The sequence below is a fragment of the Corvus kubaryi genome, unplaced genomic scaffold (assembly GCF_017639235.1).
Source record: "Corvus kubaryi isolate FWS band 111438036 unplaced genomic scaffold, C.kubaryi_AGA036_p1.0 132, whole genome shotgun sequence".
NCBI lineage: Eukaryota > Metazoa > Chordata > Aves > Passeriformes > Corvidae > Corvus > Corvus kubaryi.
The window spans coordinates 8467707-8538781 of NW_024580666.1; the positions used below are offsets into that span (position 1 = coordinate 8467707).

Consider the following 71075-nt stretch of genomic DNA (forward strand, 5'->3'; position numbering starts at 1 on the left):
CCTGTAAGCCCTGTAAGGAAGCTTATGCTGGCGGGGAATCAAGTGTGGGGGAAGCTCAGCTCCACTTCATCCGCTCCCCCTCCTCACCCTGTCCCCCCCAGTGCATGTGTGAGAAGCTGCTTCGTGGCTCCGGGGAGGTTTCCCAGCAGCTCAGCTCACTTGTACAAAGAAAGTCTCTGACCCAGTTAGGGCTGGTGTGCCCTGGCGTTCCTGGAGCTCAGCAAAGCAGGGAAATCTGTGCATCCACTTCAATGGCACACGCCAGCGATTTGGAAAGCCGGGAGCCAAGCAAGGCAGGAAGGGAGAAGTGCAGAAACCCATTCCCAAGTTCTCATTTGTTCCCAGGATGCAGTTTGGGTTTTTATTTGGGCTGTAGTCCAAGTATGTTAAACTGGCCGTGTGTGTGGGGAGCAACAATCCTGTCCCCCCCACCTCCTCTGCTGCCTGTGTGCCAGGACAAACATTTCTGAACCCTTCCAGGGGACCAGATGAGTGAAGTGATCTGCCTGCAAAGTACCCCAGTAACCAACAAAGGGATTATTTTCGAGGCACACTGTTTTCCCAAGCCAATTCAGTCCCTGGCCACCATGAGTGGCTGACTTTAGGCACTAAAGGGGGTAGCAGGGTGCAAGCAGGACAGTTCCCTTCACAGATGGTGCCACAGTATCGCAGTTCAGAGTTTGCATCAAAATGCAGCCTTAAAACTATTTGACTGCAATAATTGAGTGAAATAAACTGTGCTGGAGTTTTTCCTCTCTTCCTTATTTCTTGGTAGCCAAGTGAAACTCCGCTCAGCATGTGCCCAGCAGCTCTCCCTGTGAGTGCAAGCATTCATAGTGCAGCACATTAGCCAAAAACTTAAATCCCCCAAAATGCTCAAACATGTGGACTCTTTTTCCTGCCAGCTGTTGTAAAATGCTTCAACTGTTTTCCACTGCATACATTATGGAGTACATAATGTACCCGAGACGGATGAAGATTTTCTCCCTGAACACAGGCACAAAGATGCCTGTGCTCTGCAAAGTAAGTGCTTCCTCTCTAAGCAACTGGTGCTCAGCTTCCTGGAGCTATCCCAGTTCATGTCTGCATCCCTCACCAGCTCACTGGTGGAGAATAACTTCCAGTCTGCTGGTCTGGTCTCAAGGGGTGCTTTCTGGTAGAATAAAGAATGGAAATGGCTGTAAACTCCAGGAAAAGGGTCACTGGCTGATTCCTCTGCAGTGTGCGCCTTGTTGAGTTCGTCAGATTGTGCAGAACAAATCTCGGCATGTTTCAGGTGGGCTGAAGGATTGATATTTTCCCCTTGATTATACTAGTTAATCTCACAGTATTGAAGAAAATATGCATATATTGGCGCACTTACCTAGGAGCCCACAGGCAGCATTCTCCATGCTTCATCTAGAATTTGGTTTCTGTTGGCCACGGCTTCAATTAAAGGAATAAAAATATCACTTACCAATTGCCAGTCTGCTGTCAGAATTAGAGTTATGCTGTTCCCTCAGCAAGGTTGGATCTGTTCAATATCTGCACAGGAGATGTGCAAGGGGATCTCTGAATAATGAAATGAGACTTAAGCCACTATATCAAATTAACACAGATCACACCTTTTTCCTGGTAACTTCCTATAGCTGCCAAGCTGATTAGCTTTTTTTTCCTTTTTGCTAGTAGGGAAGCTGTGTACAAAAGTGTGCTCTGCTCCAGTACTGTATGGTCAAGATAGAAAATGTGGAGAAATCAAAATTATTGTTCGTCCAGCAGTTTCCATTTTCCAGCGTGTCAAAATTAAGTCTTTCATAAAACGTCTCCCCAACACTAAGGAGTACAATAAATCATTCACCAGCAGTGGAAGGAGGAATTTCCATGTTCTTTTAACCCGTCCACCAGGCATAACAATAGCACTATAGGATGCTGCATTTAATATGCATGCTGTGTTCACACAGCAGAAGAACTAATTCTATTCCAAAGAGGAATAACTGTTGACACTAACTCTGGATTTCCAGGGGATTTGCTCCTGAAGTTTTAATTTTAAAATGCATTACAATTGTGGGTTTGTACTTCTGTCCTTTTCATCCCATTATATTTGCACAGTGAATTTTAGAGTAAAATGGACATAATGTGACCTTTCTCGTCACAGAACAGGAAGGTGTGTGTTTCACAAAATGAAGCTGAAATCTGTATCTCAGCATTATGAATGTTACTGTTTCAATGGGAAAGAAAATCATGTGCAATTTGCATTGTGTACAGTTAGTTATGAAGTCCATGTGTATCAACAAAGGTACCACAGTGCAGCCTGGTAACAAGGTAGCCAGAGAGACCCACTTCATACAGGTGGTGTGGGAACTGGTCGGTGATCAGAAGGCTCTTTAATTGCAGTCGCTTTTGTGCAATGACTGAAGTCCATTAAATTGTGCAGGATGCTTCAATGCTTCACTGTGGTGCCCTAATAAACATTTATACATTTATCATCCTCTGCACCCTTTTATGCACACTGCCACTGCACGCTCCCTTACCATCACAGCCTACTGCCCTTCAGTTAGCTACTGACTTTTAGTTTTACTAACAGCTATCTTTTTTAGTGGATGCTCAGGGTTTGTGTAATATAGCCATTTAAACTATTGTTTTCCAATTCACTGAAACAAACTGATTCAAATTGAGGTCTGAGTCTTCCTGCCAACACTTACCAGGATGAATTGGATAAATCAGTGGAGCTGTACCTGTTTTCAGGAGAAATAAAAGAGCCAACGTTTTCTCATGCAGGCAGAATTTTGTATCTAGTTACAAGGAGGGAAAGCCTCCTTTGATTCAGCAGTGCCTGGTTTGCAACATGGAACATTAATCAGCTCCAAACAGGAGTGTTTTCCTCCTCCAAGCACTTACTATCAAAATCAGTGCTAATAGATATGGCACAATACAATTCGGAAAAAAATACTATTCATACTTAATACAGCCTTATATTTCAGTATTGATTTAATGCTGGAACAATAATATTTTATTTATATATGCATATATATAGATATGATAGATAAAAACTGAGTCCGGAATAAGTTTTTATTTGCAAATTATTAATGCAAAGGCTCATAAAACTTATCTTAAAATTTCTGAGTCATTGTATCTCCAGCCACCTGTCACAATCAAACTCAAAGTGTTAATCTGTGGAAAGGAAAATATTTGTTCAGAGATGTTTTCTATGATAAAAAATTTTCCAGACACATTCTTGGCACAGAAAGATTATGTTAGGTATTAAAGAGGTCAGTAGGGAAGGGATAAACTTTATCACATTAAGCTGGAAACCTCTTAAAGTGTGAAAGGTCTGTGTCCTTTAGCAGTGCTTTTCTTTAAGCCAAGAATATGCGATGGTGGAATTCGAATTTGAAGCTATTTGAGAAAGCAAAACTGTAAAGGAAAGTGCACTGTTGCTGTATGAGTGATGCAGCAAGACTTGGAAGTACTGTGCCATTAGTGGTCACTTACAGGACCATGAACTGGATATATTCATGGTGGAAATACGGGTTTATTCTGTTATGAAATGAATTTAAGCATTATTAGCCAGGCTGCCAGACAACACAGAACTAAAACTGGAATCCCATCTCTTTTGTTTGCACATCGCAATAAGCACCTCTTTGTTCTGAGAAACTCATATATTCTCTCTTGCCAGGCATTGTTTAAGGTGGGTCATGTTGAACAGGACAACCAGATGATGCCAGTGAGGCCAATTTAAAGCAAATGGGACCCAAAACCTCTACTGGCACAAAGGGCCATAATTCCAGTGATGTTGTGGGGCTCAGGGCACTGCATGACTGTAACTCAGCAAAATTATCAATTGTCTTTGTTGTGAAATATCAGCGAAGAGTCTTCTGCGATACAAACGTGCATCCACCAGCTGACACATAGCCAGGATTTCTGGAGACACTGAGTGATTCTAAAGTGTTGCTTCAGGTGGTCAGCATGTCTCAGGGTCACACTTAACATTTGAGAAAACAAAAATTTTAAGGATTTTTTTAATGAAAAATAGTCATTATTATGCACACATGAAGAAACTTAGAAGTGTAATGTTGGTTTGTCTCTGCCTTGCACTTGGTGTTTACCATTTGTAGAATGGACAAGACATGCAATGTTAACAGAATATTAGTATTTTACATTCACTTTTCAAACATAGGAATAAATATACAAGTGCTCACCAGTTTTTAATACACTATTTCCAAAGTTTAGGAGAAAAGCACTTACAGTTTACTGGAGATTATTTTCAGATGCACTCTATCCCTGCACTATTTAATCTACACATAAAACAGCAGTGGGAGGAAGAATTAGTCTTACAAGATGCAACCTGACTTCAAAAGAGATTAAGGCTACTTAATTACGCCAGCATATCCCCCACTGATTTGCTAAGTCTGTAGTAAATCTGAACCTAAGTGTACATCTGGAAATGGATAACAAAACACAAAAGTCATTATAATTCATGTTCACCTTCCAATAATTCATATAAGATGTTCTTATCTAAGACATCCTTCTGTAATTATTATATTGGAAGTTAAGAATTATTACTTTTAGATGTTTTATACAGGCAAGGGAAAGATGGATTTTACAACTGATAACCTACTCTGAATCAAGAAAACAAAGACCTTATTAACTCATCATATAAGCATGTGCAATTTCAAAGAATGTTCTCCACCCACTGATACCAGTTGAATTTAAGCTCATCTCCATCATACAGAGATTTCACCATGAAAGCATAATTTAAAAATGCAAAAATATCCACGTTGCATTCTTGTTTATCTTTTGCACCATTATGCTTTGTCCTTTGGAAACTGGCATTTCATACTGTACCATAGACAAGTTAAAGAGTTTCTCATTATTTTTTAATGAATGCTACAAATCAATGATCACAGAAATCATTAGACCAGTGTGTATGTTAGAAACATTCTCAAGTGAAGCTTTCATTTTTAGGAAGAAATATACATTAGCAATCTTACTATAGTAATAGTAAAAGAAAGAAAGAAAATCTGTGTTGTTCTAAGTGTAAATAGCTTCCACGTTGGACATACATCTCAGTCTAAGCAAGTTCTGTGAGCACATGAGGTCAAATCAAGCTATTGCTGTTCTGAATCCTCCAGTTCCTGAAGACTGAGAAGGAGGCAGTATAGTCAAACTTCACATCCAAAAAGGATGCTCAGATGAGATAAACACAGAATTACTCATACTAGCCATAGAAGAAGAGAATTTCATTAAAACCTGCAAATTGTGCATAGTTCCTCCCTTCTCCCCACTGACAGAAGTGCAAAACCGAGTTTCATTATGGTTATGCCTCCTTTGAATTCCACTTCCCATTTACTCCTGTAAATCAGACAGTTTATCCTAATCCAGCCTCACAAATTCACTGTCAGGACTTTGAGTACACTCCCAGGAGTTTAGCTGGCCACATCCAAGACAAGGTGATTTGATCTGTTTTGAAGAAAGGTCTGGAAAAAGCTACAATGAGACTTCTCCCCATGGGAGCAACTTCAAAGCTGAAGCTCTCCCTCTTGAACCAGACACATACAAATACATGGAACCTGCTGGAGTGCACCTACAAGTGGAGTGGGAACTGGCTGATGTCAATCTGATGCCATTTTTGATTGTCTTCAAGATCTTGTTGTGATCTGGGGATGTACTTAAGCGTTGAAAGAAGGTAAATGCCCCTCCTGTCTTCAAGGAGGGCAATAAGAAGGACCCTGGGAAGAGCAGGCCAGCCAGCCTCACTTCAGTCCCTGGGAAGATGATAAATACTGCTGGAAACCATTTCAAAACACGTTAAGGACAAGGAGGTGGCTGGGAATAGTCAGCATGGATCTATGAAAGGAAAATCATGCTTAACTGACCCAATGGCCTTCTGTGGTGTGAGCTGTGCTTGGGATTGGCCCAACCCACATGCAGGACCTTGCAGAGAAATAATTCATTGCCAAGCAGAATGTCACAGAACAGGATAGGTAAGACTGAAAGGTCAAAACTGAATTTTGAAAAAGAAGGTAATTTCTTTCTGAATCTCATGACGAAGATCAAAACATCTTCAGCATAAGTGCTGTAAGTACATTTAATATATCTCTATCCTAAGCTATGGAAATGGCCAGGACTATTGAACTGTGGCTAACATATTGTTCCTTTTTTGGCCCCTTCCTTACACACTGGAATCTCTCCACAGCCCACTCACTCAGTGCAAGCCAGTTTTCTTTCTCAAAACCTTACTCAAATTCACCATCCTCATAAAGGCTTTTAAATGTACTTTCACACAAGATCCTCTCCCCTGCTTATGACAGACAAGTGCTCTCCACCATTAAAACAAGAAGATAACTGAAATACTGGGAAAGCACATTCCTCTTGTTTACAGCATATGTTATATTATTTATCTAATTAAACTGTCATTTCAAATAAGGATGTCTTTTTATACATTCATGAAGCTGCTGCTTCTTCAGACACCATCTGATCTGCAGCCCTGCCAGAGAGCCACCATGACAATCCTCAGCCTGATGCTATGAGGCAATGAGGAGCCAGTCTGCCCCCCACTGAACAAAATGGAAAGATTCCCACTTACTGCAATAAAATAGATAAGATCCTACGTTCCAGTGCTTCCACTCAGAGACATCATGCCTTGAAAATAAGAATTTAAAAAAGAAAACAAAAATCCAAACTCTCAAGCAGAAATAAAATGCTTGACACCATACCTGAAAACCTGCGTATCTAGCAAAGCTGACATGGTTTTTGTTAAAAAGACCAGACATTCCTCTAGCAGCAGGCTGTTATCATTGCCACAGTTTCCTTCAAGTAAGAGTTTCTCATTTACTATCTTTCCTCTGGCCAATATCATTCCTACTGACAAATTTTAGGCCTTTACTATCTTCCTGTTGGCTTGAAAAAATAAAATAGATGGTTTTAAAGAGTTTCAGTTCTGTGCATCCACCAAGAACAGGAGCTCACTCTTAACACAGAGCCACCTGCTGACAGCCAAATATATTCACACATTTAAAAATATTAAATTAATATATCACACATTAAACTATCTCTGTTTCTGGGAAAACAACAGTTCTTGGCAATTTTTTTTCTCTTAAACTGTATCAAAGGGCTTTGAGGGACTGAAGTTAAGAAGCAGGTCATTAAAAACAAACATAACTTTGCAGAAGCCCCACTGAATTTTTAAATATTTGTAAATGTGCACAGATTTGAGAGAGATGTTTATTTCTGCTTGGAGCTGTATGAAGAAATGAATGGGGTGCATACACAAGATGGTTCCATCTCTGTTTATTTCCTTCTCAGAGCTGTAGGGAAGCAGTCTGCCAAAACCTGACGCAATTATTGATCCAGCAACATCTGATCCCTTTCTCTTCCAGTCATCCTGAAATGTCTCTGCATCAGGCTCCCTCTCCATCCCTCACCACCTTGCAGCTCAGGGATCGTGGAGCTGTAACTTGTCCTAACTCGAGTCCTGCCCATGTACCAAAAAAAACCTTTCCTAGGGACTGACTCAGCCAGCCTGGCTTGCCAACAGAGGGCAGCTCTAGGTCGGGATAGGTTTGCATTCCCAGGCACCCGCATCCACGCATCTGTGGTGCCTCCTGGATGCACACTGCCACACCATTCCCCCATCCGTCCCAGTCAGCCGGCCAGAGAGAGACTCAGGCTGACCCTGCACCTCTGGCATTGATGTGCTGCAATACAGAAGCACAAGAGGAGCACTTTAAAGCCTTGCCCTACAGCTCTCCTTGAGCTCTGAGGGGCATTAATTTCTGATGATGCATCTCTTTGGTTAAGGCTTGTCAAGCAACACACAGTCACTGCACACTTAATGCTTCTGCTCTTTTAAGAGAATGTGAGTCAGGAGGGAAAGACTAAACACAGCATCTAAGACAGAGAGGATTAATTAAAAGGGATCGTGGGTCTACACACACCCACTGTAAGAAGCAAAATGGACATTTGCCACTGATAGGGAAGGCCAGCATCACAGAAAGGTGTGTGCCATGCAGAAAAGCCAAATAGATATGAATATAGTTAATATGTGGCAACAGGGTAAAGTGCTTCAGTAGTATTTGTAGAAATAACACGAAATACAACCAATCCCTAAAAGAACAGCAACGAGTTTTAGAACAAAATATCAGATTAGCCTGATAAAGTGTGTCTCAAAGGAGCAGCAAGTAGGCAGCGTCTGGGAGATCAGAGCAGAGAGGGACTTCACAAGGCACCTGCAGCCAAGAGCCTTTAAGAACGCACTCTGAACAGATCCAAGCTCCCGTGTCAGTAGTCAGCCCAAACACAGCTTGTTCCAAGGACCTCTTCCAGGGGCTGCAGCTCAGAAAGCAGACAGAGCACATATTTCATCTGTATCCCTCATCTCTACACTTTCCCTAAAAATTGAACTTAACTGGCATAAAACTCACAGAGTTGAAACAGGCTGAACTTTTACCTTGGATATGCTTATGGCAGCATATTGTGCATATAAAACCATAGCCTGATCTCTCCTCCAGTAGTTCCCAAGAGTGAATACATCAGCATTACTTTCTTCTTTTTTTATAAACAAACAAAAAAACCCCAACCCCAAAACATTCAAAAATGATGATGAGGCCAAAGTTTAGCTGAGAAAACTGTTGAGACAGAGGCCTTGGCTAAGTGCCCATCAAAATCAATAGGAGTCTTTCCATTTACTTAATGGGCTTTGACTGAGTTCTGAGCAAAGGGGGGGGGGGGGGGAAGGTGGTGGGATCTGTGCTGATTACCCACTAACAAAGACGTGTTTGAAATAATCTGCTGCCATCTGTCTTTGTTTTGCTAACCCACTCAGCTGGGCCTAAACAGAAAACCTATCAGCTGAATAGAGAGTTAATTACTGAAAGAATGATCCCTTTGCATTTCTCACCTTCCGCAAGATCTACCCCCACTGACCATGTGGGAGATCTCCCTGCATGATTACAGAAAACCACCACGACACTGAGAGCCCACGGCTGTAACATACACAGGCAAGTGTGTGTGTCAGGCAAGTTATAAAAATAAGTAGATTTCTTCAATCTCAAAGAGCTGCTGTAAGACTCCTGTTGTATCTGTTAGGAGGAATGGCTCAGCTGTGACCACGAGATAAGGCTGGCAGCCCCGTAACCTCCTCAACGTGTTCCAAAGTGATGAGCAGCATAATTTCTCAGGGATCATCCAGACTTACTGTCAGTGCTCTAGCTTCACCATAGTGAAGGAGTGTAGTAACTTTGTGCTCCAAAGCGTTGTGACCCACACTCATTGGGTCTGTTGGACAGATCATCCAATGGCCAGAATCAGACCCAACAGAGCCACATCTGAGGGTGGGCAAGTGACAGCTGTGTGGGCTGGGGCCAGTGGGGGAGGCACAACCAGACCTGAGGGTGGGAGGTGGGAGGTGACAAGGACTTTGGAGCTGAGGTGGCCAGGGGTAAGAGCTGCAGTGGTAGAAGTAAGGGGTGAAGAGTGAGACTATTCAGATCTGGGAACTATTGACCTCACAGCACAAACCCATTCTCCTCCTGCAGCCTGACCCGCCTAAAGGCAGTGCTGGGGTGCACCACAAACCCACCCAGTGGCTATAAACTCCTATTCCTAAGGGATTATAAAAGGTCACTACACACACAGGAAAACAGTCACAGTGTAAAAACAAAAAAGAAAAAGACCTGTTAGAGTCTGAGGGCCAACTGGATATTTACAGAGATGGGTACAGAGGCAGGCCAGCTCTTGTCAGAAAGCATTTAGCTCCTAAGTCAGGCCTGGACTCCAAATTAGGTCTGACAGGCATTTGACTTTGGGCTTGCAGCTTACCAGGAGCATTTTTGTCTAGAGAGCAAAGTACCTGAGCAGAATCTAAAGTAAGTCATAGCAACATTTTTCTCAGTCTGTTTCAATCTGTGATCCTCAAAAATTCCCTAGTGGAGCTGCTTTGGGAATTTCACATGCACATAGATTACTGTGTAGCATCTGTGAAGCTAATTCCTGTTCTTGCATGCCTTAAAATGACTGTTTAAGATCACAGGTGAACCCATGATAGGCAGAAGCACATGGATTCAAATGCAGTGGGACCCTCAGGAAAGTCACCCATTAACCTGTCTATTATTGCCTTAGTCTTTGTTTTGGACAAAACCAAAGTGCAATAATTGTTATTTTTAAACGTTGAAAGAATGCCATATAAGACATAAAGATGCTCCTTGTCCAAGAAGATTTTTTAAATCTAGTTTTTTAATTATTTAGTGCAGCTACCAAGGAAGCATGAGCTCACAGTTCAATCTGAGGCTCAGTAGTTCTGGAGCGTTGCCTGGAGTCTGAAGCTCTTCAAGCCCTGCTATAAAAATCATAACATGGCTGTGCAGATATGGGACAATTCCACAGCTGATAGCCTCTCATTTTGTGATTAAAGACCTCATAAAAGAAAATTTCAATGCTTGTAAAATAAAATTTCATATCTCTTCTTGAATATTTTTTTCTTCCTGTAGGGAGTATCACTAAACAAATTGTAAAGATTAGAAATTAATGAACAAAACTTGATTTCATTTTATTTAGAGCTTATACATCTTTGAAATTGCAGCTTCTAAAATATAAAATAAAATATTGGAGATTATCCTTGGCATGATCAAAATAAACAAATATTATGTTTCCAGTTCATTATCTTCAAAAATCTCCTGGGCAATATTTCTCTTTTTCATTACTGCTGTCACACTAATGCTCTCCATAAGTCAGCTTTCAGCTAAATGCTGCCCACAAATATGTGCAATTCATTCACACACACAGTATTGCAAAGGGGGGTAAATGAGGGCAAAGCCTGACCTTGGGATTTTAACAGCCCATCTAGCTATAAAACATCTAAATTTAAATTTGTGTGTCAAAGTATTTCACACCACTGAGACACTCTTGACAGGGTAATTTTTCCTAAGTGTGCAGCATGTGCCCACCCATCAACACTGTCTTGAGCCTATTGCTAAAATCATTGAAAACCAAAAAGAGCAAAATAAAACAAAATACCCACCCATGAAATCTCAGAATAAAGAACTTTTTTTTCTGGTCCAGATAGTTCACTGCAGTGAAAGGTTGGTCTTTAGTTCAAACAGAGCTTTCAACACCAGAATCTTTGCTGGCCACAGAAGAATTTCCAGCAAATTTCAGAGGATTTTAATTAGTATCAAAAAATGTTCCCATCTTCTTCTACACAGCCGTGCAGAGCAGCGAGATCACCTTTAGGAGGAGCCTCATCCCCTTCTGTCCAGCTAACAAAAACTCTCACTAGCTCCTGCAAATCTGTTAGATGTTACAAAATATGGTTTCATTAGCAAAGATTCTGAAAAAGATGGAAAACAATGAAAAGCAACCTCATGAAATCTACTCCATAGTCTTTTCTCAAAATAATCAGCTGTACATAAACTCCTCGTGATGGATTCTTGTCTAATTTGCTCTTTAAAACTTTAACTGATGATGCAGTATTGGTTAACACAAATATTAAGAACAACCAAATCTTTAACATAAACAGCCTGACAGAAATAAAACAGAACCAGAGGCAGTAGAGACAGAAATCTGCTGAATAGTATAAGCAGTTTAGAAACAAATATTGTTGTTCTGAGAACACAGTGAAGAATAGAAAGTTGCTTCTCAGTGGAAGGGAGAAGAAACAATTAAATTTGCTTGGGGATGATAATATGAGTGCTTCTAACAGAAATCAGGATCAGACTTAACTGAAAGCAGGAAAGGGTAGAAAGATGAACAGAAGGTCAACTTTTACAAATCTAAGCCAACCCTTCTAATCTGCTACCTTTGTTTCTCACACTGCTGTAAATGCATCTGTTCACGTCTTGCACTCCCCTCTTGGGTCAAGGAAGGCGAGGTAGAGATGCACTTTATTCTGCATTAATCTCACTCATGTTATTTGTCAGAGCCTTGAGAAATAGAAGGAATGTCCAAATTGATCCTTAGTGTCTGGACTTGTCCTTTGTGTCATTTGACCACTGGCCCAAGCAATGTCAGTGTCTAATTGACTTCACTTCTGCAGTCAGCAATTGAGCCCAGTGCCTAATAGTCACCTAGAGGTGAAATGTTTCTTAATGGACAATCTAATTCTGCTTTCCTACAGGTTAAGCCCCTGTAGGCAGAGTTATTCCCTTCCTCTTCAGAGAGTTCTCTAAAATCACTGAAGTACACGATTGACATCTCCGCCCAATCTTCCCAATTCCCAAACTATATAGCCCATATATCATGTTCTTCTGCGTGTCAGATCATTCCCACTTTCCTCTGAGTTTGTTCCAATCTGACTTTTTTTCTCAAAGGGCGATAAGGAAAACCTGGCCTGATACTGCACGCTCACCAGTGTGAAGTTGCAAGCAAAACTATTTCAGGTGCCTCCTCCTCCCTGTCAAACATGCCAGATGCAAACCTTTTTCCATGGCAATATAACCCCTGTGAGAAGTGACTTAATCAAACTTGTTTAACTTGAACTGCAGCGGAAAAGTAACGCCTGTGGAGGCAGTCACTGCACTCAGCAAGCGGACAGTAAGAGAGTAATTTAGCAAGAAGGATTGACACAGTTGCTCAGTTGACTCCACCTCTAGTGTTCACTCCCTTCGGCATCAGCCACGCACTGTGTCCCCTGCATGATTAATATTTTCAGTAATCACTGAAGCAAATGTTTTAAGCATTCTGGCCTCCTTACCTCAGCCTACAGTTTGTTTTCTCTCCCTGTAAGAGTGGAATGATTCTGCCTCTTACAGGTATTGTCTTTATACTGGATGTTGTCTTGTCACATCAGGTTTTAATGACATCTCGTTTGATTGCCCTGGCCTGCCAGTTTTGGCACCTGCTACTGGTTTGTACTCTTCCTCAGTAGGTTCTGTGCACACCCCATCTGTATGCTGTCTTGCTCCTGTTCAAAGATGTTTCTTTCTGAGGAGCCCAGCTCCTAGGTCAGTGATTTTACCCATCTGATGGTTTTACTGCTGCTTGCTCAGAAAAGAAAAAAAAAAGAGGAGTATTTGTGCAGCTTGTAAAACTACAGGTAATACCCTTCTCTCCTTTTCAGATCAGGACAGTCTTTAAAAGGACATGTTTTTCCTGTTACTCTTGTACTTCTATGTTTGCCTTAGTTAGGCATCTGTGTTTGTATTAGTTACAACAGCTGCCATGAAAATTGAAGCACTAATGCTGCTGGAGGAGCCTGTCCTTGCAAAACAGTCCCTGCCTCAGAGCTGTGGCAGACCTTGCACGTCACCTGGGGGCTGCTTAGCAGTGGCTGCGCTGGTCGGATGTCTCTGCAGAGAACTTTGGGAGGAGGCACGCAGCCAGAGAAAAACTAGGCTTCTGCAAGACCAAGATGTCCACCTCCTTTGTATCCCAGCCTGTTCAGAAAAATCTCTGAAATTACTGCAATTTCCATATCATTTCTAAGGAACACTCTCCCTTCCACAGACAGAGGTGGAGACAGTCCATCTGACAAAACATCTTCTTCTCCTGTTTTTCTCCCTCCACAGCAGGAAAAGCTGCAGTATACACACAAGTTTTTTGACAGTAGATAAACACTTGTTAAGAACTCCTTAAAAATGCCACTTTGCAGAAACAACATCAGCTGTGCCCCACAATCAACCACAAGACACAAACCCAGGGGGAAACTGGCTGTTTGGAGTCCAGTGCCCAGAGAACTGTTTACTGTCCCTCATTTCCTGCTCTCTATGACATATTGTCAGGGACTAATTGCAGAAGTGTAACAAAACTAAATACCCTAGAAACAGGGGGGGGGAAGGGTTAACATATGAGAAGGTTCCCTACACACCTGCAAGACCTAAGTAGCTTGAGGAGGAAGAGATAAAAGTCTGGGCTTAGCTTCCCAGGGGCAAATTTGTTGGTCCAGACTGTGCTCTGAGGAAACGAGATTTGTTTTATCAGGCTGGTAAGTAGATGCCATCCAAGAAAACAATTGGCCACGCACCAAAAGAGTTGATTTCTTAATAGCTGATAAAGGCCCCAAAAGCTGAGGACTGAAGAAGACATCTGGCAGGTGTCAGCCTGCATGCTAAAAAAACCTGGGACAGTAAGAGGTACCTTAAGCGGTCCTTTATATCCTAAACAGGCTGGCTCAGGAAGAACAATCCAGGCAACCAAGTAACTGATTATTCTGACCCTGGAGATAACCGGAGTGCTGGTGGCAAGGGCTTCTGGAGTCATTCCGTAATCATCAGTGCCAGGGATTCCTGGTGCAGATCCTAGAGCTAGGTCAGGCTGTTGCCTGAGGCAGGTTCTGATGCTCCTGGTTCTGTTTTTCTCATACAATAGTTGCTGAACAGCTGTAAGCAACAGAATCTGGTTCCAGAGCCCAAAAGAACCGTGAAGAACTTGCGTCCGTGTGAACAGGAAACACTCCCTTTGTTCCTGCGTAGTAAACAGAAGCCACTGCTCCCCTGCCCGTAGGAGTAACAGTAAACACCTCCACTACCGTACACATTAATCTGAGCTGTAAGCTTATTCACAGGCCCTAAAATCAGAAGCTGAGACACTTAATCTGTTGCTCTAATGCCGGGAGGCCGCAAATGAGATTGGCTTCCACTGTTACTATATTAGCTGTAACTAGCCAACACGTAAGAGTGCACCTCCCACGCACGCTGAACAAAATCTTTCCTGCTACTTTCCCAGGTAAACCATAAGGCACTTCCAGAAGAAATACCCCTTCCCAAAGCGCGGTGCCTGGCACCTGTTCCTGCAGCCCTGGCGCTGCGGACAGGCGCTAAGCCCCGGCGGGGCTGTCCCGGCCGTGCTCCCGTGTCCCAGGACGCGGCTCCCGGTGCCGCCGGAGGGAGGCAGGCAGGGAGGGGCCGGCGGGCCGGAGGAGGAGTCGTGCCCGCTGCACTTAAGCGCCGTGACCGGCGCTGCCCCGTGGCTGGGCGGGCCATGGAGGTGGCGCGGGACTGCGTGGGATCGCTGCTGCGGTGAGTGCGGGGACTCTCCGTCCCCTTCTCCGTCTGTGCCGGCGGGTCCGGCTGCCGGGTCCGGCTGCCGAGGGTGCCCGGGTCTGAGCAGCCCTCGGTCGGCTCCGGCGCTGCCGAGCAGAGGGCGCGGTGCGAGGGCAGCGGGGGATTAACCCCGATGGGCGCTGCGTGGGAGAAGCAGGTCAGGATGCCGTCGCAGCCCTGGGAGCCTGGCTGAAGCTCTGCTGAGGGAAGCGCAGGTAGGAGCCCTGCAGTCTAAGCTGCCTTTGAGGTGTAGCGGCCTCTCGGCACCTGAGGCTGCTGCCGGCTGCGTGCCGGGGGCTGGCGCGCCGGGAGCGGAGCCCCGGAGCAGCCGGGAGCCGCTGGGACTCGGTGACAACGTGACCACAGGCCCGGCTGCACCAGCCGCATCCACGGAGGTACAGCCCTGTACGCTGCTCGGAAATCCATCCTCTGCCAGCTGCGCTTGTGGTGACTCTACGCTTCACGTTTGAGCAGGAAAACCGCGCTGCGATCTGGCTGAACCCCGAGTCTCCTGACTAATTTCCCACCCTTTTTTTTTTTTTTTTTTGAGTTTTGTTTTGGGGGCTTTTGTTTTTGCTTTTTGTTGGTTTTGGTTGGGGTTTTTTTTAATTTTTTGGTTTTTTGGGGTTTTTTTTTTGCCTCGCTGTTACTGCTGCTGTCGTTTGCCAGCGAACCCTAACCTAAAAACCAATCGGTGCAGTATCCTGGAGCGTGTTGTGCAACATTGGTTTTTCTGAGTGAGACTGAAGACCATTGCACCACATTCTCAGATAAACATATGGGGCATGTTGCAAACAAAGATAAAGAGTGAAATATGTGTACAGGGCTCAAGGCAGGCTTTTAGTCCCTGTGTTCCCCTAAAAAAATTAATTAATCTCTCCCATCAGCTTGGACACTAGAGTGAATGCTCGTAGCAGCATATGTGAAGCCCTCCCTGTAACAGGTTGCAGTTATCCAAAACAAACTGGATAAGATGCTAGAGTTGGAAGATATTTGATCTTTCAATTGTAATGTATTTTTGTATTCTCCACCAATGTGGGATTTCTCCTTCCTTTAAAGAAGAGCTAGGACTTGATCTTTTTGGCTTTAAAGAGTAGTAAAACAATAGTGGAGTTGTCTGTATTTAACATGTCACTCAACTTTCTAATAAAATCGACTGTACCTTAGTTCCTTTCCACCACTTGTCTTGTGACTTGGCTTGATCAGCTTTTAAGAGGAAATTATGTTTGGTAACTCCAGTCTAGCAGAGGAATTCCCTTTATCAGGAATTGGTTTGTCTGTGTTTTGAGGACAGCTGCAACAAGAATGGATCTTTCTAAGAGCCCTGAATGTAGGCTGGCCTGTTTGAGCCTATGATCTAGGAAGGAGAGTGGCACACAAAATAAAACAAGCTTTCAGCAATAGGCCCAGAAATTGAGGGGTTCACACTCTGTTTATCTGGCTGATTTTCATCATCCTGGGTTTTGTCTCCTCATTAGTTGAAACCTCGGGCTGCCCTGAAGCCCAGACTCGCTGCTTCATAAGCAGGCTTAGTTTAAAGAGGATATTGACAGGTCATATCAAAATGTAGGTGAAATGTCATCACTGTTAAATAACTTCTAAAGATTTTTCCTGTTCAGTTACTGTCCGGTGGCAATAATGTAAGCCCTGGTTTATTAATCTCTTTTTTTGTTTTATTGCTTTGACTTTAGATAGTGCTGGACAGCAGTGTGAGGTGATTGATCCTGACTCCTTGAGAAACTTCTGCTCAGAGCTTCAAAGCACGGCTTGTAGAGTTGGCTGGGGGTGAACCCTGTTAGCTCAAGTCCTGCCCATGAGCTGTGCCCCTAACACTTTTCATTCTTTGTCAGCATGTATGTTTTGGCTGTTTCCCTTATGCTTTGTCTTTTGTGAATGGCAACTTGGCTTAAGTAATGGGAAAGAAGAGTTTTCAATGGGACTGATATTGACTGTCCTCACAAAAAAAAAAAAGGCGGTACTCACATGCATATTACTCAGGTTACATTTCTATGTGCAAGTTTACAAATTTGTGAGAGGGAATGAGGTGTGAAGTCTCTTGAAACCTGAGTGCTGCACTTTCTAAGTCAGGGTGCCCCGTGAAGTGGTGTCACCAGCCCCAAGGTGGATGAGCAGGCTTTCTTTCTGAGGAAGAGACTCAGTGATTCAGAATGTGAGCTGCCCACGACCAGTGGGGTGATTGGGGGCCTATTAACTTAGTCAGCAGAGAGATTGACAAACATGCCCTGTCCTACCAGGCTTCCCTTCTGTGAAGCTTCAATGCCCTTGTCAGTGTCACCGTCACCTTGTCCCCCTCCCTTGCCCTCACCCTTCTCCAGGAGGAATAGCACTTATTAGCTCCTTAATTTGAAACAGTGCTTGTTTCCTGAAAGCCAGACTGGCTGCTTGTCCTCACCAGCTTTGTTACAGGAAGGAGAGAGGTTTCCATCAACCATGTGTGTATATATGCCAAATGTTCAAAGCCAGAGACCTACTATACAGACAGGACTAGCAACAAAGGTATAGCATGAGCGAGAACAAAACTGCTGAACATTCTCCTCCTTTAAAAAAATTAAAGCTCCAATGAAGCCGAGGAGTTTTTGAGGAAAGTAAACTTGGTGTTTAGAGGAAAGGCAATAGCCCAGAGGAGTGCTTCAGAATGAGAGCAGGAAATAAATTATTTGCTGAAATTTGAATCTGTTCAGGCACAAAAATCACATTCTGTGCATTCCAAAAACATGCTTATAGGACCAGATAAGAGGTGTGGAAAAGATATTTATTCTTCACGGTCGGTGTGGATTTGCATAAAAGGTGTGACTGGGACATAATTAGTTGAGTAACTTTATACTGTTTCATTGTTGTTCTAGGAAGTCCTGTATTCACTCTCTGGCGGCAGATAAAGGCTGCCAATTTACTCTACCCTCAGTGAAAGTGTCTGAAAATAGATTTTCCTACATAAAGTTGACTTTTTACACCTATGTGGGAGAACAAAATGGGGATGCATCCCTCTCCCACCCCTGAGCAATTCAGTATTAAGGAGTCAAAGGTATATACAGAGGGTAAAGTCCAGGAGTATGGGAGACAAAATATTGCCTGTCTTTAAAAGACTTAGAAATCAATCCTTCCCAGGCGTTGGGCAGAGTGTAATTTTTGGCAAGCTGACTATTGACTTAGCCATTATAATTTGGCAGAAAAGTGTCACTAGGTGTAGATGAGAACAGGTGTGTACCTTGGTGTGGGAGTAGGCTGTTACTGGTGTTATGTGCTTGGTTTACCAAAGATAAATATGCAAATGTCCAGAAAAATCTAAAGTCTTTTTCTAAAAGTGATTGAATTCTTCTAGCCTCGCTGGCAGCCTGCTCCAACAGTATGCATATTTGTGCTTGCATCTTAACTTTCATTTCATTGAACTCCTTCTGATACAAGTCTTATTTTGTGATTTTCAAAACCAGATGGAGTTTTACAGGCTGCAGATACAATTTACGAATGAATGCCTTGACTCTTTGGAAATCAAGTGTAACTGTTGCAAAGCTCTGCTTGCATTCTGCCGCTGGGTGTTTGGAGTATGGGTAGTATGTCCAGTCTTCCTAAAGCAAACTCGTATCTTACCACACAAGATTGCTTTCAACTAATTATGTATCTCACTGAGTATTTATCTTGGAAGTAAAGAGAATGATCTAAGTAATTGAATGCAGTAAGAGCTGTTGCTTTTTAAATTCAGTATTATATAATACATAAATTATATTTAAATTACAATCCATCACCTTCACTGTGATTGTGACCTTGATGTCAGCTGAGCTAGAGGTGTCCCACATCTGCTTGAAATTGTATTAATTTTAAGAGTCTTTCCAAATGTCATGGGCAAGAGAAAGTTCAGAGATAACGGATCCGTAGGGCTGTGTAGTATTTCATTTTGAAATTAAGCTCCAAGAGTCTTAATGTGATCTGTGAACTACTTGTATAATGTGATTATGTCAACAGTCTTCCTCCCTGCAGTACTTGACATGGCTGCTTTTGTAACGATGTTGAATTTGTATTTGTCTTAGATCGTTCATATCCATGGGAGCATCTGTAGGAGCAGTAACAAGACAGACCCTGTTCCCTCCTCTCATGCCTGCAGGGCGCCCTTTCCGTGTGTCCAATGCCTCCCGAAGCAGCCGGAAGGGAATTGTTGCAAGCAGCCTGCAGGAGCTCCTCAGCAAGGTATAGTGGACAGTCCCACTCTGAGGGAAACTTACAGGGAAATACAGTATCCCAGAAAGACAACCCAGAGACTCCTGTTCTTCTAAAAAATCATTACTGGGGAAGTTCAGGAGAATATTTCAGATAAGCAAGTCTCAATATGAAATGATGGGCTCTCTTTAGAATGCTAAAATCTCCTGGGTTTTTTCCAGACTTTAGATGCCTTTGTTATAACTGTTGGAATTGTTACTCTGGTTTTGGAGGAAGATGGCACAGTTGTGGACACAGAAGAGTTCTTCAGGTCCCTGGATGATAATACACACTTCATGGTTCTAGAAAAAGGACAGAAATGGACACCAGTAAGTGTTGACTGCTTCTCTCTCATTTGAGTAGAAGTGGATGGAGGAATGCTTGTGGCTGCTAAAATTGTTGGAAAGAAGGGAGAAGAGGAAGAAAAATTTCCCCAAAGAGGCAAGATGTAAACTCCTTGTTGAGCCTTTCTGGATGAAAAATCAAGTTCATATTTCTTATTGTCCCTTTTTTGGACATAGATCTGTTAGCAAATCCACCGGGAATTGAAATAAAACTTTACAAGTGAAAAGAATTACAGGGAAAATACCCTGCTTTTGGAGAAGCTCAGAAATATCTTTTTTCTTGTGCCTTTTTGTAACATAAAGAAAATTAGGACTTTGACTCCACATAGTTAAAAAATACAATGTCCTTAAAGGTTAGATTTAGACCGTATAAAAAAATGCCCAAATTAAGTAATATAAAGCAAGTTTTGCCTTCTGAATGCACTAACAGTTTAGTGAAAGTTAGAAAAATGCCTGTGCTTAATTTTGCAAAAAGCCAGAAGCTGGCATCAGAACCTAATGTTAGTCTGCATGCTTCAAGATATTTAAGAACTATTACAACTGCCTTGCTTTAGCCTTCTAATCATATCAACTCAGTGTTCAATTAGTTATTTTGTAGGGAAATAGTCATCTGTACATTCATAACATAGAGTGAAACTCGTAACTGTTTTTCCATGAGAAGGTTGTTGCTAGAAATCTGGCATCAGAATTTTTTCTATCAGGTGCAGACCTGGCCATGGAGCTGTAAGCAGGGACATCATTTTTGTGCCTGCACACATGTGGCTCAACCACATGGCCCTGTTTTCTCAGTCTCCTGTTGCAGTGTGGGCAGCCTGTACATTTTCCCCCAAAATACTTCACTGGCTTATCAAGCTCTGCATCTGGGGCATGAGCTCCAAGGGCAGAAAAGAAGTTGCCGCCAGGGTGTGACTCCACCTTGCTCCTTTCCCCTGTCTGGCATGGCAGCAGCACAAGTTTGAATGCAGCCCCTCTTCAGAATGTGCTGAGTGACAACAGAGGGACTGTCACAGCTTCACCAATCACCTGGAGTGTAGCACCAGCTCTGTCCTGCTTTATCCAAATATTCTGGGTGCTAATGGGGGTGTGGGGAGATGCTACCAAGCACACCAACTGCTTGTACATGTCCAAAGCTGTTGTTGACAGGGGACCCTGTCGCTGGAGCTTGGAGGCTGTCAAAGTAAAACAGGCATAAAATTGCTGGCTAATGATATACTGCTGTGTTTAGCTTTGTCTGACTTATCACGACACTGTCTGAGGCTGAGGTGACAAGTACAAAAACGCCCAGACTTACACAACTTTATTGCTTCATTTAGCATGCAGAAAACAGCCTGGCAGCTGCCAGCTCGTTAACCTTGAGCAGAATGTGCTGAGCAGAGGATCCCGTGTATCCACTAGATGTCTCTGTACATATGGGTTCTCTTTACTATTTTCCTCTTGGTTTTGCTTTCTTGAAGCACACACCCTGCAGCAGACAAGGGCTGCTTTCAATAAAGGAGGGTGGGTTTAAGGTGGAAGATGATTTTCCATGCTCTCTCTTCATTGCTTTTTCTCTTAAAATCTTGTTATTGAACCTTAGGCCTAATCAGCAGTGATTCCCTCCCTGTGTTTCATTTTAGTAGGAAGAAAGAGATGTTATGAGCCAGGTTTTGAAATGAGTACCTGACTTTTCACAGATGTCATCTTCGTAGTTGTCTCCAAGAGTGCTCATCAGTATTGTGTTCCAGACTGAACAGAAGGACATCATGTCATCCTGGTTATTTGGTGGCCTAACCTCACTGCCTCAGAGAGCAGCCAGAATGCACCAGGATAAATAAATGTCAGGAACACTGCCCAGTGGCATTACCTGTGGCTTCAGCATACTCTGAAGAAGCTCTAATATAGAAAATAAATATTCAGCAGGTGCTATGTCACTCTAGAATTTCAGTGTCCGTTCGGAAAACTTCAGAAGCCTGGTCAGAAATAACAATACATAAGCTACAGACCTCCTTTTCTGTGTGCTAATAATGTTAATTCTAGTTTAGAATTGACCAAGAACTAGCCCCGAGGCTGGAATAAGCAAAACTGCTTCTGAGGAGCTGCACTGTTAATAGTTGTCTTGCTGTAGTTTCCTGTGTCATGGTACAAACTGTTTCTCTCTCTTTTTAAATCAGACAAAAAATGGAGTTGTCGCTGTGAGAAAAAAGAAGAAAATGGGAGTAGCTAACATCACATTTGATCTGTACAAACTGAACCCTAAGGATTTTATTGGCTGCTTAAACATCAGGGCAACCTTCTATGAGATCTACTCGATCTCATATGACATCAAATGCATGGGAGCAAAAAGCATGTTGCGGTGAGTGTGTTTCCACTACTGATCAGGTGCACGTGCTAATGTAAAAATCTGTGTTTGCTATTGGTTCTGTGAAGCAGGTGTGTTTATAAATTTCGTATTTTTGTTGTTTCTTACATACTGGCCAATATGCTGACTCTTTCTTCATAAGGTGGACAGATGACTGGTAAAAAGCTTCCTACAGCTTTTTATGATGGAATCTTAAAATTCCCCCAAGGCAAAACTCTTATGAGCTTGTATTTACTGCAAGGGTGTAAGTACAGTTTCTTTCTTCTGCTGAGAGAATTTCTTCACATTTCTTTGACTTGTTTGTCTGAAGAACATAGGAGGCTGGGGAAGAAGCTCTTTGAAGAGGAGATTTCAAGGGGATGAAGTGAGAGGAATGTGAGATCTAATGTCAGGGGTCTTAAAGCTTGCTCAGAGATTGCAGTTCCTGTTTGCCAGATTCACCAGTAGAGCTATGTGAAGGCAAAGGAAAATGGAAGAGAGATGACACTCTGCTCTCTTAATGTGGATTTGTCATCTGTAGTGATGTTGCTGCTCTTAAGCCAGCTGGTGTGGTCTTCAGGCTAGCTAAGGGAGCCTGTCAAGGACCACTGTCTCCTGCAGGACTGATCAGCAGTGGGCTCTGAGTTTGGTAGAACTTGCTGATGGAAAATGCTGTCTTACTCAGGGGCAAAATAATATCTGTCCTGTCCACTGTTTTCAGCAATGAGTTGAAAGCTGGTGCCTTGTGAAAACCAGCTGTGTTCTGCCCTCGTTCAGGAAGACTCCTGAGTTCAGACACCTTCCCAGAGGTGCTGTTCTTAGATAGTTGTTTAAGCTGCAGCCCCAAGTTTCTCTACCTGACCTTTAGAATTCTGGTTGAGACACAATGGTGTGGTGTTACTGCATTTTATTACTTGAGGACCAGATCTGACAGACAGATGTGTGTGTCATCAGTGAAGTTTTTACTTCACCTGAGTGACATGTAGCCTTTAGATGAAGTGTTTAAGCAGTCCTTCCTCTCCTGATGCAGATGTGCTGATTAGCATTGTAATGCTGATCTTTTTTCGCTGTCTTTCAGTCTCACTGACCTCTCCCACTCTACTTGGGTGGTCCCTTCCTTTATCTTTCAGGCTACAGCTGGTGTGGCTGTAGACAAGGCTCCTCTCTGGTCAGGCTGAAGCGATTATCCAGCTACATGCTACACCTTCCTGTAACACTGACTTCATTAGGGTTTCTTCAAAGCAGAGGTTTGCCCTTGGACAGCTGCACTCCTTCAGTTCTTATGTTTGTCAAGTCTCTCAAGCCAAAACAAACTCTGATCTCTGACTGCCTGCCACGGAGCTGAGTATCAGCACTGGAATTTGTGCTCCTAAGGAGAATTTGAAGTGACAATTCTGCCTCCCTGCCAAGACAGAGCAGCTGATGAGAAAGGAGAGGCGCTGGCAAACAGCTGAAGTAGCTGTGGAGTTCTTCTGGAAGCTCTGTTATGTTACAGAGTTGAGCTGTAAGGGAAGTGCCACTGTCAGGGTGGGAAGATAGTCTACTAGCAATGAACAGTGACAGAAGAGATAACCTTGGGTACCCTTGAACACAGCAGTGACATGGCCTGTCTCAACTTGCTGTTGGAATCAGAGACACATGATGTCACAATCCTGGTGTAGTCCCTCTGCTAATGAGTTCCAGGTTGCTAACTCTGATACCTTGTCCCTGAGCCCACATGCAGGGGGTGAAGGGAAAGGACAGAAAAATGCTGCAGCTGCTCATGAGGGGAGGGGCTGGAAGCCTGCCAGGTCTGATTAGTGCATTTCCCCTGGTGGTGTTTCCCTGTAGTGTCCGACTGAAGGATCAAATGTCCAGTTCAACAAATAACTTGCTCCATGGCTTAAGTGGCAACTGCTCTTGTGTGCAAGTGACACACTGCAGCTGCTCCAAAGCCCAGTACCAGGTGCAGCTTTCTTTACAACTGTAAAGCTCCTTGGCCTGCTCTGTGCGATGGAGGAAAAGAACGTGCTGAAATGGCACGTGTGGGAAGCATGAATAAGGGTACAGTGTCCTTTAAAGGCTTCACAGGCTCTAAGTACAGGGTATTCTACTATTTTGAGGCATTGGATTTCAACTGCAAACCTTTCATGACAGAGGGGTTATAAATGAATTTGTAGGAAGATGATTTTTGCTTCTCTGCTTCAGTTCAAAGGACAAGTGAATAGAAGCAGAGGGTTCACAGCTGCAGGTCTTCTCAGACAGGAATTCAGAAAATCTTCCCCCTTTTTTTTCAGAAGAGAGACTGATCTGGTTTCTTCATCTTCAGAAACTGATCCCATTCCAGTTTTGGAATGGTTCCAGTTTTTTTGTACTGCTCCCAATGCCTCAGCTTCATACCTGTGAGTGCCCTCATAATTCTGGGGGATGAGACTCAAATATAGGTCTCAGTACTGATGTCCCTGCTGTTTCTTGCAGAATGGAAGGAAGATGCAGCTACAACTCAGTTGAATAAATGACCATTCAAATACAACTATCCTTATTCCGCTGTGAGCATCTACAATTTATACTGTTAACCTCTGATGCTTACCTGATGTTATCTTATGGATTTGTACTGATTCTTACACAGCACTACATACTTGAATGCTGATTTTTATCAAATATTTTGAAAGTAAAATAGTTGTGTGAACTGAGAATTCTTAAGGCTTGCAGCTTGGCCAGCACTAATTCGCCTGCTTCACCTCTTTTGCTGTTGAAAAACCTCTTATCCGGTGTAATGGGATTGTTCAGCTTCAGATCTAATCAGGTTTGATCTGTGCCTTGGAGATACATGCAGGGTTGTATTAATGAATGACAAAGGTGAGACATGAGGTGAGTTTATGCTGCAGGAATGCTGCTGGGCTCCCAGGCAAAATTGTCTTCTCTGGTACTGTGATGGTTTGAGTGATGGCTTTGCAGAAGGCCTGTAAGGGTCTAGTAGGATGTCAGCCTGCTTTGTTAAATGTGTTTTCTGGGTCTGCCAACATATCAATAGTTTTCTGTCAATCCAGTATTTTCTCTAATGAAGGTACAAAAATGACCATCTTCTCAGAAGTGAGAAGGAATGAGAGGGGTTTTTAAATATATTGACTTGACTTGTCATAATGTTGTGGGTGGAAAGGGGTAATGTAGTCTTGCTGGTGATTTTTTTTCTTAAACAAATGACTTTTCTTCCAGGAAAGTGCTTCAGCTAATATCCCATGCAGCACAAATAACTGGACAGTTTCTCCTCTATACTGGAACGTATATGTTGCAGTTGATGGGTGAATATGATGAAGATGACATGTGCACGAGATCAAGCCGGGAGTAGTGACCACAGCTGTACTTCTGACGTCGAATCCTTTTGTTTAAAGACATTCTCTTGCCCAGTTCTGATTGTAATCATTTTATAGCAGGGGGATGTCCACTAATGTGAACTAATATTTTTCCTGTTTGGGAATGCTTGTAGGCCTTAGTCATAAAGTGTTTGATGCTCACAGGCTCTTAACACCACAAATAGATGAGTACCTAATGTCTAAGAATTTGGCAAAAGGAGAGAGAGGGCAGGTTTTTGCCCCAGCAACTCAAAATGGAGAATAAGTATACTTGGAAGCTTGCGTGCTTTGTAACCAGTGGAATATTTCTTGCACCAATCAAGACATTGTTTTGTTCTTTTGGCGTTTGGGTACGGGGGGTTGAGGGGAATTTTTTTGGTTGGTGGTTGGTTGGTTAGGGGTTTTTTGTTTGTTTTTTGCTTTTTTTCATGGCTATCTACTTGCATTCTGACCAGACTGGGCTGTAAAGTGAGGGCAAGGGGACTGTGGGGTCTGTTTGTTTATTTGTTTGTTTTAATCCTTAACAGTGCTGGTATTAGTGTGAAACTGGCATTGAAGTGAAGTGTACTTGTTTATTCCTGCTGACAGTGGAACTACACAGTGCAACTGCAATCCTAGTTCAGTGACTGACTCTTCTCATGAAGTCTAATTGGAGATTGTGCAACTACTAAGCAGAAGATAAGGATTTAGCCTTACTTCCCTTAAAACAAATAAAAACTTTTCATTGTAGTCCTTCATATTTTTCTTCAAATCTTCAGGATGTTCAGGTTATTACAGCTCATACAGTTGAAGAATCTGATATATTTTTTAAATTAATCTGATGTCCAGTTCTGCCTGAGCATTGAATAATCTGCCATGGTTTAATGAATATGGCTTATAGCATACCTGCTGAAGCTTTTTTCAGATGTTAAACCACCACTTCTGTAGTTTGTGTTGTTACAAGATGACACTAGGTCTCAAGTTGGGCTTGAGGTGCACGTAAGAGATGCTGGATATTTTGTTGCCCTTGAGTTCAGGGCAGAGCAGCAGGACACAATCTAGTTTTGCATAACATATATGTATGCTTTAAAGTGAATATTTGCAGTATTATAGGCTCCCAAGACAAGCTGTATTAAAGGACAAAGAAACGTTTCCTGCAGTTTACTGAACTGTTGCTATGCCCAGCTTTCAGCAAGCTTTTCCTCAACAGTGTGAAAAATTGGAAATCAAGTAGCCTTAGGCATCTCGTGTCAAAATGCAAACTCACGTTGGTGAAGGAAAAAAAGCCCAACTTTGGTTGTTCACAGGTGTGGCTTTTGAGTATGTTTGCTTGCACGTGAAGAATTTTAGGAAGGCTGAAAGCTCTCAAGGTGACACCAGATGCAGGAGATAGGTCTGTCCTGACAGTAGGTGCCACCTAGTAAGAGAAGCTCTGGTGCAGAGAGAACGAGTGGGGCAGGGCAGGAAATCAGTGGCAGTGAAAGGGAAAAGACCACTACAGACCCCAGGGTACTTGCCATGCCACTGAGACAGGAATCCTTTAACTGTATGCACCAACTGCATTGACCAGTTGGAGGAAAACCTGAACTGCTAAAAGAGAAGCAGGAACGTGGAAAAGATGAAGTATCATGGTTGGTGGGATCTATTCTGACCTCTTAGTGGGGTCTGTTCACTTCAAAGGCCACTCATATGTGGGAATATTGCTCTTGCTTTTATCTGCAAATCTCACCCTCGTGCTTATTTTTGTTTTCCCATTACAAGTGTGGCTGTGCCAGCAGGAGCTGCATCCTTCAGATCACCATTGAGAGGAAAAGCAGGCTAACCCCAAGTGTTAAAAGTACTGAAGGACACAAATTTTGTTAGGTCTCTGCCCGTCTCTTCAGTTATGGTATTACAAATAAATAGACAGCTAAGAAAAACCCTGATGTCTTTTCCTAGTTACTCTTGTTTCCCATCTACTTCTGAGTGTTTGCTGGAGGAGGCAAAGGGCATACTGCTCCAGATAAGGGGAGGACTTGTTCTTAATTTCTCCCAGGGAAGAAGGCCTGAAGCTAGCAGCACTGTCAGGTGTCCTTCAGAAGAAAACAATAAACTATTCTGGGAGTAACGAGAAAGCTTCCATTTTGATAAAACCCCTTTATATTTTATCTGTATTTTTCTTGACACCCCCTACATAAATGATTGTTGCCATGTTAATTGTTGGCCAAAGTCTTTCTATCCCTGTCAAGGAATTGCATTCAACTAACTTTACAAGGACATGATAATTAACTTTTTCAGCTTTTAAGGATCACTTATTCTATTAAAACAAGCATATCTCTTGAAAGCAAATTCTCTTAAATGCTTCTAAGAATATTTATGTTGGCTATTGTGGGAACACCAGCATTTTAAAAAAAAGTAAAACAACCTGAAGAGCTCATTGTTGCTTTGAGTTGCTTCTGCGACATCTGTAGTACAAAAGCTTTTGCATGTCTGAACCGTGCAGATCCCAAGTTCCAGCCTACTCTAGCCAGAGGCAATTGCTGCAGGACTAACACTCCACAGTTTACAGTGGCCCTATCTGGGAATGCAGCAGTGATCTGAAAAGCTAGATTGCTGTGAATGTGCAATGTTTTTAAGCAGCTGCTGCTTCAACAGCTTAACACTTAAAACTTGAGCTGCTGAAGGTCCTGTGTGCAGCAGTCTCCATCTTGGAGCAATTCCCTCTGTTCAGCTGTTTGCATTTTGAATTAAAGTAGCTCATCTTTGATATTTTCTCAAAATGTGAGAAGTGTCCTGGAAGTTGCGTCTAAAATTGTTTCATTTCTTCTGAATCTGGGTCCTTCACGGGCTTACTATTTGGAGTTGATATTTGCTACTATACCAACTTCTTTCTGGAAGTAAATTTTGGCTTTGGGTCAAACTGGAGGAGCTTGTCATTCTCTGAGTTGGAACCAGTTTGATTATTTTTAAAGTTTTATTTACAGACTGCTTAGGAAGCATAGCTTTTACTTCAGCTGTATAGGATATGCAGCAAAGAAAAACTTTAGCATTATCTGCCTTTCAGGAAACTATATACAAGTGCTGTACAAGACCTAGTAACATATAGAAAAACTAAAAGCACAGGCTTTTAACTGCAGGTATGTGGGGAAGCAGCTAGATTTTTCTACTGGGCCTTTCTAGCTTTAGGTTTAATTCCCAAAAACTCAGTTAACCTGCACTTGTTACTGTTGCAGACAAGGCTGGGAGCAATGACAGGCAGAAGGTGTGAAACGCTTGCTGCCTCCTTGCCTGCACCAACCCTTTTTGCCTGTTGCTTTGCCTCACTTACTAACAATGCACCAAGTCATACTCTCTGGTTACCAAAAAAGGAATTTTCACTGAAGTAACAGACCTTGTTGACTCAGGCACTGCTCATGTTCTGCAGACAGAGCAAAGTTGCTTTCTTCATGACCAGAATGAAGAATCTAATAGCTTTGTGTGTGTGCCGTTTATCATTACTTCATTTCCTTCCTTTCATAAACCTGTGAATGTTTTCTTGCACCTTCCGATTCTTTCAGAAGAAATAGGATTACAAGACCTTCTGTCCAGGGAGACAGGAAAAAGCAGGGTCTAAATTCCTTAGATAATTTGAAATATGCTGTAGGAAACACCATGAATCCCTTCCCTACAGAGGAGGGAAAGATAAAAGCAGGGAAGTTGGACTTTGAGCTGGAATTTTTTCAGTGAAGCGTGCAGAGAGGTAGGTGTTCACAATTTTGGAAGTGTTGGTAATTCTGAATTTTAACTGTGAAGGTAACCTCATATGATAATTTGTAACTGGCAGTTGTATAATTCTAAATAATTTCAGTGTGCTTCTTCCCTGAAATAACACTTGAACTAAAGGCACAAGCTTCTTAATTAAATTTCTTTAAAAGTTTAAAACCAAAGTACCAAGCATATTTTTGACTTGATGCCTCAGGGGTTATTAGAGGTCTTAATGTGATTAACATACCACTTCAGTCATGTATTAGCACGTATCCTTGTGGAGCTTAGAGCTTATCACTGCTTTCTCTACCTTACATTGTCATAGATGTAGCTAAGATATTTTTAAGTGTAAGGATTGTGTTATGCTAAGGGAAAATCTAGTATTTTACCACTTCACAATTTTCAAGATCAGTAGTTTAACTTGCTGTGAAAATTGAGATGGGTGAAAATAGTGTTCAGTGGTTGCAATATTTTCTGCTGTGTGATGCCAATTTTAAGGAATACTGTTCATGAATAAATAAAATCAAATGGTGGCTTTGGATGTTGTCTCTATTCATTTCCAGAACAACTTATTCCTGAAGTAATCATGACTATTAATGAATCTATGGTCCGGCACAAACCGTTTCCAAATGGACTGTGGCAGTGAAGTAACTGGATACTGTTATGTGGCTCTGAACTCTTAACTCTCTACTGCTGACTCGCTTTCTGGCCTCAGAGAAACTGTGCAAACTGTGTTTCCATTCATACACAAGGATTGCTTTCCTCCATCTTTCACAAAAGTTGCAAAAGACTACAAAATACTGAGCACAGGAGATAGAAGGGTTCAGTGACCTCTGGTGTTGTCTAAACACTGTTAGGATCAAGGACCTCTTTATTTTGCCTCACAAAACCTCTCTGCAGTCATTTACCTAAAGATAGAGTAGTAGACATTTGGCTGCAGGGAAGAAATTAATTTAAGTTTAGTGAAATATCATATTTGTCTAGTTAAGGTTTAACAAGCTAGAGGGGGGTTAGCAGGCAAGTGTGATTTGTCTATTGCTCTTCTATCTAATAAGTACATCTTGTATATAGCTTAAGGGACAGTTTTGCAGAGGTTGACTAGTGGAGCAGTTCCCCTCTTGTGAGGGAATCACAGCCTGATTTCTTGCTGTGGAAAAGCACAAAACAGAACTGTACTTGGTTTAGTGGCAAGCCTTTGGCAGTGGGAATTAGAGGGATGCTGTGGGGGTGGCCTCTGTGTTGTACAGAGCTGCTTCTGTCTGGCTCTGAAATGAAACCACCATTGCCCAAAGCTGAGACCTTCAGACAAGCTGGTGGTGTCTCTGTGGAAATATATCTAAGAAAGGGTAAAAAATGCTGTGCAGCAGCTGTGAGAAAGAACTGAAAAAAATGTGGGAGATAACCTGCAGACGTCAAGGTCAGTAAAGTGCTACATGTGCCAGACAGAGCTTTCTCTGCAGCCTGTGGAGGAATATGCTGGAGGAAATATCCCCCCATGGACGCCCCCCTCCCACAGCAGGTGGACATGTCTGGAAGGAAGCTGCAGCCCTGGAGAACCCATGAATGAACAATTTTCCTGGCAGGAGCTGTGGCCAGTGAGGGACCTACACTGGAGCGGTCTGTTCCTGAAAGACTTCACGCTGTGGAAGGGAGCCATGCTGGAGCAGACTGAGAAGGATTGTATCCTGTGGGAAGGGCCCACAGTGGAGCAGGGGAAAGGGGAGAAGGAAGGAACAGCACAAAAGAAGGGATGTGGACCCATCATGACACCCACTCCTCTACTGCTTGGGGACAGGGAGAGGAGGTAGACGAGCTGGGAACGAAGGACTGAAGTTGAGCTTGGGAAGAAGGTGGAAGCTGGGGAAGGTGTTTTGGTTTTGTCTTTGTTTCTCACCATCTTATTCTATTTTTTGCTGAAATTAAATTGATCTTTCCTGGCTTGCGTCTGTTTTGCTGATGTAAAATCAGCAGTTGGCGAGTGATCCCCCTGTCTTTATCTTGACCCACAGACTTTTTCATCTTATTTTCTCCCCATGTCTGCTGAGGGGATGAAGTGAGAGATCAGCTGATGGGTGCCTGGCAGACAGCAAAATTTAACATACCACAAGCACAAAATGCTGGAAGTAAAAATAAGCAAAAACCCCAAGGTGTTTGTGCTAATGGTGACCAGTAAAATTGGAAACAAATCTTTTGGAGTGTTTTCTGAAAGGCTTTTAATAGTAATGTTTAGCGGGACAAAATCCAGTCATATGCAGGGCAGAGTTAATCTTTGCACTTTGCTAAGCTCAATCTCAGGCATGGTTTTTTTAAGGTCACCCATCAGTCTGAATCGTTCATAGTAGGTCCTAACGTGTTCTTGACTAGGAATATTTATTAACAAATAGCAATTATCACTTGAAAAAGAACTTTGAAATAGTACTGTTAGTAATTTCATAAAACAAAACAACAATTTTAATTAAATGTAACACTAGAAATAAAGCATGTCTTAATAGGCCCCAGAATCAGAATAATGCATTCTATCCAGTTCCAACATAAAAAGTTGATGGACCAACAGTTTTCTAAAAAGTCTCCTTCAATATTTAGCATATATTATGTATAGATTAGGTTGGGGGGGGGTTAAGTAATGTAGCTATTGTAACAGGTTGTTTATGGTTCTGTCATGCCAGAAAATAAAAAAGAAAAAGCTTAGATCCTCAGACAACAATTTTATTTAAGAAAACAGTAGCTTAATGATGTGTATAGTCAGTCTATTATAGACACAGAGAAATCTCAGACATCTAAGAAGTCCTTTAAAGTCCTAAAGGTAATTTCTTCTGACACATTTTTAATTACATCATGAAGTCCATAATCTTTTATGTTAAAAACACTTCTAATTACAAAGCATCTTCCCTTGCATAGGTACATGGCTTGGTTTGCTGCTGCTCTTTATTAAGGAGTGTTTTCAAATGCTCTTCTCCCATCTCAAAAATCAGGAGAGAATGTACAGGAAAACAACAAATAATCTTATTTAAGTAGAAGGACCACTGATTTATTACTGAGCTAGACAAACAAGTCTACAGAAATCTCTCTTTAATTCATGAGAAGCTAAATCGCAAATGCCATCATTTCACTGGTTCTTGTACAAAACATGCTTCATGTAGGTGCTCCCCCAGCTGCAGCTCTCCTTCTTTCTTGCCCACTTAGAGAAGTTGTCTAGAAAAGCTGTCTTGAGCAGTTGCAGAATATTGGTCTAATTTCCACCCAAGTGATCATGCTTTCCAAATGAAAGTCACTATCTTCCAGAATAGCCCCTGTTTTTTCGGAGCGGATTGATTATTCAACAAGAAATCCATTTTACCAGAAATCATAAAGTACTAGGTAGCTGCTGCAAATATTCCAGTCTCCCAGAAAAGCCATTTCATCTTCGGATGGGATGATCAAGTTGATTTTCCTCATTACTACAAGTACTTTCTGCAAACTACATTAGGATCAATATTTCATCTTGATAAGAAAAGTGCTGTCTCTAATAGTTTCACCACTGTGACTACTGAATTCAGTAAACAGTCCTCTCAATTCCTCCCAGTCTTAGCTGGCCCTGACATGGTACTGTGTTCAGTTTTCACAAGAGTTGTGATCAGTGAAAAACAAAGCAGGTTTTGTCATTTGCAGTATCAACTATCACTAAAGGCAGTAGCAATCTAACAGATAGAAGTCACTTTTCTTTCTCTGACTTCTATCTCTCCAAAGGTTGTTGAGTTTGGGGTTTTTTTTAAATTGGAGTGGGGGCATTTTTTTGGTTGGTTGGTTGCTTTTGATATTTTGGTCTTTTATTTTTCTTTCACTGGAAAAATTCCAGCTGCTACATTCTGTTCTACTTTGTGTCTGGTGTCACCACTTCAAGTGCTCAGTTCCTTTGGCTGTTTTTCTATGCCTTGCTCTGGTGACCCCTTTACACATGAGACCTGTTTTGTTGTTTCTCTTGTGGCCTTCCCTCACCTATTCCAGATCCCCTTTGGCCACATTCAAGCTAAAAATACTTCATGACTGAGGAGAGAAGGGGGTGGGGTGGGCATGAGGGGGTGGGCAGGTGTTTAAGCAAATATAAATTAAGAAAAAAAAGACATTTGTATCTGTCTTGCTCTAGCTGTTCATGTTAAGTCTTTTCACATAGAAATGATCAGCCTCCTTGTTTCTGTAGCACTTCTAGCATAACTGTCTTCCATACTGTCCTGAGATAAGACGCTTCTGATTAGAGCCGTGCCCTACTCCTGACAGATCACAGAGGCCACATGCAACATAAAGTCCCTGTTCAGCACAGTCAGGACACCTCAATGAAATAAATTTACACCACAGAGGTGTATCTCTCTGCAAATCTTCCATGCACAGGCAACAACTGTGTCTCCACACCCTTTCCACAAAGCAGTGGCATTCAGTTGTGCAGCCAGTGTATATTGTAGCCCCATATCCTCCCCCATTCTGGTTCTCTGCTCAACAAACCTACCGTGAAGCGCTTTATTCACTGGGCCAGCAGTGGGCTGAGCCTGGCCCTGGGCCAAACTGACCTCTTACATTCTTAGCATTCACAAGCCTTTAGATCATGAATATGGTAATGCTGCTCACAGGCTGCAGTCCAAGGCAAGGGGTGAACACCCTCAGTACCACTGCTGCAGAGTGCTTTTCTAAGAAAAATAATGTTCAGTTCTCTGTGTGTGTGAATGTTGGCTTGATGTCCTAATTCCCAGTAGGTAACTCTGGGAGTACCCTGCCCAGAGGGGGATGGTTCAGCTGCTTTTGTACATTCAGTATCAGAACACATTCCTTCAGTGGCTGCACCCACCCACCCCTGACTGTGCTGAGGACTGTGCTGTTAAAAATAAGCCAGGCTTTGTCCAGTCATAGTTTGTGCTGTGCTGTTTGTCCTGGGGCTTGTGGACTTGAGAGGAATGGTGCTCCTCTTCTCACAAATGTAATCTGAGAGAATAATTTGTGAAGCAGGCTGGGAGTGGTATGCTGGTCTGGGTTGGACATATGTGACAGATGAGTGGGATCTGTGCTGGTGAGGGAAGGGTGGCAGCCAGGAGCCACTCACCACCTGAGAACAAGGGTGAGGAGGAAAACTGTGACTCATCTGAGAAACCCAAGACCTGACTGGAGCAATTTATAGTCGATTTTAGCAGCAAACCTGTTCTTATAGAAGAAGTGTTTCCCACAGTGAGATGAATCACTTTCATTTGGACAGCTACACATTTCATCTCAAGTACATGCTTTGCTTGGTAAGTGTTAAATAACTGGCAGTCTAAACAGGAGTCCAGCCCTTTGTTTTAATGTCTATTGTTTTTCTTTTTTCTCAGAGAATAAAACCATGAAAAGTTACGTTTGTGAAATAAAACCCAAATCTATCTTTCCCGCTTTCCCTCCCACATGTTGCAGTACAGATCTCTGCTGCAAGGTGCTTTACTCAAGAGTCTTAAGGAGACTGAGCTGGATGAGATAAGATGCTTTAACAACAAAAGACAAGAAAGTCTAGATGAGATTCACTTGGATCTGATCTGCTCAATTCTAAATGATCTGGGGAAAAAGAAGTCCTGAACTGGTAAATCTCTGTGATTGTACAAAAATCAGGCTATCAGTTGGACTGAGTTTCAGAAGTATTTCATGGTACCAATTTGAATAAACAACACCTGATGAAATTTAATATCCATAGCTGCATAACACAGGAAAAACCAACCCTGTGTTGCCAGTGATGGGATTTAATTTAATTGTCACAACGGTCAAAAGACATCTTGGAGGTAGTGTGAACAGTTCAATGAAGGAAAAAGCTCAGCAGCAACCAAGAGGGCAAACACAAGGCTTATTAGAAAATAAAAACCAGAGCAGGAAGCATCCTATAACACTGCATAAAATGATGGCCATGATTTAAATACTGTTACTCCCATTTCACAGACACTGAAGTAGAGCTAGTAAAGATAGTGTGATAAGCAAAGACTATCACAGGAGTGCAGGGTCACTTTCAAACATGGGGAGATTAATTAGTGTAATACTTTCAGCTCAGAAAATGTTGGACAGGTAGGGAAAATGAACAAAAACACTAAAACCTTCTCCTTACACACAGCTACAATGGTCATAAGGAACTGGTAGTCACTGTTTCTCAAAATAAAAGAGCATGGGGCACCAATTTCAGGTGTCAGCTTGACAACAGAAAGAACTGCTTTTTCACAGAACGGAATTCAGTTGTTCATGGAAGGCAATGCTATAGGCAACCTTGGAGGCTGAAAGAGTAATTGGGTTAAAAAGCAATTACATAACTTCAAGGATACTTGAAAAGAACTATTAAATATGTGGTCCAGATCCTTCCTGTGGTTCAACAAAGGCTTCATCACTGATTGCCAAATGTAGAAGGGCATTTTTGGGGAAACATTACCATATTCTTTCCCTAGCATCCATCACTGACTACTGTCAGGGACATAATTCTAGATTAGACAGATCTTCCATCTAATCAAGACCAGCTGCCATCAATGTATTCATCTGGTCAAAACATGCTTTTTCTCCTGATAGTCTTTAGCATGAGTTCTGGTTAAGAGACCTTTTATTTCTAGTTCTGATGTCTCTCACACTCGAAACACCAGGACTTCATTGATAAGCTCTGCATTGTATTGGTATCTATTCAGAGCTGACTAAACTCCAAAAGCAAGCTGTCAATATCTCATATTCATTTTCCTCTTACAGCTGTACCACTCACTCACCACATGATACAGATAATGGAGGATATACATCCCAGCTAATTTATGTTTTCACTCTGTCCTCCAAACGGCTTGGTTCCCCAAAATCTTTAATGTGCAGAGAGGCTGGAGAGTTGAACATAGATTAATGCCTGCCTTAACTTTGTATTCCCATACTCTTGATTGTAGCTGTAAGGAAACACGAACCTGGCTTCTTTACTGACTCTGTTGAACACAGAGTGCAGCCCATTCTCTGGCTCTGTTTGTTTGTGTAGCTAAGTGACCGATTAGAATGGAGGTTAAAAACACAGCCACACCAAACACACATTTCTGCCTGACAAAACAGGCAGGTACATGCTTCCCTCTTCTCCAGGTGCTACAGCTATTGCATAAAAACCACTATGACCAACTGTGCAAAAAGTCCTGGATGAGTAATTGTTAGCATTGAGGCTAAGCATGGGGAGAAACAAAGGGCTGAAAGAAAATATTAATTTCTAAAGGACAGAAAATATGTTACAAATCAAAAGACATTAAGTGCCAGAAAGTGCAAAAGCACCTGTACTCAAGCACATGAATATTCAGGGTTGAGTTATAGTTTTTCATCCATCTGATCAAACAGTGATAAAAGTGTGTGAAAACGCAGCTAGAAACTCTTTTGGACCAGAGGGTGGAATTCCTCCAGTGTCGCTTCACAGTCTCTCAGACTTTGCACCTTAACATATTTTGCCCTGACTTGACTTAGTGACCTTTGCTTTAACATTACAAAGTTCAGACCACATCTTGTGGGCTAAAACAAACATCAGCAGTATCTCCACTGACAGCTACAGATAGCAGCCAGATGAGTAGCATTAAAACAAACCCCTGAGCACTGTGTTTGAGTATAGGTGGCAATTAGTAATACCACAGCTGCCACAGCAACAAGTTTAATGTGCAGGGGGGGTGACAAAGCAAGAAACTGTTTGAGAACCGTATGGTAATGGCTTTTCTGGGCAGAATATAAGCTCCAAAACACCTCAGGTAAATGTATAGTCTGGTATTTGCTTTAATAGACCGTACACTTCTCAGTGTGTGTGTCTCACTTCCCCTTTTAAATGTTTTTCTTGGGTTCTTGAGCTGTTTCTAGACTCATCTGCAGCTGCAATGTCTCTGTAACTCATGTGACTCTTGTAGATTTTGTCACTAGAGAATGATGGAAAAAGACGTAGTGGTGGAGATGCACGGGTACACATTTGAACAGGAGCATGACTTCCCATGCTTGGTTTTCTCAGGAAACCAGGAAAAAAAACCCAACACAAACAAAAACAAAAACAAAAACAAAAAACAACAAACAAACCAAAACCAAATTATTTTAAGATTTTTTTCCCTTTTTTAACTTGTGTGAAACTCTTCAGGCAAAAGAGGAAAGACAGGAACTAGATTGATATTTGGACCTTCCTCTTAAAGGTCACCATGGACTTAGTAGCCTTTACAACCTGTCAGAGTAAATCCACCATGTGGATTACATTTACTGCTCTGGTATTTAATGTAAGTGCTAACAAGCTTTATAACACTGGTAGACCCTTGCTGATATTCTTAAACATCAAAATGAGGCATATCTATCATTCTGGGAAAAAAAAAATAGTAGTTAACATCTTGAATGTTCTGTTACGGCATAAATTTCTCTCTAGTCCTTAAAAACTCCAGTAAATAGAAATAGTCTTAGTAACAACCCTGATATAAACACAAATGTGTTTCCTGAAAAGCAGGAAGCAGCTTAACAATCGTATCATATGACTAGCTAAATATGGAAGAACTTTGCTGAGTTTTTTTCCAGGGCATTATACAAATTTCCATGTGACTTTGTGGGACATGACTGTTGCTTGAGCTGCTATTACTGCAAAATCCTTTTACTCTGCAGCATGGGCATTTTACACATTTTGTCCTGCCTCGTGGCATTCATCATCTTGTAGGAATCCATTTCAATTCAGCCTGTGCACAAGCAATGAGAACATGAGAAAGCCTGAAGAAAGAACACGGAAGGCTCTGCAACCCCACATGGCCCCATCCTGTGAATGTGTGCAGCTGTTTCGCGGCAGCTGGATCTCACACAAGATCAGTGGGAGTATTTAATTTGCTGCTACTCTCTGATACCTTGTCAGTTCTGACGAATGGGAGTGAAGAACTGCATCACATTGAAGCCCATCACATTGGAGCACCAAAGAGTTGTCCAGTGGAAATAAACTTTCTTGGGTTTTTACTAGCTAGAAATGTCAGACTAATCCAGATGTGGCCTAGCAGTCATATCTTCCTTAATCCATATCCCCTCTATCACGAGTGGTCATGCCATTCCCTAAAAAATGCAAGTGTAGACCTGTTCTAGTATTTAGTATTTTGCTTCCACACTTGGGAGCAAGATACCTTGAGAATGTAAGTCATGTAAACTGATTGTTAAAAAGGTTGCCTGAAGCATGAATTTACAAACTTGAGCTGGTGGTTTGTAGCTATTGTGACATTTTACTAATTTTCAGGTTAAATATATTTATTAATTTTTTTAACAGCAAAAGTGAAGTTAAAATTGCAAAAGGAAGTAAACAAGGAACAACAATGAAGGGAGTAAATCTGCAAAGGAACTCTTAAGAAAGTTCTTCTCCTATTTTGTGTATGGTGGAAAAAAAGTCATACTCTAAGTATTAAATTAACCTATGAAGTGAATAGGAAATAAAAAAAGACTTTGAGTTATGAAGGTTAGAGGTCAGTATATATTACAGGTATGTGAGAAAGAGATATCTGAGGGAGCCAAATATAACAAGTGAGAATCCATTATACAGAATTTACAGCGTGTTTCAATATTATTCTAATTATAGAATGAATCTCATGGACTCAGTCAGATGAAGCACCTAGAGAGAAATTTTAAAAGACACTTAGATGCCTTAAATTTCCAAGAGGCGTTTAGTGGGGTTTTCAAATATGGCCAGAAGTAATTCATAACAGTTAAGCATATAGGAGGATTTCGAAACACCTAAGTGCCTTTAAAATCCCAGACCAAGTCTGTGGAGGCTCAAGGAGAATATGCAGGCTTCTATGGACACGGGTTATAATGGCACCTCTACCTCGTAAATCAGCTGAACTATTAAGTAAACACAAGCATGGATGAAAAGGATTTGAAGGTACATTTACATTCAGTGACCAACAAAGGTGTCTTCTTTCAGATTACCAGGAGTAAAACATAGAGAAGCTGCAAGTTGATTCAGGTCTGGCTGAAAATTAGAAGTTATTTACATAACTATAAAATTTGTACATGCAAATTTGTTGGGTAAACTGTTGCTCACCTCCATCAGGCACAAAGCTCTACAGCCTTCTACGTACTTCAGTTACTTTGTTTGTGTGGGAAACTGGCTGAAGTTTTGGCCTCTAAATGTTGTTTGACCGTCTGCTGCTCACAAACAGTAGGCAAACTTTTCCAAGATGACAGAGATTTGCAGTGCAACCTGTAGAGCTCTTCAGAAGGCACGTGGACTAAAAGTTCTATAATACACTCTCATTGCTTCTTTTTTCCCCATTACTGCCTACCTATGTCCAATTTTTCCTTCTTACTTTTATTCTCAAAATATAGTTTCATTCAGGTGATTAAATGGGTTTGACCTACTGCCTGGTTATGTGATTCAAGGCTAATCTCCACAAACAAAGAGAAATGGGCACAAAGGAACAGAGGCAGGTGGAGAAATCCAATAGCATTCCCAGAGAAAAGGAGCTTCTGACCTGGCTCCTCTCACTGAGGGTTCAGCCTGTGGTCTGGTGTGACACCCATCACCATGAATCAATGGGAGAGGCTCCATGGATTGCTGTATAGAGGAGTTACTGCCTGCAGGGGTTGGGAACCACTAGGGGATAGAGGGGAAGAACATCTTTGGGATTGCACAAGACAGCTTTTGGGATGTTTAGAGGCAGAATCAAAGGTGGGGTAGGATGGGATAAAGATGGTTTGATATAGAAAAATAAAAGGGTATGGGGCTAAAGTGACCTGATTGGGTGTAAACAAGTTGTTGGTCAGTATGCTTGTCTGGTTACGCCTTGCAGCGGATCATCTCAGTCTGTCTTGTCTTAGTAAATGGTATTTTAATTATTTTTCTGGGTGAGAATGGCATCTATATTCCATGTACATGTGTGTGTATGTGTGTGTATGGTGGCCTGAGTGCCACCAATTAGAGGTGGGAGCCACAAGTCACAGGGGCCTCTGTGTCTTTGATGGAGCAACTGGAGAGAAGAGAGCACACACATTATGTAAAGCTGTATGCCCATGTGTGGTCACTAGCAAACAGCAAGCCAGGGTAGGTGGGAGTCAAGTTTTGGAGTAGCCATGAGTCCAGGAATGATAGTGCAGAGACCAGAGGGTCTCTGAGTTGGCTACTGGAGAGACAAGGGGTTCTAAATCACCTGCTGAGGAGGCTGTGGTGAGGTCAGCTACTGGTGAGGCCACAGCTCTGGACTAGCTACCAGGGAAACTTGTTGGCCTGTTTGTATGTCTGTGTGAGGCAACTGGGGATCCAGAAGTCAGCTACTGAACAGGCTGAGTGTCCTGAAGGCAGCTACTGAGAGAGGGAGCCATAGTTCCTGTGAGTGCTTGTAGATCGGATTACCAGCAACTAGAGTGGAACTGTAGGCCTCTGGGATAACATTTCCACATGCCAGCAACTGGAAAGGTTTGGGATCCAGGTGTTAACAACAAAATAAGATTAGTGTCTCAGACCAGCTATAGAAGGATCCGTACTGTGTAGATGTACACAAATACATACTTATTTTCCATTAATGGGCTTCTGTCCTCATCAGCCAGAGAGGGGAACAGCATGGGGCCGTAAGTACTGTTTGTGTTTGTGTGAGTGCTGTGTTTTCTGCCTGGGTCAGTCAGCGTGGCCAGCCATGTGTGTATCTGTATGTGTGTGAGCCTATTGGGAACACACACCCAGCCTTACCACTACCTGGATCTGGGAACCTACTGCATTTTAAAAACTGGCATACCAGCAACAGGCGAGTGGAGGGCAAGTATGAACAGTAAATGGGAGGATTTGCAAAGCGTGGGGAAAGCCAGGCCTGGAAGGCATAGTCAAGGACATATAGATTCAGGCAATGTCCAAGACAACCTCACTAATCAGGCTGCTGAGTAATGACTTGTTCATGGATCTCTTCCAAAAATGTAGATCACGCAGAGAAGGACTCTTGAGTCCCTCAGCAGAGAGAAAGGCACATAGTATCCAGTCCTTCACTAATGGCTGCTTGCAAGGCCAACATGCTGATCCTGATCCTCCAGCTGCTTCCCTGATGTCAGAAAGACATTTGACTCAGCCTAACATAATGCATGTGGGCTACTCAGAGGCCATTTGCAAGATGCTGCTAGCCCTGCTGAAAAGCATTTATGGAAAGGTAAGGTTGGAGCTGAGAGCTGTCTACCCGACACTGGTCACATCCCAGCAACATAAGGGCAGACAGGCAGCAAGTGGCCTCCCAATATACAGATTTTGGGTTATTTGGATGTTGTGTATTGATTGGTGGGGGCTACCTTGACCGTGTTCAAGCTGTAGAGAGCACCTAAAGATTGTTCTCCAGAAGAGCCCCAGCTGGGCCACCTTTCAACAAGTGGATAAGGAGGTTCTGCAACTCTGGCTTCAGGGCTGCTCTTGCATAACAGCAGAGACTGGGTCAGACAGCACAGATGTGCATGGACAGATGAATGTCTCCACCAGGGCTAAATACTGGAATAGGCTATATAGACAATGGCATCCCATGGAAGAGCCATGCTGGCATGACAGCAGGCATCCTCTACTTGGGAAACTGTGCAGCAGTTACCCAAAGGGATCATAAAGCAGATTCAGCAGCTGTGGGAAGTGGCTTCCTCTCTGGGGGGGAAAGAAAATCTCCTTTTTCATTAAAAATCAAGACACTTCAAATCATGCATATCCCAGGGCAGCTCTGTATTGTGGCAACATGAGCTCCAGGAAAGTTGCTCCACAGAGACTGCTTGCCATCATTGCTTACAATTTTCAGGCAGAAGCTTTTCTTACTGGCAAAAACAAAACAAAACAAAAAAAACATCAGGAAAGAGCCGTGTGAGGAGGATGGCCCTTTGCAAGGAACAGAGAAGGGCTACCCATTTCTTTGGATGATGCCCCTTTACAGAATCACAGAACCACAGGATCAGTTAGGTGGGAAAAGACCTCTGAGACAACCGAATCCAACCCATGACTAAACACTACCATGTCACTTAGACCATGGCCACATCCAGTCTTTCCTTAAACACCTCCAGGGACTCCACTGCCTCCCTGGGCAGCCTGTTCCAATGCCTCATTACCCTTTCTGTGGAGAAATTCTACTTAAGAAGAATTCTGCAGCGAAGGCTGCGATCTGCGCGCCCGTCAGGGCAGCGGGACACGGAACGGGAGACGGAGCAGGCGGCGATGTCCGGCCACCACACGGCGAGGGCTCCCGGGGGTGAAGATGCCGGAGCCACGTCGGCTGAGCTGGGTTCGGGGTGAGCAGCAGATCACGGACGGGAGCTGCCGCTGGGGCAGGAGGACCCCACAGGGACCCCCACTGCCGCCGGGGACAATGCGAGGGCTGGTGTCGCACAACGGGCGGCGTCGCCCCCTGTCCCGAGGGCGGTGCCGGGCGGGGGCGGCCGCTGGGCTAGCGGCGGGGGGGCGCGGGAGCCCATAAAGCACCGCCCGGTGGGACGGCACCGCGCACAGCCGGGCTGGGCGGCGGGACAGCGGGCGCACGGCGGGGCGAGCGGGGGCGCAGCCATGAGGGAGATCGTGCACATCCAGGCGGGACAGTGTGGAAACCAGATCGGGACTAAGGTGAGCCTGGAGGGGACCCGCCGCTTGCGGAGCCTCTGAGCGCCCAGGGGACGCGCCCGGTGGTTCCCGGGGTTGTTGGCCCCCCCCCCCCCCCCCCGGGGCTGCTGGACCCCCGGGGCCGGGCTGTGCCAGCCGCTCGCCGCCGCGGCCGCCCGTGCCCCGCGGAGCCGCTGCCGAGCGGCGCCGGGCGCGCCCGGGACATCGCGCATCGCTGCGCTCCCCGTGACCATAAAAGGCCTTGGGAAGTACCGAAACCAAACGGGACAGGTTTTTAAAAATTATTTCTAAAACCATGTTTGAGCCGCCAGGCTGCGGTTGAGGAGCGGGGGAGGGCGGCAGAGGCTGCGCGGCCCCTGCGGACGCGAAGCCGCCGCGGCCCGTCCGGGCGCGGAGCCGCGCGGGCGCCGCTCGTCCGTTGGGTTTGAATCCCGGTGCCCGCCCGGCTCCCGCTGCCGCGCGGGCAGGGAGGGGCGGCGGGCACGCCAGGAATCCGGCAGCTGCCGCGGCACCGCCGCCGCCCCCGGCCCGGGCGCTGGGCAGGGCCCCCGGGGCTCCGCAGCGAAGTTCCCAACCCACTTCTCGCTTTTCCTCCCTTAGTTTTGGGAAGTGATAAGTGATGAGCATGGCATTGACCCAGCCGGAGGCTATGTCGGTGACTCAGCGCTGCAGCTGGAAAGGATCAATGTCTACTATAATGAATCATCTTGTAAGTGTGGGACCGGGAGGGGTTCGGGACAGGGGAGTCCGTGGGAAGGGGCACAGGAATCAGAAGACGACGGGCTCATAAAGCCATATTGCACATCTGGCCGCACTCCTCACATGCCACCAGCCCCTCAGCTGTGCCCGGCGCAACAGAAAATATTATCTACTTTCTTCCAAAGTACTAAGATGGCTGGGTGCTATCTCCCCAGGCACAGAGACGTGGTGCAAGGGGCTATCCTTAGGGTCTGGAGGTGGAGGTTTGTTTACTATTTAGCATTACAGTACGCGTTTGCTCTTCTAATGTGTGATTACTTCACCAGATGCATCCGTTCAATTACTCCAAATTAACCTGTTGGTTGTTTGAGCCCGCATCTGTAGTACTCTGTCTTTCATTCTCATGAATGAGAGTGTTAGGCCACAGGTAACAGAGAGCTGAGCAGGGATTCATGACTAAGATGCCAAAAATCATCCAAGTCCTCTGAGTCCATCTGCTGTTGAAAGGTGTTAGCAGTGCAAAATGGGGATCTGGAGTCCTTCAGTCTGTTGACATGAACCTGCAAGTATGAATGTTTCATCTTTTGTCCAGCTGGGGTTAATTCATATTATTTACCTGAGTTTCCTTGGACAAATTCAACTTGACACAGGTTGTTTATTTTGTGCTTTGTGGTAGATGTGCTGACTACTGCTGTTTACCATGTACACCAAGTAGCTGTTTCAGTGGAGGAGAATCCTCAAGCATAAAAGCTTGTGAGATGTATTAGGATCATTTGAACATAAGCACTTCACTCACCCTGATATGCACAGAAAAGATTACCTACTTTCTTATAAAGAACAAGTGAACCATTTTTTTAAATCAGAAATTCCCTCACATCTATTGCTAATAAAGAGCTTACAAAATGTATATCTGTAGAACCCAAATTATGTCAGGTCTGTTTTTCAAGCTGAATTGATTTGCTCCTATGGAGCTGGGTTTTTCACCACCATGATTTTCTGCATAGGAAGTACTTATATATGTATGAACAATATATTAGACTAACAATATGAGATATATTTGTGTGTTAAAAGCTATAACTCTGTTGACTTATTTCTGGACATTAAGGGCATGCTTCCTTTTTATTGTAGCCCACAAATTTGTACCAAGAGCAGTCTTACTGGACTTGGAGCCGGGAACCATGGATAGTGTGCGGTCTGGTCTTTTTGGTCAGCTCTTTCGGCCCGATAATTTCATCTTTGGTATGTGGATGTTTCCTTTTAAAAAACAAGGCTCTTCAACAGCTGTTTGATTACCACGTGAATGGTCAAAAAGCATTCAGTCTTCCTGTTCTGAAGTGATCCTACTGAGAAATCCTAATACGTAACAACGGAATTATAAGTATCTGTAAGCCAGCCAAAAGATCCCATTAACTGAAAAAGTCATTCCTCTGTTGACCATTCCTTCAGTTAGCAGCAAACTGCTGAAAGTTTCCTACGGTATTCAGATAAAATATATTTGCTTTCCACATAAATGAACTCCAGAGAAATCCTGAGGCCAGTTCTTCACAACAAAATGCACGGAAATTCTGCAGAAAATGGAGTGGGGGGGGGGGGGGCAGCCTCAACCACAAACCAACCAGGCTACTCCTCACTTGAATTCACATTAAATGCTTGAGCACTAAATTGTTTTTAGGCTGTGTAATTAAACTTTTTCAGCAGATCCTTGCAGTATAGTAGCAGTGAAAGAAGATCAGCTGTAATATGGAAAACACATATGTAGACAGTTACTGGGTTATTTTCTAGCATAATGAGGAGCAGTCTGAGAGTGTGTGGAGACATTCTGGTTTTGCAGTGTTGTTGCAGAGGGTTGTTTTCGCTTTTGCTGCTTTACTTTGGACTTCTTTAGTACTTTCCATCTAAGCTTAAAAATGCACATTACCCTTTCAGAGCATCCTTATGAAGTACAGAAGCATTATCAGTCCCTTTGCTCTAAAGGAGAAACAGCATGTGGAAGTTAAGTGAGCCACTTGCTGAAACAGGAAGTCTGAATGAAAGCTACCATGAGAACTTTCATGTCCTTTTGCTTTCCAAGTCTGCACTAGCCACAAACACATTTCCTCCTGACAAGGCAAGCTTAGGCTGGAACTTAGTTTGGTATGTTGTGTTAACATAAGGAAGGAACAATGCCAGGGACAGCCAGAGGAAAGATAAACATTATTTGGGTGGTATAAAACAAACGTAAGTCTGGGTTGTTGGGGTTGGAGTCAGAGTCAAAAAGCCATACAGAACTCTTTAACTCTTTGACTTAAAACTTTTATGCTATCCATGTTGTTCTCCTGTAAACTCCCTGGCAATGATGCTAAGGGTCTCTCCCAAAGGAGCTGTAAGTTACAAGTAGAAGTAAGCCTAGGGAGAAAAGCTGTGGACATAGGCAGCTTTATGAAGTCTGTTTCTGTATTCAGGTTTTTTCCTTTCATTCCCTTTCACCTGCATGAACCACACAGGCCCTCTGAATGTGAATTCACCTGACCTATGGAAATACCTGAGCTGGAGCTTTACAGTTTGGCACACCACCAGTAAAACCAGAGCAAAATCAATTCAGAATGTCTTCAACAATAGTCCAGTTTGCTATAGTCCCTTCCTGTCAAGATAACAATGAACCAACAGCATGTGATCAACTTGTATCTGACAGAGGCCCCTGCCAGCATCAGGCACTGTCCTCCCAACCTGCTGAATAATGTAGAATGGCTGAGCGCTGAAGTAATGATCTTCTGTGTCAAAAGCCAACAAAGCATTTTGTTTTCTCTTTTAAAAATCTGGCCTGGGCCCGCAAAGGATTTTGTGGCAGAAGCTGGCAGTCCCACACTTGCTGTACCCCAGGCTGTGTGGGCTCATTCTGATGAGGATGTTTTCCACCTCTGTTTGTATAAACCTGCATGTGCCCATGTCTCCACAGCAAGTAACCACAGGCCATCAATCAGGATTTGATGCAGGTGTATTGAATACAGGGTCACACACTCCAGATACAGGAATTTTATATCAAGCTAGTAAGAGATCTGAGATGGACACAAAACAATCCTCATACTTTGACGTGTGTATTGACAAGGTAGTGATTTAAAAGGTGAAGAACTGCAGGTGGAATGATCTTGCTAAATGAGAGCAGCAGGCCTCCTGGCCTTCTGGCAGCACAGAATTGCCCACCAGGAGCTGCTCTGAACTCTGATGTGTCTCCTCCTGTTAACCAGTTTTCATTTGCACATTTTTGCATTTGTCATTCTTTTCTTGTGTACATCCTTGCTAGATTTGCTACAGAGATACCACTCCAATTTAATTAATATGAACTGATGGGGGCTACCACAAAATAGCTGTCTGGCAATCAAAGGCAAGTTCTGGAGCAGGGCTGTTCACACCAGGCTTCTAAGTGTTAATGTGCAAGCTACTGATCTCTTTTACCAGGTTTATCTTATATTGAGCAGTGAAGAGAGTAGGGGAGTGAAAGAAGACTGTAGGAAACAAGTGCCATTTTAGGGATTAAAAAATAATCACTGTTAGACAAATGGCTTCTCTGCATGCACAGTTCAACCTGAACATGTGTGATAACCCTACAGTGTGTTGGAGACAGAAATAGTGACAGAAGGATCTGGAGGTGCCAGGAGTGCAGATAAGTGGTGGGATTGCTTCGTGTAGGCTTCTTTAGATCCCAGCAAATGACAGATGCAGAATGCTGGGGATGGGCTTCCAGGATTGGCAAAAGATTTGCCAGGTCCTGAGTTTTGTGGGCACAGGCTCATTTTCCACCAAGAGAGTTTAGTCCTGGTGAAATTTGATCGTTTTTATGTCTTCGCCTTAGGTTTTCAGAGGTCAGGTAGGTACCTGATAAGTGGAGGGCATCTGGTAGAGTTTCACAGGATCATGATCATGATTTCCAGGTTTGTGGCAGCCTTGTCAGAGCCACAGCACCTCCAGACTGCACAGTATTGTCATGGGGTAAGAAGTCTAGAGCTTCCAGGGCTTGTACAGGTTCTGTGTTGTAGTAGTCTTACAGTGCTGTAGAGCCAGTGGTTCTGGAAGTATAAGGTAACTGGGTGTAGAAGCAGGAAACCTCCAATGAAAACACTGGAGACCCTAACACATGGCTGACTAGTGGAAGAAGTGTAGTGTTGCCACAGGAGTAGCTGGTAGTTGTCCTAAAATCAGAATTTATGTCCACTAGGAGATAAATGCCTTCTGCATTTTGGAGTCATGTCTGCTTTTTTGTGTGCAGCCTGAAGTGCTTCCCTATCCGTGGTAGGGGATCTGCTCAAGCAGACTGCAGGTGCTTACAGACATATTTAATGCTGGTAGGATATGACTTTTTGCTTTGCCCAGCTGGACAGGAAGTGCTGAGCTCCCTAGGCTCAAAGAGAGAAAAATATAGCAACATACAGAACAATGCATTAACTAACCAAATACACCATGAGGAAACGGAGCATTTATGCAGTGGAAAAAAAAAGTGTATAGTATTTCAAAAGTGTCCCAGCCAGCCGTTTCCCTGGTTCATATGTTTGGCACCAACACAGTGCCCTGGGAATTGAAATCAGACATGGTAATAGGAAGGGAGGGAAAGGTCTTGGGGAACAACACAGAATGTGCCAGCTCTATACTTAATTCTGAAACTATTGCTCTGTCTGAATACCACTCACAGGAGTACCCTAAGTGAGTTCAGTGGTACAATGTATGTGTATAGCAGTCACTGTGAGGAACAGGACTACTGAAAAACTGATTCCCCAATTTAATCCTCCTTGTTATCTAAGCAATAACAAAAGAGTGACATAGCAAATGATCCACACTGTTTATCTTAATAAACTGAGTGGCACATAAAACAAAAATGGAAGCCTTAGGGAGAAAAGAAAGGGCTCATCACTTCTCCGAAATATCAGTAATCCAATTTTGCAAGTCATTTTGCATATCCTGAAGAATAGTGAGTTTGTAAGGAAATCAGTAAAACATAAAAGGCACTTGACTTCCAAACTTTTGAAAAAATGTCCCTGAAGTTTCTGTTGATCACTGTTTTCATTCAGGCTAGGTAACCGCAAATTTAAAAAGCTGTAGTTCCTGACATGACAAGTTAAATAGGATTCTGCAGCCCAGGTTTTTCTTGAATGACTATGTTTTCTCTGTGACTCACAAGAACAGACCAAGAACCTCTCATTTTCATTGAGATATGTATCGGGGATTTAGCTTTGCATGCATCATGGACCTTACAGACAGAAAGTATTTAAGTATTAAACAGTCATCTTGTGCTTACAGAATCATCAGGATTGGGAGTGTGAAAGTTTTCAAAACAAGGAGTTAACGCCATCTTTGCATTTATGGAAGGTAAAATGACAACAAAGGAAAAAAAAAAAAAACCACCCAAAGGCATTAATGAAAACTGCCGGAGACTATATAAAAAGTTTGTTGATACTTCCAGAAATATTTGTAGGCAAAACTGAAGAGCACAGTTATCTACCTGACAGATTTATAGCAGCTTTTGTTACAGATGTGAGTCCATTTAGCGTGCTGATATCAAACCTTGCCAATAATTTTGTATGTTTTCTTTCCCTGTTGTATCTTATTTTAGGACAAACTGGTGCAGGAAACAACTGGGCTAAAGGACACTATACAGAAGGGGCAGAGTTGGTTGACTCTGTCCTTGACGTAGTAAGAAAAGAGAGTGAACACTGCGATTGCTTGCAAGGATTTCAGCTCACTCACTCCCTGGGAGGAGGGACAGGGTCTGGCATGGGAACCCTGCTCATCAGCAAGATACGAGAGGAATATCCAGACAGGATAATGAATACCTTTAGTGTCATGCCTTCTCCTAAGGTTTCTGACACAGTGGTGGAGCCTTATAACGCTACGCTTTCGGTCCACCAGCTGGTTGAAAACACGGATGAAACCTACTGCATTGACAATGAAGCTCTGTATGACATTTGCTTCCGCACCCTGAAGCTCACCACTCCCACATACGGTGATTTAAACCACTTGGTCTCCGCCACCATGAGTGGGGTAACCACATCCCTGCGTTTTCCAGGCCAGCTCAATGCTGACCTCCGGAAGCTGGCAGTAAATATGGTCCCCTTCCCGCGCCTTCACTTTTTCATGCCAGGCTTTGCTCCTTTGACGGCGCGAGGCAGCCAACAATACCGAGCACTCACCGTTCCAGAGCTCACCCAGCAGATGTTCGATGCCAAAAACATGATGGCAGCCTGTGACCCAAGGCACGGCCGGTACTTGACAGTGGCCACCGTCTTCCGCGGCCCCATGTCCATGAAGGAGGTTGACGAGCAGATGTTGGCCATCCAGAACAAGAACAGCAGCTACTTCGTGGAGTGGATCCCGAACAATGTCAAGGTGGCAGTGTGTGACATACCTCCCCGTGGCCTCAAGATGGCCTCCACCTTCATTGGCAACAGCACTGCCATCCAAGAGCTCTTCAAAAGGATCTCGGAGCAGTTTTCTGCCATGTTCAGGAGAAAGGCCTTCCTCCACTGGTTCACAGGAGAGGGAATGGATGAAATGGAATTTACAGAAGCAGAAAGCAACATGAATGACCTGGTTTCAGAGTATCAGCAATACCAGGAAGCAACAGCAAATGATGGAGAGGAAGCATTTGAAGATGATGAAGAAGAGATCAATGAATAAAAAAATTAGGTGCATGATTTTTCCAGGCCAAATTCTCAGATCTGGATTTCTGATAATTAGGCTTGTAAATACATACTTACATTTAAAAAAAAAAAAAAAAAAAGAATTTCAGATGTTAGAAGTGCTCTTTGGAGTCCATTTGGATCACTGAGAACATTCAGCATTTCTGGAAACCTATTCATGAGACAAATGTAGGGCATTCAGTTAAGACTTTGGCCTAAGAGTCTGAACATGCAGATTGCTAGTTTGGAATCTTTTTTCCTTAGGGTTGTCATCCTTAAAGCTGTAGAAGAGAAGATGTAAAATAGGCATGAAAATCTACAAATTAGAGCTGCACTATTTTCATCCAATTATGAGTGAGAAAATCTTGTGAGCTTGGAGTATTCATTCTGTACCAAATGTACAATACTGAACTGCCAGAAACAAAATTTATTCATAATAAAAAGTTTTTAGATATTCTGTACAGTAACTGTTAACAGTGATATTTGATTCCAGTCCTCTAAAAATAAAATAAAATTGAATAGCATCCTGTCAAGCAGAAGCGTTCTGGGCAGTCAATGCTGCATAAATATCCAGTGAGCTGCAGGCTAGAGGCTGGATTTGTGTTATGTGACTTCATCACTTGTTGCTGCTGAATAATCACAGATGATACGTATGAAATCCCTCCATTTGTGATGTGTTCTTCATGAATCCCTGGGGTTTAAAGTGGCACCCCAATATCTTGCTGGTCCTGTCTTCCTGGCTATCACCAGCTGCAGATGCTATTCCTGACTCTCTTTCACCCAGCCCATGTAGCTGAAATCCAGGTATTCCACATATCATGGTGGGAGAGGGGACATAGGCTGTGTGCCAGCAGATCTCACGACCTGGGTTTGCAAGTTCACCACGCCTGTAGATGCTGTGCATCTATTGCTACCAAGATAGGTTAAAACAACTGGACAGGTAAAGGTTAAAGTACAAGAGCAGTTATCCACAATATTCAAAACAGATGGCAAAATGAAAGACGAACAACAGGTTTATCTGCCCACACTAAAGCCAAGCCAGAAAGGTCCCTGCCTAAGCCAGCTGACAAAGTGACTTCTGGGCATTTGCATGCTTTATGTTTCTGCTCATATCAATTAAACAGCCCTTCTCCATTAGAGAGCCTCGACCAGAGAACACTGCCTACTTGGAGTCTCTTATTTAGGCCAGTTTCTAGGCAACAAAGCAAGCAAACAAAGGAGAAAACCTCTGGAAAGCCAAACTTTAAATGTTTCAAGAACTCTTGCTTTTTCTTCTTGCTTTCAGAAACATTTTCCAAGCAAAAGTATTGCTCAATACTTAAAAAGGCACTTTACAAACATAGTGAAATTTCCAAAGGTCTGCTGTTCCTGACAAGATGATGCTTTCCTAGTTTGGGATTCAGGGACCGAGACAGTACTTGAGGAAGTATATGAACCAGGCAACTGTTAATCATATAACCTGAAGCTGTCTGCCCAATTCTGTTCTACACAGAAATGGAACTAACTAGCTTTAATCACAAAATCTAGTTTTCACAGAAGGTGCTTCAGAGGTTGAGACAGTTCCTGGAACATGCCAAGCAGACTGGCGTTGGCACAGAGGCAGAGCTTGGGAGGGCCTGGCTGATTTGTCCTTAGTAGGATCATAGAGGAGTCAGCAAATTCACTGGGAACACGTTCTTTGCAATGTCTAGTGATGCCTAAAGGATTTACGAACAGCCATAGAACACCTTTAAATACACATTTTATAGATATGACTTATGGCTATGTATTAATCACAGCATGAGATAAAGTTATAACACACTATGTATTAGAGAGAAATTACCATGCAGTACAATACAAAGCAAAATCCATTGGGAATAAAGCCATTAACCTCCAAAGTTTAGTTGATTCTTTGTAAACGGTTGACTATTTGCTTTGAAAGGGAAGAGAATGCCTTACAGGCTCAGAGCCTGCCATCACACAGCTGTGGCACAGGCTTTTCAATTAAAGCACTAGCATAGTTTCTGCTGAATGAAACAGAATTAACCATCTTACAGTGTGTGAAACTGCATTTTGTTGTAATACAGATTTCATAACTAGGTCCAAGTAATAAATTCTGGTATTACTGTGAAAAAAAAACCCCAAACCCATGTTTATACTTCAAAAATGCCAGAAATCTTGGCATTGCTAAATAATTGAGTTATTCACTTGGTGAACCAGCCTGTTCCTTATTGCATTTCATACACTTGACTCAAAATGCAGAATGCAGACTATGAAGCTGTGGAATCCAGACCTCACAATGATCCTGCTTTGACTCACCCATTCTTTCACATGTGTTTACTTGCAACTGTTTGATGTGAATTTCTAGAATGTGTGGAGGTGGAAAAGGCAAACTAATGCCCTCTTTAGAAAAAAGAGACAGCTCTTCCATCTGATCCTGGGGGAAAAAGCCCTCCCACCATAATGAACCCAGGAACCTGTAGTAGGAGGATCATCAGAGGACCAGCTTGTGCATAAGCAGTAACAGAGTCCTGGGAAGCACAAACACTTCCTGTTCCTCTTCAGTCAATCAACTCTAATCATCTTCCTTTCCGGAGATATAACTGAAAATTGTTTTAGTAGCAGGTTTAGTGAGCAATTCCTTCAGTTGCACTTCCTTTCAAATAACTTTCTGCCTTTTTCTTGGAAGCTTCTCTCTTATTTTGCAGTCTCCATTTTGAGTCCCACCTGGATTTGTTCCTCTTCTTCTCAAATTCCTCACCTCCGTGTTTTTCATTTCCCCTCTGGTTTTTCAGTCTAGTCTGTGGCACCTTTTATTTCTGTGCCTGGCCCACCATCTTTTTTTTTAACTGCTTTGCACCTGGCCACAGAGCAATACCGAGCAGCAGGCTGCCAGGACAAGCCAGACCCCAGGAGGCTTAGCAGTGCAGCTTGCAGGACTGCCCAGACACAAACACCTGTGTCAATGCTAGGTTGAGAAGAAAAAAAATGGCAAGCTACACCACTGACACCACTTGCAAACTGGGAGTGGGCGAGCTGTTGCCTGGGAAGACGATGTGGCATCAGGACAGGAATCTAACCCAATAGGCCAGCTCCTTTGCATGGTCACGCTGGTCAAAGGCAGCAAGGAATCGGGCAGGCCCTCAGCTCACAGGCAGGAGAGTCCTTGCACATGCCACCTTAACCAAACCAGCTCAGGCTCTTGCTTTCTATGCACCCCACGATTACTGCTCAGATCACTGCTCTCCATTCCTTCTCTTGCACTTGTATCCCCGTAGGAAAAGGCGGTCACCCCCTTGGGAACAGAGTCAGGTTGGGAAAGAGGGTCTAGACCTGCTCCTTCTCCTGGTGTTGGGAGGAGCAAGGAACCCAACAGCCCCAGTAGCTGAAGCAGCACTGCTCAATGTACTTGCAACAAAAATTAATCTGGCATTATCGGCAGCCACAGCACAAACCAAACTTGATATTCTTGATTTATGTTCAACCGCCTAACATCTTAAATTTGGGAGTTGAAGGAGGCTACCAGGTTGCCTAAACAGCTTTTTGTTGTGGTTGTTTTTCCATATCTTGTTTTGATTCCAAAATCCCAATACCATCAAATTCTGCCATTTTTGGCACAAAATATTAAGACCTATTGATGTAAGGCTAAGCAAACAAGTCAATGCTCTAAAACAAAGCTAAAGAAGAGGTAAGGCCATTATCATACACCTATTAATTGCATGCTGCAATGAAACAAGAGTGGAATTTATAAGTAGACACAAACAGGGAGAAATCATCTCCTGGAGATGATTCTTTAAGAGTCTGGTAGTGCCACTGTGAAGAGTCAGGTTAAGGGTTTTGGGGGCTGGGTGGTTGATTGCTGAGTTTTCTGTTGGTTTGATTTAGCAAGGAATGAAGAAATGCAGAACTCTGACCTTTACTGTATAAGCACAAGCTAGTCCTCAGCACTGGCTACAAACTGAATACCCCAGACAAGAAGAGTTCCGCTAAACTGGGGGGTGAGAAAAGAACAAATGCATTAATGCAGAGTACATGTAAAATACAACCCTAGAGCATAAGCACAGAAATCAGTCACTTTTTATCATGTGTGCGAGACCTGAGTTTTATAGAATTTTACCATTGCAATAAGTCATTCTAAACTTTGACTCCAATAATTAAGGAAATGAAGTTGTTTTTTCAGGCTGCTTTCCTGTTTATCATTCTTCAACAAAATAATAGAAGTGTTTAACAACTAAAAATGCCCAGTAAATATGCCCCAAATAGATGTATTTGCTCTGTTTCTCTCATGCCTCTTCACTGTAAAGCCAGGTAACATCACAGAAACAAGTTCTATCATGAAGAAAAAGAAAATCCAAAAGAATAATTTCCATAAATAATTTAACTCAACTTTAGAACCAAGGGTCTAAACTTTCAGACAAACTTTCTCCTTTGTTAGCTTACTGCTTTCGCTTTCCAGTGTTTTGCAACATACAGATGGAATCAATCACTAGTTATCCTCTTAACCTGCCCTCTGACTCATCACCCTTTAAGGATTTTTGGTCCAGCAGAGAAGATTGGTTCATTTTCCTTCCCCACTTAACCAACACTCCACCCTCCAACCATGCTTCCCTGTCTTCTGCTGGGATGGGCAGACGGGCCATTAATTTTCGAACAGCTGAATTCTCCAACGAATGAATCCTTAGCATTCAGCAGACAACCAGAAGCAGATTACTAAGACAACTGTATTCAACTAAGCAGGGGAAAAACCCCATTGTTTTAGGTTCAGAAAACCAGTATGCAATTCTGACAATCTGATTTATCACCTTTGGTTTTGGTTGCTGCTTTTGGTATTTGTGAGCACAACCTTGTTAACTCTATTTTAACAGAGGTTTGTATTGTTCTGAATTCTACACCAAGAAACCAGCAAAAAAAGGGTAAGCTTTGTTCAGAAAAGTACTGTTTTTATTGACTCAAACTGTATTTACACAACACATTCATATGTTCAATATTTTACAGAACTCTGTAAAAAACTGACTGGTAAAACTGCAGGAGCCAAACAGTTTCAGACTTAATTTAAGACACTGAACCATGAGTACATTTTAATATATTTAAGCAAGTGTCCAGTTTCACTGTCAACATACATGGCAGTTCTCTGTAGACAAACTCTAAAATCAAAATGATGTGAAGGGGAAAGGGTCAGATGAAAGAGCTGATAGTTTTGCAAAGCTAGTACTTTGTACAACCAGACTTTCACATTTGACTAAGTATTTTGTATGATTCTTTTTCTTTTTGGAAACAGGTCACATACAGGTATAGTTTAGATAAATAATCAAAAAACCCTTTGATTTTTGTAAGCTTACAGACGATTGGAGAAAAAAAAAAAAAAAAAAAAAGACCAGTGCCACAAAGTTTGTGCATGAATCTGAACTGTTTCAAAGCTTGAGAGGCTCGGTTCTGGCGTTCCACTGCAGCTCAAATCCCATGTATGCTTCTCCAGCTGACAAACGAAAGATGACCACCTTTTACCAGTGAACTGAGGATCTCACACATGTACATCGGAAGCAAAACATCCTTATCTCATCCCAAGAGATCACTCCTCCACCCATCCCTAATACAGTTTGGCTGAATAAATATTTTTCGTTTTGAAGTACAAACTAGGTGAGTTTGTTTCTCTTCCAGAGCTCAAGTCAACGGGGGCACACACTTCACAGTTAAAATGGCATCCCTCCTCTGATCTGCCTAGCGACCTGTTCATCTGTTGTCTCCTCTTTTTCTTTTTCACGCTCTTTGTTCCAGTCTTTAAGGCCTTCTGGTAGTGAAGTATCCTCATCCAAACTTCCTGTACCTTCCACAAATTCTTCATAAGTAGACTTTTCTGCAAATGGTCTTGGGCCAAGCAAGTCTAGCATGTCACTTTTGTCAAGCACTTCCTTCTCCAGTAGTCGCAGGGCAACCTGGAATAGCACAGCAAGTTATGTCACACATATAAAATACCTAAGATGGCTGTCCTGTTTAGAAGAGTTTGTTAAGGCAGTTAACTTGGCATTGATTAACTTTGATAGAAAAAACAGGTTGTTCAGAGTTCACCAGATACAAGAGTCTTCTCCCCCTTGAGCACTTAGGGAGAACAAATACAATCTTATTTTTAATCCTGCTTTTAAGATTAAGCAAAGTGCCCTCACTGTGGGTCACTACTGCTTTTATTGTTGCTTAAGAGCAGCAGCTTTCCACTTCTGCCAAAAAGCTCCTGATGCAAGACATTAAGCTACAGATGAAAACAAGTGTTCCAATGGGGATGGCTCAGTCAGGCTGCTGTTGTGTTACAAGCGAAAGAGCACCATAAAATACCAATGTGTGAATACTGTACCAGGGTAGTTTGCAGCCTTGGGTCAGTGAGCTCATTGTTCAGCACGAACCACATTCAGTGATCTCTTTCAGGATGCTGACCTGCTACAACAGGATTTATGGCTTGTCAGTAAGCCTACTGGATGCCTATTCTAGAAAATTATCCTTTTGCTGTATCAGGTTTTGTGGCATGAAGAAAGAGAATATGCACAAGCTGCACATATCGGCTGCAGTGAGGCAGCTCACAAGCAGCCAAGGGACAGGAACAGAAGAAGCCAAAGATATTTTTATTAACATTCAAAAGGAACTCAGAAAAAAGAAGTCATATGAACGTCCCTGCTTACAAGGGCTTCTTTTAGCCCAAAAGATTGGGGTCCTGGTATTATCGTCTTTGGGTTTTTAAGTTTTTTATTTGTCTATTACATCTACTAAACCCTACGTTAGTAGGCAGACTCTTCCCTCCAACTTTCCAACTGAATATTGACCACATAAGCAAGGAGGGATGCTAAATCATGCTTGTGATATGCTCAGAGGTGTTCCAACACAAATGAAGTTTGTATTTACTTAAGTCTTGTGACACATTCTCAAGATTACATCAAGTGGGTTTTGAGCAAACCTCCTCATATACTTATATAGTCACTATTTTAAATCTAATTCCGTTCAATTCAGATTTTGGCTTACCATCTGGAACTCAGTGGCTAAAAATACTGTAATGCTCACCTTCTCCACTTCTGCTTTCTTCTCAGTCAGAAGTTTTAATGTCCTTTCATAGGCAATGTTAATTAGCGACCGCACCTCTTCGTCTATCAACCTGGCAGTTGCCTCGCTGTAAGGTTTCTCTAAGACCATGTCTCCTTGACGAGGGAGATCAAAGGAAATCTGCCCCACTTTTTCATTCATACCAAACTGAACAATCTGAAGGAAAAAAAAAAATCAAATAAACAAAGGAGAGACAGCAAGATTTTAGTGTATGTTGATGTAAAATATGGCCAACAAAAAGGAAAGGAAGAAGTAATTTTGCTATAACCTAATCTTTTCCTGTAACATCAACCCTTCCCTGAAAACTCAAGTCTACCTAAGTTAACAGACATGTGTTGGCTTTCACTTATTTCTTTTTATTGATTAAAGTGAAGGACACAAATAACACCATTTCAAAGTAGTTACTAGTGGTATGCATACTGCTTTGCTGTTTAAATACTAAGATATTACACAAAAAACACTTCTGCCTTCCTTAAGCAGTAAAACTCTTCTCCTTTACCAGAAATGTGTTTTGCCATTCAAAATACTTCTGAAGTTTAGCATATTCTATTCACCCATAAAGATAAGGTGACGTAAGTACTAAAGTAGAGGGTCTTGAAGATTTTTTTCTATCAAGTTCAAAAATCATATGCTATTCCTCATCCCAAAACACTCCTCTACAAATGTGAAAACAATTCTTATCTTGCTTGCCTCAGTACTGAATACTGACTTGTCCAGTTGCCAAATATGGATGTTTTAAGTTGCATTTTGCTCCAACAGAGGCAGAAGCAAGTTCAAACTGCTATTTATTTATTGACTCCATGGCTACTATCAATTCGATGGTTACTAAAGCAGCACTTCTCAGTCTAGCAAGATCCACATAGGTATGACAACGACTATTCAGAACTCAAAGAGATCTCACCATTAGAGCCAAGCATTTTAACCTGCTTCCTTAAGAAAAGTTTGATAATTTTTTTTGGTTAACATGTGCAAAAGTCTGTAAGTAGACTTAATTTTTAAATTTAAAATTGAACAAGAGTCACTGAAGATCCCACAGAATTAACAGGATATTACTACACATTCACTTCCAGAACTAAGGCTACAAGAAGCACACCTGAGACCAGGAAGTAGGTGGGATTTGGGGATAAGTGTGCAGGGGAAGATAAGTATACTCCAAAATGTCTCTTGCTCACCTTATGAGTGTCTTATGAGATAACATCTTTTGTGCTGATGCAGGAAATGTAGTAACACACCTGTGTGTAGCACACAGCTACACTTAGGTGAGTCACTGCATTGGTAAGATTTTAAATTACTCATCTACATTAGTTAATACGATACAAACACAAACTGATGTCTTAATTCCCATAGCCTTAGCTGACACCAAATAGTGCTTTAATACAAGGTTGTCTGGATTTCAGGTGTGAATCCAAACTGAATCTTCACACTGGGCAATTGTAAATGTAGGATGATATGATCAAATCTGAGCACTAAACTCCATTTTAAAAAAAGTATACAATTTCCACATGTAATTGAATCCAATCGGATCCAACTGCAACACGTTATGTCCCTGTGGGCAGATGTAGGGCAGTAATCAAAGCCTAATGCATGGATTGCTGTTGTGAGACTGAAATAAAATACTTGAGTCATCAGCATCTCTAAACAACACCACGATGTTTATTCATGCAGTGTTTTCTGAAACTAGGCTTTTGAAGGAAGTACCTGATGAAACTGCATCATATCAAAATATTAGTTAGGTTGGAAATAAAGAACGCAGTAAAGGAAAGAAAAAAGTCTCACTTAAGCCCATACCTGAGCATATGCACTCTGGGTCACCTTCTTCAAGTCATCTTGGGCACCAGTTGTAATTCGTCCAAAGAAGATTTGCTCAGACACGCGTCCTCCCAGAGTCATGCACATTCTGTCCAGTAGCTGCTCTTTGGTATAAAGATACTGTTCTTTGGGCAAATACTGAGCGTAACCCAGTCCTTTACCACGTGGAATAATAGATACCTACAATCGACATTAACAGAATGCTACAACTGACCAGTGTTAAAAACCAAAAAGCATTCTTCAGTTTGACTTACTTTTTAATACCACAACCTACACCATACTCACCCTTGAGGTATAATTCAGACATTATTTCCACTTACAGTTTTGCCCCCAATGTGTTTTATCCCTAAAAGCCCTGGCTAGCTCTAAACTGGGATGACAACTACTAGAATATCTGGAAAAGAAAGGTAAGACCACTGTCATATCTTCTCTAAAAACTGTATGATATTTTCAAAGTACTATTTTAATTAAAACCCACAATTCCTTGAGAGTTATGTATTGGGCATTATATACTCTGTAACAGACATAGCATTTTTCCATCTCTAGCATTCTGAACAGTTTAAGGAGTTTTCACATTTACTAATGACCTTTCTTCCAGCAATAAATTGTACAAAATTAATTTTAAGCCTGAGATGAGATTAAAAACACAGCTATGCAAAACTATGAATGTTAAAGTAAGTTGGGAGATTTGGTGCTTTTTCCTTTACATTCAACTTGTCAAGCTGTGAACCCAAAAGAAAGCAAATTGAAACTGAAATTTACCCTTTTTATACTTATATTCCTGAAGTATACCTGTGTAACCTGGTAAGACTAACTTAAACTACTGATCTGTACTGAAAGCCTCAGAGAAAAAGCAGCTATCAAGGCAGGCAGACTCATGGGAAGATCAGGTCTCTCATTTTCAAAGGACATTTATACTACCCATGTAACAGCTAAGTCAGAAAACAGTTAAGAAAGTTACAAGAAATTAACCAAAATGTACTCTAAAATTGACACACTTGCACTGCTTTTTTTAAGATTATATATTTTAATATCTTCTTAATGTTAGGGGGCAAAAGAAACCACAAAGAAAAAGATGTTGTCCACACTACTGTTAAAATTACAAGTTCAAATTAGCCATCTTACCTTCAACAGTGGGTCAGCATGTTCCAAAAACCACCCAGCAACTGCATGCCCTGCCTCGTGATATGCTACTGTCTTTTTCTCCTCTGGCTGGAGTACTTGAGTTTTCTTTTCCAAACCTTTGTAAAATAAATTTTATTAGTAGTTTCAGACACACCTTTCTCCTCTGAAATCCTTTACCTCATTTGGAAAGATGGTGAGCAATACTTAGTAGGCCATGCATATGATCTATGGAAAAAGTTTAAAAAAACCCTGAACTTGCAACTTTTAGAAATTTGCATCTTTCAGGTTTCACTGTAACCTTGTCCTTCATTAAACTTTCTAGTTTGAAAGTAAGTTCTTAAGAATATTCAAATATTTAAATAAAACATTTGCACTTTAAAAATCTTTTCTGGACTATTTCAGGCTAGCAGCAGTTAAAAGCATCCCTAAATCCGAACAGCTTTTCCTCTTGCCAGTTTGAAGAAATTACAGAAGCGTCCTGATGAAATTTCTCTTTGTACCCCTTTCTCTATTACAGAAGTCAGCAATACAGACAGGATAGTTCTTTTCTAAATCTCAGATGTGTTTGGGAGAGGAAAAAATCCCCCTTGAAGAACAGGACAAAGATTCAAAGCATGGCTTCCTAAACATATAAAAAAGGAAGTTGCCTGCCACATTACAATTTTTGAGAAAAAATTGATGCAATTCACCTACCTCCAATAACTCTTTCAATTGCTTGCTCAAAATGCTTTTGGTTTATAGCATCTGAGAGATGCCTTGCAGCAATTAAAGCAGCTTCATTACAGACATTAGCAATATCAGCACCTAAAAGCAGAGAAGGCAAGAATTACTGATCCTTTTCAACAATTTTCTCTGAGTTTAGCATAAAGATAACCTTATCTATAACTAGTTTGCTATAAACTCTCACCGAACTTGAAAATTAAAGGTAATGTACTCTGAAATAGCTTAATTATTCAAGATATATTTAAATGCATGTACTATAGTTATAGGCTTTAGGATGTTTCTCACAGGTAGACAGCCAACAAATAGAGTTTATTACCACTGAAGTACTTGTTTGACACATCCCACCTTCCTTTTCTGTCTGCAACAGATTATACTTAAACTACTGTATATTTAGCTGCATGCATTTCCTATATGTGAATTCAGTATAGCTCAGATATTGGCATATCTCTAGAAGATATCCTTTCACATTACTGATTTCAAGCCTCCACTTTTTGTTAACACTACTTGCAGAGATAACTTGGTTTAAACATCATCACTGTAGCTGCCAGAAACATTGACAATCAAATCTCAGAAAACCAGTTTTATACAGACCAAACACCAGTGAAGAATTCACAAGTGTTGAATTAGGATGGATGTGAAAACTCTCATTACTTGCTTATAATGTAATTCATTTAAAATCTGTGTTGACCAGTAGTTGAATTCTGCACTGTTTTTTGGGTTTTACATCCAGAAACATAAATTCCCCTAAAGAATAGGCACATAAACTCCACAAAACCCAGGTCTTCTCTAGAAGTCTCCAAGAATGCAACAAAGGACAGGACAAATGAAGGAAGAACACACACACAAGTGATAACAATAAGAAACCTCCCAATTGCTTGTACTGAAGACAGAAGAAACTGCCTTTTCATGCCACCCTGACTAAAGCTGACAAAACTTGAAACCCTCAGAAACTGCCTAATTGCTCAAACAGGCAAAGAGAATTTCAGGCTGTGCCAGTAAATACAACGAAATAAAAGGCCATCCAAAAGATCAGGTGCAAGAAAACCAGAATTAGTAGGGAAGTCAAACATCTACAGCTGAAATAGTAAATGGAGAACAGTGGCATTAGGAGTCACTTACCAGAAAACCCAGGTGTTAGTGATGCAAGCTTTCTTGCTAGGTTATCTTTATTTAAGACAGCGTCTAATTTCAGAGGTCTAAGGTGAACTTTGAAAATGGATGCTCTTCCTTTTATATCTGGGGGTCCTTTAAAATAAAATACATGGTTTTACTTTTCACACACATACATATTCAAATTGAATGTGTGCAAGAAAGTTACATAGCTGCAGTGACTTCCGCAGTATTCTACAAACACAGGATGACACAGGCTCCCAGGCAAACTTACCAATGTAAATCTGCCTGTCAAAGCGTCCTGGTCTCATCAGAGCTGGGTCTAAAATATCTGGCCTGTTAGTACCTGCCAAAATGACTACATTTGTGGTTGTATTAAATCCTGTTAAAGAAAAGTGATAAAGAGAAAAGCTGTGTAAATATAATTTCTGTGAAAAAAAACCAAACCAAAAAACAGAAATAAAGACTGTCCACTTTACAGGGTCATGTAAGAACTGACAGTTTAAACAAATTATCTTAAAGCTGAAAATATTTCTATTTATTGCTGCATTGTCCGGCTTCACGTAACAAGCAAGAAAATGGCCTTGGGCTCTGCTCTGTGAAGTACTATATCAAATCCTGCTTTATCTTCAAAATACAATAATAGATTAACTGCTCAGGAAATTGCAGAACCAGCATGGCTAGCTGTATTTTTTTACAGACAGACTGGTCTTATTGCGAAGAATTTTTTGGCCTATTCAACTACAACAAAGAGTTAGGAGATACAGAATGAGGGTTCTTTGTCTCTGAATGAATTTTAGTACAACACCAGGCTGCAGCAAAATGAGTCACCATTCTTTATTTTAGGAAACAAGGAAACAGACACCATTTGGATTTAAGCTAGAATCCAAATCTTGGTTAGCAGGTCTGAACAAGCGTATTAGTTCTTTCCAATATCCTTGTTATTATAATGTGGTATTAGACATTAAATACTCACCATCCATTTCTACTAAAAGCTGATTGAGTGTGTTCTCTTGTTCACTCTGTCCTCCAAAGTTGCCCCTTCCTCTCTTCCTCCCTACTGCATCTATTTCATCAATGAAGAGAATGCATGGGGCATTTTTACGAGCCAGAGCAAATAAGTCTCTAACCTTAACAAAAGAACAGAGAAGGCATCAGACTGCTTTGTAACTCTTTCAAGTTGGGGGGTGGGGAGGAGGGGAAGAGGCACATCAGTAACAATATCCCTATAACTGGACATGGCTTTGAACAAGCATTCCAAAGCCTTCAGTCAGCTCTCACGGCAGTGATAAGCTACTTAATTCCCCTCAAAATATTCATTTGGAAGTTAAATTAACTTCTAGAAGTCTGGAAAAAATATTCATGAATTGAGTAGATAGCTGAAATTTTTTTTAGACTTTCATATTTTAAACAAGGCATTACCTAACTACTGTGGTAGTTGCAGCACAATCTGACTTGACTTTCAGATGCAACATAGCAATGTTGCTCTGCTTGCAAATGTATCAGACGGACCTCATTAAAACCAGTTCAGTGAGTCAACAGATCTACAACTGAGGAATCGAACTGGAGCAAACAGGAAATGAAAAATTAATGGACGAATTTTGACCTGAGTAGGAATTATATGCAGCTCAGAGCTCTACTACTTTATACATTAGTGATGCAATTAGAGAAGGCTTCTCTGATGACAAAAAATGTACAGCAGACATGAAGAGATGCAAATTTTGGACAGTAGGCTGTACTACAGAAAGTCACCAGAAAAAAGTACAATGAAGGAACAAGATCAACAAGTGTCAGATGCTTCAAGTGAACTATCTTTTCATTCGAACAAGAAGAAATCCAGAATCATACAACTATTTTTAGTGTATATGCATTATGGAAACTAAAGGTTTCCGTAACGCATATATGCTAAAAAACCACCAAAGAAACCAAGCCTGTGTAAGCAGTTTTAGTTGTAGCGCATCCCAATTTACAAATTATCAATTTAGCATCACTAACAACTGCCTTATTTAATAGATTAATAGGAACTGAAAGTAAAACACTCTCTCATGTTGTTTCCTATAGGCTCGATTCCCAGCCAAAGTTGTGTCAACAGATTTCACTGGGTAAAAGCACTTGCACAGACTGGTACAGAGAGGTTAAGTCCCTTTGCTTTGGGGCATTTCAGGTATCTACTGACAACAGAAGTCTGAGTATCACTATTATTTTAGGATACCTAATACTTTCCCAAATTTTTATTACCATAAAATATCCGTAACTTGTTTATAACACTTAATGTGTTTTTAATGAGCTATTTTAAAACAGTTGAGGCAGAAAAGGACAAAAATGTATTATATATATATTTGGTTACTTTAAACACCCGATCTCCAGAAATCAGTCACTGGACTAGTATTTCAACCAGAAGTTTATCTGTGTGTCCAAGAAAACTCCTTACAGCTAAGAGCTTGAAACTAAAACAGAACAAATTTCTTCAAAGAAAGAGGAAGGACTTAGAGCAGGAAGAGGCATTCCCATAGCAGTGGTCAAATAAGCTACACATTTCTGATCCAGCTACTAAATTTACTTCAGATCAGAGCTTGAAGAGTGTTGTTCTGTGTTCTTAAGCACCTGAAAAGAGGCACATCCTTAATGGCCTGAAACCAGATTCTGAACTGCCGTAGTAACTTTAATAAAAGATACAGCTCTGATTTTTGTGTTTAGATGTGCATCTGGCATCACTTGTAAGAAACCTGAAAGAACTTCAGCTGTAATCAAACTGTTTGTCTCCCAAACCTGACAACATCCTTTCAATAGCCAGTACTGAAAGAAAAGAGCAAGGCCAAAGACTTACTCGTGCTGGACCCACACCAACAAACATCTCTAAGAACTCTGAGCCGTTGACTGTGATAAATGGCACATTGGCTTCTCCAGCTGTAGCTTTAGCCAGAAGTGTTTTCCCAGTACCTGGAGGACCTGTCAGAATTGCCCCCTGCAAGAGAAACAGGTATATTTTCCTCATGAAGAAAACATAGTATTAAGCCTATGAAATAGCATGTTATGATATTGAGTCCACTGGCTTTTCTTTCACCACAGTCAAAATCATGCAGGGAAATAACAGAAGATTAATCCCTCCCTTAAACGAGCAAAAGGAAAAGCAAATCAGATACAACACTGCCATGCTGTCTTAGGAGTTACAGGAACAGTGTTTTCTTTGACTGACTTATTAAACAAGAAAAAGAAAGGTGTGTCATCAGGTGGGCTCCCCTGCCAGCACAGCCAAAAGGCAATTCTGTAGTAAGTATATACAGGATTGATGCTATACCTCTATGTGTATCATTTCGGGTCCATGTGAACAGATAAAGTATTCCACAAGGCAAGTCTTCTGGCACCACAGTTACACTGCTGACACTTAATGCCTATTTATTTTTTTTCTAAATGTGAGAATACACAAGCTGGAAAGCATTGCATATGTAAACAATCCTAGTACAGTTCAGAATACTGAGGACTACTAGAAGAATAAAGTCTAAGTCATCATTCCCTTACCTTTGGAATTTTTGCTCCCAGATCCTCATACTGTTTGGGATTTTTCAGGAAGTTAACGAACTCCATTATCTCTAATTTGGCCTCCTCACAGCCAGCTACATCTTTGAATTTAACATCTATTTCATCCTTAAGGACTTTGGCTGTAGTTTCACCAACACTGAAAAGTCCACCCATTCCACGCCCTGCCCGACCTAAGCCTGCAGGACCTCTTCTTAATGTGTACAGCAATGAACCAATAATCAGAATTGTAGGCAGCAAACTCAGGAGAAATGATCTGTGGAGAAAAACAAATAAAAAAAGAAAAACACATCACAAAAACCCAGCACTGCAAATAACATGTCAAAGATGTTGGTTCCATCATAAACAAATAAATTCAAGACTAATACTCAATTAACTTGAATTGTTTGTATTTCTGCAGGTTGTTCAAATGGGAAACAACCGAAATAAATTTGAAAACAAATTGTTATATTGATAGTTGCTTGTTTTGAAACCAACCATATCAAGTAACATTGATGAGTTTTACAGAGAAAAATTGCTTTACCTAACAAACAGAAGTAGTTTGTTTTTTCAAAGATATATTTACAGGACTAGTTATGTAAATGGTTATGTTCTCAAAATAAGTTGTATTAAATAGCATACAGTCAGCGTATGCTACTACTTCAAGCAGAAATTTCTCTCCAAAATACACGCTCTTCTTCCCTTAGGTCTTTAAGTTTTTTACATTTTTTTTCTTCTTTCAATGTTTCCATTCTCCTTTTCAAGGTTACAGATTTTTTGGGGGGGTTTTGGTTTCTTGGGGTGTGGGGGTTTCTTTATTATTCATTGTCCATTGTCCTCCAGCTTTCTAGCACAGCTCTGTATAAGCCAAAAACCCTAACACAGTCCTCTTTATCATAGTATCTGAGCACTGTACAGATTTTTCTGTGAAAAGGAACAGCTTCAACAAACAGCTCACAAGACTTTCTATACACACTCCGCAAAAACAAAATCTGGAAAAGAAGCACAGTCATAAGTGAGCACAGGATTTCCAGGCTTTACTGATAACCCACATTTCTGGGATAAAGAGGAAAAGAAGGATTTTTTCCCTCTGCTATGGTATTCAGCAGATCCTGATCCAAGAGGGAGCAGTAGTACTTTGATTATATGTAGCTGCTGCTCCCCCCTGTTTCCTGTGGCATTCCTGGGGCAGAGCAATATATACATGAAGAACAGAAAGGACCAGAGCTGTGGTCATAAAGAGGGATTCAGGAAGTAAAGGTCTGTACAAGGCTGAAGAAGGCACAGGAACTGACCTATTTTTCGCAGTCTATTGTAAGAAGCCTCAGGCCAACATGCAGCCTTTTCACACAAGCACTGTGCTGCCCTGACCATCACTTTTCCCCAGGTTTGTTTACTTAAGGGCTCAACAGGTTTACTTACGGACCATCCTTAAGAGCATGCTACATTATAAAGAAACAGAAAAATGAGGCAGGCAGTGTAGACCAAGGAAATAAGAACCTCTACCTGAAGTTGCAGGATTGCCCAGTTAAGGCCACCACTTTTCCTGCTGCCACCAAGACCAACAGGCAGCAGCAGCTTGGTAAAACACACTGCAGAAATAACCAAAACATTCCCCTCCAACCCCCACACCAAAACACACACACCAAAGTACAAAGAAAGAAAACGCAACAGAAGCGGTAAATAAGCCATTTTCATTAATCACATGAGCTACTACACCCAAAGCAGAACTTCCTCATGATACAAAACCTATTCCACAGACACCACCAGGAGTAATTGTTCACTTAGAACAAAAAGAAACCAGTTCTTGGCATACAATATTATGTTTGTCTTCTAAGCCATTTGGAAAAATACATCAGGGAAGCACTTTTATTATCTTCTAAAGTCCAGGTCAATAAAATTCAGCTACAAAAGGCTAACATAAAGAACACAAATCTAGTATTAGAGCCATTATTCCCTAATGAGGAAGCAACAATGCTATAAATCTGCTGTAAATCAGTACTATTTTTCTTAACAATTAAGAGCATGACACATCTTCCAGTTTCTGCTAACAGGCAGGTTAGTGTGATCTACTTAATCACCAATCTCTTGCTTTTTTCCAAGGCCACAAAATTTGATTTATGCTGAATTTTTGGGCAGACATTGATGCCCAGAATATCTCAGCCAATAGACTGTAGTTCTATGATATAATTTTTCTGTTCAAAAGTCTACATGAGCATCATCTCTGGAGCTCTACTGTTGTGCCTGGCTATCTCTTGCTCTAGTAAAAGTCACTGGGAGGAAGGGCTTAAATGAAGAAAGGAGTTATAGTAAACAAGCATTTATATAATATGAAGCTATATTTAGAGTAAGAGGATATGGATTTCTTCATAGACAAAGTACTGAACAGCTTCTCTTGCAGTTAACACTCAAACCCAAGCTGATTGTTATTCTGATAATACTGCCACCTAGTGAAGCGTAAGGTGTGTGTATTACAAATCTACTTTGCTGTAAACACAACCATTTTTTTACCAGAGACTTTTTAAAGCAGCTTCTTACCCATCACTCTCTGTTGAGTAGACTACAGGCAATCTGTTCTCCACCTCTATTCCCAGATCTTGCTGCACAGTCTCAAGATTCCGTTCAAAAGTGTCCACACTACCGATATTAAACCAGACGTACTGCTGGGGAAAAAAGCAGAGATCAGCAAACTTCACCTGCACTACAAGACAACTTCTTCTAGTCTGATAATTCCTTGTGCAGGTGTTAAATGTGGACCAAGTTTAAGTTGCCTTATCAAGTGTGTAAATGATGTAAGAGACACGCAATAAATCTGAAGCCTCCCAACGTGAATACACTGTATCTGTCATTGCTTCTGCAGAGATGATAACACCCAATGGTTTTGGGGCACTTTAAACAGATGGAAATCCTGGCATTTTCTCCAGAAAAAAACAGAAGTAATAAACAGATCTTTGTAAGGGAGATATATAGTCAGAATAATACAGAGCACTGAACCTGGAAACATAGCAGTCATACAACTTATTGTTTCATCTGAAGGTCTCTGCCCTTCTGATTAAGAAAGGTTTTTGCTTTTCTTAAAAAAAAACTTCTGCAGTCTATACTAGCTTTAGAGTAAGCTGTCTTCACAAAAAACCAGCATGAAATTTATCATAGATCAAAAAAAAAAAAAAAAAATCAAGACATTACTTTCAAAATGTGTTGAGATCTGGTCTTTCAAGAAAATCTCCCCTTTTGCACCATGACCTGCCTGACTTGCCCCTCCTTAGCCTAACATTGAAAATGAAAAAAACAGGAGTTAACTGATTGAGAAATGAAGGCAACTGCTTGTATGTGGGCTAAAGAGTAGGTGTATAAATAAGCCACACTGAAACTCACTGATTAAGTAATTGCTGCAGATTTCACTTTACCCAGGAGGGACTCGCAGACCTTGTTTCAGAAAGACAGCTAAAAAAAGCTCCACCACCTAAGAACAGGTAACCTGATAAAGTTTTTCTAATGCTTCTTTGAATTTTCCACATTTTCTATGAAAATTTTATTTATTTTTTAATTGGTCTCTGCCACTGGGTATCATTCTTTGAAAAACTTCCACCGGCATTAGTCTATTCCTCACTGTGCTACTAGAAGAGCAACTCCATGAAATAAGTACTTTGGAAACCAACACTTCTTTTTGTTTTCTCAACTAACTGGCTAAAAGCAGTCTGGAACAGAAAAGATTCAAAAGTATGTGCATTTAAGCCTGTGATTTTCTTGAGCAGATGGAAAACAGCAGTTAAAAATACAGAACCTTCAGCAATTTCTTGCTCTTCCTATTTAAGCATCTGTATTAAAGAGCAAAGTGCTGGAAAGGAACTACTTGTCATAGTTTAAAGGTATCTATGGCAAACAATTGGTACAGTAAAGTGAGAAATACACAATGTAGGATAATGTAACAGTAATGCAGAAAATATGTTTTAGATTAAGAAATTATTAATGCTCCAGACCAGGTTTCTGCCTCAGACTTTACCTAAAAAGACTGTTTTGCTGCTTCTAATGTCTCATGTACATGTATTAAAAGCGTTTACCCATTCATGAGGAGACTTTCCAGGAACAAAGACAACTCTAACAAAGCGCTTGTTCACCACTTCAAGTCTGTCCACCTGTAGGAGGAGAAAAGAACAAAACCTGAGTGAAGAGTGTACAGTCACTGCGCTTCCACCACAGCTAAGAGCTTCAGATACCAAATGTGAATCTGTTTTCCAGTTAGCAGAATAAAATTAATCATGTGTATCAGAACAGTTCCACAGTCTACAGTTTGCCATTAGGAATCATGTATGTAATCAGGAAAAAAAAGAATACTGCCACATCAGAATTGAGATTGAAAGATTGATGTCATACCCTTTTGTCAAGGAAAAAACCCAATGCATGCCTCAGCAAAAATCATTTACAGTGAAATAGTTAAACAATACTTGCTTGTCTCAGTGGTCCAACACCAAAAGCAGTAAGTTATATGACTCCAGACTCTTATAGCAGCTTCCAAAACAAAGCAAACTGAGCAAAATGAGGGAAATCTTAACTTTGCTCTTACAACTGTTTTCCCGAATAGAAAGGGCTTCCTGTGCTACCATATTAAACACAATAACATCAATCAGACAAAGAAGTATTTAGCTGAGGCAACAGATACCATATAAACCTAAGAACTGTGCTATAGGTTTAGCAGATATATACCATTAAGCTCTCTTTTACAAGTCTCCTCCAATGGTTAGTTTCTTTGGTTTGGCAAGGTCTCTTTACAAGTCAACTAAAGATTTTTCCACTTCTTCTTCCTCTTCCCATAAAATAACTGCTTTCAGCATCCTTAAAGCATTTAAAACCAGCAATGGTTCCAGTATTTGGGCCTGAGCTGCACACAGGTTAGTAAGGTTGTTCCCTGAACTCGCTACATGTGGCCATTTCCAGAAGAATTGAAGCAAAACATGAGCTAAGAAGTCACTCTAGAACTAACCTGATTTCATGCAGCACTGCCTGAACCCCTTTGTTTTGAAAAGCACATGACCCCAGCAGTGCAGTCTTCTCCCCACCACTATGGCAACCTAACATACTAATGTGTAGCACTCGATAGCTACACATTTAGTCTGTCTGAATATCCACACTACATCTTACAAAGACACAAGAAACTTGGTTCTGTGCAATGGCCTACTTTCACAATGCTTTTCTGCAAAGAAGCTTCAGGCTTTGTTCATTATAACAGCTAAACTAATCTTTTTAGAGTTAATTGTCTTACTCCTTCAGAAATTTATCAGTAAGGGGTTTTTTCACAAGATGTGCACAATCATCAATTCAAAACAGGACAGATTGTCAGACAGTCTAGGCAGAAGGGGAAAAGCATACAGAGCAGCTCTGAAGAGATCAGTTAGAAAAGAAAGGTAAGAAACACCCTGTTCAGCAGCTTACCAAAGTAATGGAAGGTTAGTTCTATGTTAACAGAAAATCCCTCTAGGTCTGAAACCTAGAGGACAAACCAAACCAAAGCTTTCCTAATCTGCAGGCAAGGCTACAAGCAGGGAGGGAAGAGAGCAAAGAACTAGTGGCTCCTGAAGTGGAAAAAGCCTGTGCAAGACACAATCTCCTGAACTTCAGGGCATCACCAACCTATTACTCCAAGTGTGGAAAGCTGCCAAGTTCTACAGAAAGATAAGATATTGATGATAAAATTGATTGCTCCAGTAGTGGCTCCAGGTTAAGAAGAAATGAGAGGAGAAAACAAAGAGAGGAGGGTACTTTACAACACAGTTAGGCTGATTTACTGCCCTTGAAGGGATGCCAATGTACTGTCCTTGAAGGGATTCTTCCATTCCCCACCCCCCTCCTTTCTGTTCTCACTGCTGCTTCTCAGATTCCCCAAGGAACTGATTTCAGGCATGAAACAAGCAGAAAACCTTTTCTTTCAGAGGGATGGGCTCATGCAAGTGGTAAGGAGAAAGCTTCTTCCAAAGGCAGCTGGCTTGTCTGTTTAAGCCATTCA

At 41.8% G+C, this 71075-nt stretch overlaps 3 protein-coding genes across 7 annotated transcripts in view; 2 read left to right on the forward strand and 1 right to left on the reverse strand.

The window, feature by feature from the left end:
• The first annotated feature begins 14694 nt into the window (after positions 1–14694).
• CIDEA (cell death inducing DFFA like effector a) lies at positions 14695–29399 on the forward strand. 2 transcript variants are annotated; one of them, XM_042031850.1, is made up of 6 exons: positions 14695–14930; positions 18998–19154; positions 19346–19492; positions 21658–21839; positions 25020–25177; positions 25696–29399. In XM_042031850.1, exons 1-5 carry the CDS (start codon positions 14893–14895, stop codon positions 25150–25152), a joined length of 657 nt encoding a protein of 218 aa, XP_041887784.1. In that variant the 5' UTR covers positions 14695–14892; the 3' UTR covers positions 25153–25177; positions 25696–29399. The 2 variants fall into 2 exon arrangements, with proteins under 2 accessions (XP_041887784.1, XP_041887786.1); XM_042031852.1 differs by lacking the exon at positions 14695–14930 and adding an exon at positions 15146–15169.
• A 12870-nt stretch (positions 29400–42269) lies between these two features.
• On the forward strand, positions 42270–50262 carry TUBB6 (tubulin beta 6 class V). Its single transcript, XM_042031900.1, has 4 exons — positions 42270–42386; positions 42984–43092; positions 44211–44321; positions 48664–50262. The coding sequence occupies exons 1-4, from the start codon at positions 42330–42332 to the stop codon at positions 49725–49727; spliced, it is 1341 nt and encodes a 446-aa protein (XP_041887834.1). The 5' UTR covers positions 42270–42329; the 3' UTR covers positions 49728–50262.
• Positions 50263–54627: 4365 nt separating this feature from the next.
• Positions 54628–71075, reverse strand: part of AFG3L2 (AFG3 like matrix AAA peptidase subunit 2) — a 24238-nt gene continuing 7790 nt past the window's right edge. For 2 of the 4 annotated variants that reach the window (XM_042031858.1, XM_042031879.1), the window contains exons 6-17: positions 69136–69210; positions 67613–67737; positions 65078–65351; positions 64386–64523; positions 62535–62688; positions 61833–61940; positions 61568–61693; positions 60419–60529; positions 59726–59841; positions 58580–58780; positions 56753–56947; positions 54628–55641 (exon numbers count right to left, since the gene is read on the reverse strand). In XM_042031858.1, the coding sequence (XP_041887792.1) occupies positions 55399–55641; positions 56753–56947; positions 58580–58780; positions 59726–59841; positions 60419–60529; positions 61568–61693; positions 61833–61940; positions 62535–62688; positions 64386–64523; positions 65078–65351; positions 67613–67737; positions 69136–69210 (1866 nt within the window). In that variant the 3' untranslated portion in view covers positions 54628–55398. The remainder of the gene's footprint in view (positions 55642–56752; positions 56948–58579; positions 58781–59725; positions 59842–60418; positions 60530–61567; positions 61694–61832; positions 61941–62534; positions 62689–64385; positions 64524–65077; positions 65352–67612; positions 67738–69135; positions 69211–71075) is intronic. The other 2 variants (XM_042031888.1, XM_042031868.1) reach the window with 1 other exon arrangement.

Bases quoted from the DNA above. Each gene is read 5' to 3' on its own strand.
- TUBB6 (XM_042031900.1), top strand. From the start codon at position 42,330: ATGAGGGAGATCGTGCACATCCAGGCGGGACAGTGTGGAAACCAGATC. The intron at 43,093-44,210 runs GTAAGTGTGGGA...TTTTTATTGTAG, and splicing joins CTACTATAATGAATCATCTT to CCCACAAATTTGTACCAAGA. The intron at 44,322-48,663 runs GTATGTGGATGT...ATCTTATTTTAG, and splicing joins GCCCGATAATTTCATCTTTG to GACAAACTGGTGCAGGAAAC.
- CIDEA (XM_042031850.1), top strand. From the start codon at position 14,893: ATGGAGGTGGCGCGGGACTGCGTGGGATCGCTGCTGCG. The intron at 19,155-19,345 runs GTATAGTGGACA...GGTTTTTTCCAG, and splicing joins TGCAGGAGCTCCTCAGCAAG to ACTTTAGATGCCTTTGTTAT. The intron at 19,493-21,657 runs GTAAGTGTTGAC...TTTTTAAATCAG, and splicing joins AAGGACAGAAATGGACACCA to ACAAAAAATGGAGTTGTCGC.